The sequence below is a fragment of the Callithrix jacchus genome, chromosome 7 (genome assembly GCF_049354715.1).
Source record: "Callithrix jacchus isolate 240 chromosome 7, calJac240_pri, whole genome shotgun sequence".
In the NCBI taxonomy this organism is placed as follows: domain Eukaryota; kingdom Metazoa; phylum Chordata; class Mammalia; order Primates; family Cebidae; genus Callithrix; species Callithrix jacchus.
In genome coordinates this window covers 60,933,470-61,002,759 of record NC_133508.1, presented here as the reverse complement: position 1 = coordinate 61,002,759, position 69,290 = coordinate 60,933,470, and the positions used below count along the sequence as shown (strand labels likewise).

The 69,290-nt window shown below is 45.1% G+C and overlaps 1 long non-coding RNA gene and 1 pseudogene across 1 annotated transcript; one reads left to right on the top strand and one right to left on the bottom strand.

Annotated features, from left to right (window-relative positions):
* Positions 1 to 25,510: 25,510 nt before the first annotated feature.
* Positions 25,511 to 26,008, top strand: LOC118143125 (small ribosomal subunit protein eS17 pseudogene; annotated as a pseudogene).
* A 5,598-nt stretch (positions 26,009 to 31,606) lies between these two features.
* Positions 31,607 to 33,036, bottom strand: LOC144576950 (uncharacterized). The gene is made up of 2 exons (XR_013519865.1): positions 32,932 to 33,036; positions 31,607 to 32,553 (listed from the first exon to the last, which is right to left on the bottom strand). It is a non-coding gene; the product is annotated as an uncharacterized LOC144576950 (long non-coding RNA).
* Between the last annotated feature and the right edge of the window lie 36,254 nt (positions 33,037 to 69,290).

Genomic DNA, 69,290 nt, shown 5'->3' with positions numbered 1-69,290 from the left:
AATATAAGTTAATTATGATTATAAAATTCAAAGTTCACTTCCCCTGTTAAGGTAGCCACCTTTCAAGTCATAACAGCCATGTGGGCCCAGGGGCTACCATAGTGGATGTTGTACCTCTGCGAGCTCACTGTCCCTGGACACCGATGATGTCCTGAGTGGCCATCCTAGACCACTCCCTGAGTAAGTCCTGAAAGAACCGAAAGCAGGCTGATAAGAGGGCACTAGAGTGAGCAAATGAAACTGTACCATACAGACCCTTTTTCTTCCCACCATAATGCGGAATCATATCGATTACATCTTTTCCAGCAACAACTCTATCTTATAGGTGAAGAAATCCGTACAATGCCAAAACCAGAAGGAATCTTTGAGACAACAAATTTTTTAAGTTTAAAAGTACAGGCCAGTGCGGTGGCTCATGCCTGTAATACCAGCACTTTGGGAGGTCGAGGCGGGTGGATCACCCAAGGTCAGGAGTTTGAGACCAGCCTGACCAACATGGAGAAACCCCGTCTCTACTCAAAATACAAAATTAGCTGGGTGTGGTGGCGCATGCCTGTAATCCCAGCTACTTGGGAGGCTGAGGCAGGAGGATTGCTTGAACCCAGGAGGCAGAGGTTGCAGTGAGCTATCGCACCATTGCACTCCAGCCTGCACAACAAGAGCAAAACATTGTCTCAAAAAATTTTTTAAAAACTAAAAGTACAATTCACTCTTTATGGGATACAGTTCTGTTGATTTTGGCAAAGGTATGGAGTTGCATCTCCTTCGCCACAATCAACATACAGAACCGTTCTATCCCCCCAAGAGGTCTCTCATGCTGCCTAGTTATTGTTTGAAGCTTTCATTCATTTCTTGACTATCCGCTGTTTACCAGGCCCCTGCTTGGCATTGTGAACTTTCTTCATTCCCTTAACCACCCTGTGTAGTGGGTATTCGGTTCTCCTTTGCTCAAGGCCACACAGCTCTTAGTGGCAGAGCTGAGATGTGAACTCAGATCTGCCAGCTCTAGTCTTAACTAGGAGTTAACTTAGTAGTTGGTAACTGCTGCTATCCAAGACTCGTTCATTTGCTGACTGCCCACCTGAGGCCAGGTGTTTGTTGAAATATTTATTGAGCGCGGGCTATGCGCTGGCCTATTCCAGGAACGAACAGGCCATGGTCCCTTCTGGACTATGCAGCTTCTGTCCCGGTCCCAGACTGCTGAGGCGCTGGACCAGCGGCAAGTTCAGCAGTGTGAAGGCACACAGCTGCCCTTTCCTCCTTCTCCTCCTCCTGCTTTTCTTCTCCATGTGCCAAGCCTAACAGCTTTCACCAGGAGAACTGAGAAGCCTCTCCCGAGGCCCTCTTCTGTTAACAGTGAGCTAAGGGCAGGTCCCCTCCGACATCCTTTTCCAAAGGAGAGGAAGATGCCCCACTTCACCAGCCCTCCTCCTCACCCAAGCCTTCCTTAGGGTGGAGATAGTCTCCTCTGAAGCAGCAGCAGGGCTGCAGGACCAGGCACACATGCGGTGGCTTGGAGGGCCTTGCACAAAAAACTCGAGGTGTTTTGCAACCTCGAGTGGAAGGGAGGCTCAGAAAAACGCCCCCAGGAGCAATGACCCTGGAGGCCTGAGGGCTGTTTCTCCCTCTCCCACAAGAAACTACTGTCTGGGGTTTCAAAGTCCCTTTACAGGCTTCTCAGCTAAAAACTGTTTTACTCCCAAATGACCTGTTGTCATCCTCCTGATCTTCCAGAGCTTTTTTTTTTCTTTTTCCTTTCCTTGTAAATAAATCCCTCCCCTATGCTCAAGGTGAGATGATGCCAAGGCTGTCCAGGCTTAGCTTCAGGTGCTGAGGAAGCTAAAGAGATTTAGTAGCAGAAGCCTCAGAAAGAGAGGCTTCCCCCGGGGTCCTGCTTGTTCCCGCCTGCCACTGAGGAGCAGGCACAGACCAGAAAGGCTGGGAGAGACAGGGCTGATTCCATACTCCAAGTCCTGGTTGCCTTAACCTGCATTTAAACAGCACATTTTTACAAACAGCCGAGCTCTGAGAACTGTACAGTGTTGCTAATCCTCGCCTCTCAGGGAAAAGCAGAGGCAAGGGGAAAACAAACATTTTATGGCTGTGGAAAGAGAGCCACTCCCACCCCATTCCCTTCTGTGACAGCTCTCACTATGGGAAAAGCCAGGTCTACAGGGAAAAAAGGCCACGGAGTCAACTACAAATGGTGAGCAATGATTTCTTTTTTTGTTTTGAAACGAAGTCTCATTGTGTTTGCTCAGGCCAGAGGGCAGTGGCTGGAGTGCAGTGGTGTGATCTTGTTCACTGCAACCTCCACCTCTGAGGTTCAAGCGATTTTCCTGCCTCAGCTTCCCCAGTAGCTGGGATTACAGGCGCCCACCACCACGCCCCGGCTAATTTTTGTATTTTTAGTAGAGACTGGGTTTCACCATGTTAGCCAGGCTGATCTCAAACTCCCGACCTCAAGTGATCCACCTGTCTTGGCCTCCTAAAGTTTTGGGATTACAGGCGTGAGCCACTGCTCCTGGCCTAATGATTTCTCTTTAGCTTCAGCTCCCTGGGCTTTCGGGGAGGTAGGTCTCAACTGAGGAAGGCATAAATGCAGAAATTAGCTGCTGACCTCAAGATATTTTTGTCTGAATCTGAGAGACAGTTTTAAGCCACACTGGGGTTGGATTTGCCAGAAGTATCCTGGGGTTTACTTTTATTCTTTATTTCAAATGTAATATATGTTTGTTGGAGAAAATTTTCGGAATTACCAAAGGCAATAAATAACTAAAGCTGTAAAAACACTACTCCACCATTCAATGCTAATATTTTAACACCTTCCAACCTATTCTTTCCATAAGTAGATTTTTTTCCACAAAAATGGAATCGCAGACAAGGTACTATGTTTTATGAGCTTGCTTTTTTCAAAAAAGTGTATCAATAGTTTTTTTTTATTGTTGTTATTAATGACCATATCAATAGTGCTTAAGCCCATTGGATAAATTATTAATACTCTATAACCAGAAATGATTCCCCCATGGCATCCTGGGAGATGACTATGATTCTGCACAGTGACTTCAGGGTGGCTTATTTTATTTATTTATTTATTTATTTATTTCCAAGACGGAGTTTTGCTCTTGTTGCCCAGGCTGGAGTGCAATGGGCGCGATCTCGGCTCACTGCGACCTCTGCCTCCAGGGTTCAAGCGATTCCCCTGCTTCAGGCTCCCAAGTAGCTGGGATTACAGGCACGCACCATCATGCCTGGCTAATTTTTTGTGTGTTTTTAGTAGAGACGGGGTTTCTCCATGTTGGTCAGGCTGGCCTTGAACTCCCGACCTCAGGTGATCCACCCCGCTCCGCCTCCCAAAGTGCTGGGATTACAGGCGTGAGCCACTGCACTCGGCCAGGGTGTCTTATTAAGGAAATAAACTCCTCCATCTCCTTGTTAAGCGTGTCTGTTCAACAGTCCAAGCCCAAGATGAAAGGCAGGTGGCATGGCTGAATCAGCACTTTGGGCCGGCCGTGCCTGCCACCTGTTTTATTAAGCGTGCCAGTGTATCAACCACTCAAGAATGAAAAGAAAGGTGTTTTTGTCAACCAGGACTTCATCTCCTCTCTCCAGCCCTTCCCTCAGCTGCCTCAGCTGGAGAGGCCTTGAGGCTGAGGACATAGTGCCTTTCCGGAAAGCAGCTGCACACATTTACCTCAGAAAACAGGAAGCCCCCAAGAGCAGTGAATGAAACGTGACTTTGCTGTCTTTGGAGACCAATTTCCAGGTCTCTCCATTTTAAAAGAAACGCAGAAAGAAAATCTCAGTCCCACGTCGTCGAGTGTGTTGTGTTTGTCTCCTTGGGACAGAAAATGGTGAGCTCATGGCCTCTGGTGAGCAAGAGCCTCCCTTGACCTGCATTGAAGTAGTGCCCATCTGTCCCTCAGCCTTTTCCTTCTTTCCAGTAAAGAAACCCACTTGCCTGGTACAGTGTCATATTTTGCAAGGCTGTTAACGACCTATAAAAGTCCCAAGACAGAATACTCCGGAAGGAGGAAACGCTAATTAAGGAAATCCTGAATGCCCTAAGCCTGCTCCTTAACAAGATGCACATAATACCCAAAGTGGAGAAGCTCATAAATTACCCAAGGAAGCCCAACGCCGTTGGGGGGTGGGGCCCAGCCGATGGAACCCGGGGTTCACTTCTGGAGTTAATGGAATCCTGGCTGGTCCCAGGGATTGCCCAAGGCTAGGCGTGGTGTTTCCTTCCTGCCTTGCTGGGAGAGGTGAGTAAATTTGAGGGAGGTGATTATGGCAGAGTCACTCACAAATCACAGCGATACTTGCTCTGGGCCACAGAGTGAAGTGGGTCACAAGGGAGTATGAGAACTCCAAGCTTTGTCTTGGCGATGGGCTCCCTGCTCAGTAAACAACATCCTTCCCTTTCCCTCCCAGTCATTTGTCACGGGCTGAAGAAAACATATTATTAAAAAGAAAAGGGAAAGGCGGGGGAAGAAGACCCAGGACTTCTCAAACCCCTTCCTTCCAGGAGCTCCAGGCTCGACGCTGTGGTCCCTGTGAGCTTCCTGGCAAAAGACTGACACATTCAGCTATAGAGAAACCAAGGAACAGAGAGGTTCACTAATGGACTTCCACTCCTCCAGCAAATCAGAGGATGAGTTTAATTTGCTTTCCATTAAAGCTCCTGCTACTTACTAAAGATTTCACAACATGATGGCTCAGTATATGCAAAATGGAAACCCCATGACTGAGCCCACCTTTTCATGACTCAGGATCTGGAAGAAATTGGAAGATGTATGATCAAATCTCACCTGTAGTACATCCAGTACGAAGAGGTTTCCTAATACCCTGATGTTTGTGTCTGTGTAGATGGTGATTTCATCACTCCACCAATAAAGCCTAACAGTATCAACAACAGCAAAATAATGGTGGCTGACCCTCATGGAGCCTTATCCATCCCACGCATTAATAGACACTTACACACGTTCCCTCCCTTGGCCCTCATGCTAAACCCAAGAGGAAACCTAGGCTCAGAGAGGTGACGTGATCACACCGGTGAGAACCATTGCCAAACTTGGGGTCTAGTTCCCTAACTGTTTGACTACAACTAAATTTTGGTGCCATTTGGGATACAAACTCAGGTCGAGATTAAGCGCATGGGCCAAAGAGCCAGAAAGACCTTGGCCACATGTTTTAGGGTGAGTCACTTTGCTTTGCTGGGCCTCACCTGTAAGATGGGGGAAATAATACTGTTGGTAAGGATTAAATGAGACTCTTCACATAAAATGCTTAGCACACCTGTAATAAGTTGTCAGTAACTGTAGGTTGCCATGGACCGGGAGTGCTAGCTTCTGGGGGCATCTAGGTGGGAGGGACTGGGGAGGGCCCCAGTAGGGCCCTTAGAGGAGCCACAGAAAGGCTTGTCATTTTCACAATTTTGATGAAACCCGTAATTATAACCCCTCCTGCCACCCCTGGCCCTGGGGCAGTGATAGAATCTGGCTGCTTTTGGGGTCAGGTCTAATCACCACATGGAAGGGCAGGCACAGGGTGCTGTGAGAGATGGGTGGGGGACAGGTGGGAGAGGGCACTTGCTTCTGAGTCAGGCAGCAGGACACACCCAGAACTGTACCGTGGGGCACCCACCCAAATGGAGAAGCTGCTGTGGCCCCTTTCACAGGAGATCGCAGCATGAGATTGCAACGCCTAGAATTTCTGCCCAGGTATTTTTTCCTCCCCCCACCCCAGTAGCTCATATGTAACATACTGAATTTAAGCCAAATTCATATTAAATAACAGCTCCTCTTAATTGAGTTATTACCGTATACCAGGCCCTAGGCTGGACACGTTTTATTTATATTCTAATTTAATCCTCATTCTGAGCTTCTCAGCAAAAGACTGACAATTCAGCTAGAGAGAAACCAAGGAACAGAGAGGTTCACTGATGGAAACCATGGGATACCAGCCCCATGGGAGATGGGATCAATTGGATACATGTATGTAGCAGCTACTTGGTGCCAGGCACTATTCTAAGCATTTCATGTCTATGGCTTTATCCACTCCTATAAGGGGATTACTATTATTACTCTCTTTTTATAACTGGGGAAACTGAGGCACAAAGAGTTAAGTAATCTGCTTAAGGTCACAAGACTAGAAAATGAGGGAGCCAGGTCTGGCTGCGAGCGGTGACTCACGCCTGTAATCCCAGCACTTTGGGAGGCTGAGGTGGGTGGATCACGAAGCCAAGAAGTCGAGACCATGCTGGCCAAATTGGTGAAACCCTTTCTCTACTAAAAATACAAAAATTAGCTGAGTGTGGTACCCTGCACCTGTAGTCCCAGCTACTTGGTACTCAGGAGGCTGAGGCAGAACTGCTTGAACCCCAGGGGGTGGGGGGTGGCAGTGAGCAGAGATCGCGCCACTGCACTTGAGCCTGAAGACAAAGCAAACTCTGTTTCAAAAAAAAGAGAAAGAAAATGAGAAAGCCAGGTCTCAACATAGGGCAACTGGACCTATCCACACACTTAACCTCTACATTACAAGCCTTCTCTACCCCAGGAGCTACTGTTATTATCCCCATTTGGCAGATGAGCAATCTGAGGCTCAGAGACAATCCACAGCTAGTCAACAGCAGAGCCAGGATCTGGCACCAAAACCCATGCTCAAATTGTTATACCAAACTGGCTACACTCCGACTGCAGTGGGTCTTTTCTCAGGTGGACATGAGTGATGTGATTTGGGGAGGAGAGAAGGGCAGAGAGAGCCCAATGCCTAGAAATGACCACAACCGGTAGCCCTTACACATTTAGGTGTTATTTTTCTTTTCATTTTATGTATGAAAAAAATGAGATCCAGAGAGGTGAGGTCCCTGTCCTGCCAGTGAGCAATGGGCTGAGGCTTGAACCCCTAACTCCTGAGCCGAAGCCCCAGTGCGCCTCTTCTTCCAGGCAAGGTGTCTGAAATTCCACTCTAAGGAATTCATTCTTTTGGTCCTGAAAGTGTTTGGTCTTCAGATCATTTAAAAAGTATTTGTTGAGCAACGACCTTATTCTAGGGGTCGTGCTGAGTCAGGGGTTTTCAGACTGTGTTGTGAGGCCCAGGAGCTCCAAGAGAGTGTCCCTGTGGGTCTGAGATGCTCACGTTGCCCCCGGCCCCCTCCCCACTCTGCTAAGAACTGCTTTCTTGTATCTGTTTTAAATTGAGATACATGTAAATTTTGCTTTTGAAGAGAGAGTTCCACACTAAAAATGCTTTAAAATCACTGTATTTGGTCCTGGGACACAGAGGTGGCCTGCCATCTCCCCAGCCTCAAAGAGCCACCTGGGACAGACAGACAGGAAAACTCATTGCAATGCTGCTTAGCAATCACCCAGCCAGGTGTGAAGTGCAGAGACAACTCCAAAGAAGTGACTTAGCCTTGGGGCAAAGGAGGGAGAAGCCTTTCCAGAGGAAGAGACATTGAACTGAACTTTGAAGGACTGGATTCTCTGAGCAGCCAAGGCAGGAAGAGCATTCCAGGTGGAAGGAACAGCGTGGCCAAGGCTTCAAGGTATAGTAGAAAGAGGTGTATTGAGGGAAGCTGAAGGAACCCTGGAATGGAAGGTGTAGGACACCAGCACGTTGTCATCAGCTAGTGGCCGAACATGGAGCAGGTCACTTTTAACCATGCTTTTACTGTCAGTGTACTCACACTGGGTCCTATGCTGGGCAGTGGGGACAAGGACATGAGCCAGACAGAGCCCCTTGCTCTCCCAAATCTCAATGTCTGGGGTGGGAGGGGCAAAGAAATTTAGCCCAGCTGCTGGTCAATGAGAGTTTCTTAGGGTGGGATGTGAAGCCAGAGCAGGACAAGGTGTAATGCGTTTTAAACAGGGATGGCCAGGGAGGGCTTCACAGGCGAGGTGGCATCTAAATTGGACTTGGAGAGGTGGGGATGATTGTGAGAGTCGGGGGTGGGAGAACACATTCCAGGCCAAGGAAGGCACAGCAACAGGAAAAGCCTAGACGCAGGGAGGCACAGGGTGTGCCCAGGGAACAGCGGGTAGCTGGGTTGGGTGCAGCAACAGGGATAGGAAAGGAAGTAGAAGAAGATAAAACGGAAAATGTCTGTTAGAGCCAGACTGTGGGGCAAGAGGCAAGCAAAGGAGTCCACACCCGAGGATTGGAGCAACAGGATGAGTGGGGAACAATACCAGCCCTGTGTCACCACCACCTGTGGGGGGTCCACCTCCTGAAACACCTCGGAGGGACCAAAGCAATCGCAGCCCAAGGGCAGCCTCTGGAGCCAGCTGCTCCTCTAAGCAGCCATGTGACCTTCAGCATGTTACTTGGCTTCTCAGAGCCTCAATCTGCTCATCTGTAAAATGGGCACAGTAACACATCTCCTAGAATTGGTGGGAGAATTGAATTAGTTAATATGCTTGAACAGAACAGAGCCAGTCACATAGTAAATACTCCTGTTACGCTAGCAGTTATTATTTAAAAGACCAACTCATTTACTTATCTCCTTTTCCAGTGATGGTCAGAGAAGGAGGAGAGCTATGAGAGGAATCCCGTCTCATCTGTTTCTTGGTTCATTTGTTAATCTGGTCATCCAGTTGGTAGGTGTTAGGCCTGCCTCTTCTCTCCTTCCTTTTCCTCCCTGCTTCCACAAATACTTTTTCTTTTTCTTTTTTTGTTTTTTGAGATGGAGCCTTGCTCTGTCACCCAGGCTGGAGTGCAGTGGCATGATCTTGGCTCACTGCAACCTCTGCCTCAATAGTTCAAGCAATTCTATGCCTTAGCCTCCCGAGTAGCTGGGATTACAGGCTTGTGCCACCATGCTCCGCTAATTTTTGTTTTTTCAGTAGAGTTTCATCATGTCGGTCAGGCTGATCTTGAATTCCTGACCTCAAGCAATCCGCCTGCCTCAGCCTCCCAAAGTGTTGGTGTTACAGACATGAGCCACCGTGGTCAGTGCACAAATACATATTTGTGATGAGTGCTAACTCTGTTCATCACTTTCTATTCCGTGTCAGAGAAGGTTTGGGTGGGACACCCAGTATACTCTAGGTCACTATGTTTTCAACTCATAGCCCTTCACAGGGCACTGATCTGTGCCGGGCCCTGTGCTGAGTGTGGGGAATACTGATGCGTAAGCTGCTGCCTGCTCTGGGCGAGCTGCCATCCAGGCCCTGCGCCCAAGATTCTTGACTGTTAATAATGGGACTGTTAGTGGGATCCATGCTAAGCAGTCCCATGGGAAGAGAGTGGAGAGCCAGGGCCACACCAGAGGAGAGGAGAAGGCTGACATTGCAAAGGGGAAAAGTCCTGATTTGGCCAGTGTCATGAAATCATTTTATTGCCTACAAGTTTCAATATTCAGATTATTTTCTGAGTAGCCAGAGAGGGGCTGAATGGGACAAAGAATTCATGAAAATGAAGCCAGCCCAGAGTTCTGGTAAAGATAGACTTTCCCCAAACCTTGGTTAAAACCACCCTGCCACGAACAGTATAGAACACAGGGTCCCGGGCAATGACGATAATGGTAACAATGGACATTTTTGTTTTGTTTTGTTTTTTGTTTTTTTGAGACGGAGTCTTGCCCTGTCACCTAGGCTGGAGTGCAATGGCATGATCTTGGTTCACTGCAACCTCCACCTCCCAGGTTCAAGCAATTCTCCTGCCTCAGCCTCCCAAGTAGCTGGAACTACAGGCATCTGCCAACACACCTGGCTAATTTTTTTGTATCTTTAGTAGAGAGGGCAGGTTTCACCATGTTGGCCAGGCTGGCCTCGAACTCCTGACCTACATGATCTGCCCACCTCAGCCTCCCAAAATGCTGAGATTACAGGCGTGAGCCACCACACCCGGCCTGTTTTTTGTTTTTGTGAGACAGGGTCTCACTGTGTCACCAGCATGATCATGACTCACTGCAGCCTCCTGCCCTCAGGTTCAAGTGATCCTCCTGCCTCAGCTTCCCAAGTAGCTGTAACTGCAGGCATACACCACCATACCTGGCTAACATTTAAATTTTTTTTTTTCTAGAAAGAGGATATTGCTGCCAGGTGTGGTGGCTCACGCCTGTAATCCTAGCACTTTGGGAGGCCGAGGTGGGTGGATCACCTGAGGTCAGGAGTTCAAGACTAGCCTGGCCAAAATGGTGAAACCCCATCTTTAAAAAAAAATAAAAATAAAAAAGAGGATATTGCTATGTTGCTTAGGTTTCTCTTGAATTTGTAGCCTCAAGTGATTCTCCCACCTTGGCCTCCCAAAGCACTGGGATTACAGGCAGGAGCCACCTCATAATGGCCATTTTTTTAGCACCTACCGTGTGTCAGAGATGGTGCTAGGTATTTTACAGACATCATTTCATTTAATTCTCACAACAACTCTCCAAAGGAGAGGAAACCAAGATCAGATATTGACACCCAAGGCTAGAGGCCTGGCGTGGCACCAGGGAGCTTTCAGAATGCCAAGTTGAACCTTAAAAGTATCTCTAGTCAATTCTCATCCTTTGCAGATTCCATATTTGGGCATTTGCCTACTTGCTAAAATATACCTGTGACTCCAAAATCAGTATTGAAAGGGCTTTCACTGTCATTCACATACAAGCATGGAGCAGCAAAAACTCTGGGTCGCCCGATGCTACATTCCCAACTGAGGCTGAACAAGCAAGGCCGCACCCTCTTCTCTCAGCTCTCACACAATACACAGATGTCCCATTGTGCTCTCTTTAATTCTGCACTTTTCACTTTTTGTGCTTTTTGTTGGTGATTTTGCTGTTTAAAATGGCCCCCAAGGCTGAGGGTGGTGGCTCGTGCCTGTAATTTCCACACCTTGGGAGGCCAAGGTGAGAGGATCGCTTGAGCTCAGGAGCTGGAAACCACCCTGGGCTACATAGTGAGACCCTGTCTTTACAAAAATAAAAAAAATAGCCAGACATGGTGGCACATGCCTGTAGCTCCAGCTACTCAGGAGGCTGAGGTGGGAGGATCACTTAGGCCTAGGAGGTCAAGGCTGCCATGAGCTGTGATCACACCACTGCACTCCAGCCTGGGCAACACAGCCAGACCCTGTCTCAAAATAAATAAATAAATAATAAAGTAGCCCTCAAATGTAGGGCTGAGTGTTGTCTAGTATTCCTATGCTGTGATGTACCTTACAGAGAGAAAATACATGTTAGATAAGCTTCATTCATGCATGAGTTATAGTTTGGTCCATGTAAATGAAGCAACAACTTACGCCAAATAAAGTGTGTTTAACAGAATCACACATAAAACAGGGTTACGTATTGCTGGGTTGATGAAAATGTTGTGATCAGTGGCTCACGGGACCTTAACCTTGACTTTCTCTAGGAGCAATGGCTCCGTATTTGGGGAGTCAGTGTTTGTGGTGACTTTAGAGGAGGAGAACTCCTATAAGTAATGAGTGTCAACTGTATAGAACAACACAGAAATTCTTCAATGTACTTCTCTCTCTTACACATGCACAGGCATACATACACACACATTTATACTTTTTTTTTTTTTGAGACAGGTTCTCACTCTGGTTTCCAGGCCGAAATACAGTGCTGTGATCTCTACCCTACCCACCTGGCTCAGCCTCCTGAGTAGCTGGGACGACAGGCGTGCACAGTACACCCAGCTAGGTTGGTTGGTTTGTTTTTTGAGATGGAGTCTCGCTCTCTCATCTCTAGAGTACAGTGGCATGATCTCGGCTCACTGCAACCTCTGCCTCCTGGGTTCAAGCGATTCTCCTGCCTCAGCCTCTCAAGTAGCTGGGATTACAAGAGTGCACCACCACGCCCTCCCAGCTTGGCTAATATATATATATTTTTTTCAAGACAGGGTTTCACCACGTTGGCCAGGCTAGTCTTGAACTCCGATCTCAAGTGATTCACCTGCTTCAGCCTCTTAAAGTACTGGGATGACAGGTGTCTCTACACACACGCACACACAAATTGGCCAGGTGTGGTGGCGTGCACCTATAGTCTTGGCTACTTGGGAGGCTGAGGTGAAAGGATCACTGGAGCTGGAAAGTTCAAGACTTTCATGAGCCAAGATCACACCACTGCACTCCAGCCTGAGCAACAGAGTAAGACCCTCTCAAAAAAATTATTAAATAAATAAATCTAAATGGGATCCTACTGTGTATATTCTTTTTCAGTTTTCTTTTTTCGCTTTGCAGCAGGCTGTGTGTGCTTTCTGTCGTGCTGTGCCCACAGACCAGCCTCACTCTTTCTAAACGTCTGTGTGATGTGAACGTTTGTTCTCTCATGTGTTTAACCATTTGCCCCTTTGATTGACATTCAGGTTGTTTCCATTTCTTATTGTGACAAACATTTCTTGTTCATGGCAATAAGGATCCATAATGGGCCCTTCCTTTCCTTCATAGAGGGTGTTCGCTGGGAGATACTGGGGCCAAACCTTGCTCAGATCTCTGGGCAGAGCTAGAGCCAGAGGACCTGGAATCCCAGGAGAGCTCCAGTTACCTGTGAGAGAAACAGGTGCCTTCGAGGGCAGGGAGGGTGGGCGGAGGGCGGTGGGCACGGAGCCCCGCTCCCTGGCAGTGCGTGTGGTCCCATTCCTCAGGCCCTTGTGCAAACACCGCTTTGTCCCTGGCTGAATAGGAAAGTCAGCCCCAAATTAGCACTAATGCGAGGGCGTTTAACCCTCTTGTGAGGCCCTTTGAGAAAGCACAAAAGAACTTTTTCAGGGGCTGGGCTGTGCAGCCCAAACAGGTCTGACTTGGAGACACATGCCTGGCAGGAATACCAGCCCTAGGGAGACTCCGCAGCTGCCCTCTCTGGCCAGTAATGCAGTAGATGGAATCTGAACACAGCCCCCGGTCCTGGAAGGCCTGCACCCCAAGGGCTGTGGCAAGCAGGGGCAGGCTACGGTGCCAGGAGGCAGCATTTCATGGCTGGTTAATTAATGCTTTGACATCAAGGAGATCTGGGTTCAAATCCTAGCTCCACTGTTCACAGACTGAAACCCTCTGAGCATATCTGTTCCCCATCTGAGCCTCAGTTCTCTCAGTCATAACATGGGGATGATAATAGTGATGGCCAGAGGAGCTTATTAAGAAGGTGACCTGAGACGATACAGTGTCTCCAGGAGCCTGATCAGGCTGTTTCAAACCACATTAGGTGGGGCACATTGGCTCATGCCTGTAATTCCAGTACTTTGGGAGGCCAAGGTGAGAGGATCTCTTGAGCTCAGGAGTTTGAGAGCAGTCTGGGAAACACGTGAAACCCTGTTTTTACAGAAAATACAACAAGAAAGAAAGACAGAAAGACAAGGAAGGAAGGGACGGAGGGAGGGAGGGAGGGAGGGGAGAAAAATAAGAAAAAGAAACAAAGAAAGAAAGAAACAGAGAAGAGAAAGCTAGCCAGGCATGGTGGTGCACACCTGTAGCTACAGCTTCTTGGGAAGCTGAGGTGGAAGGGTAGCTTGAGCCTGGGAGGTCAAGGTTGCAGTGAGAGCAGTAATCACACTTCTGTACTTCAGCCTGGGCAACAGAGCAAGACCCAGTCTCAAAATTAAAAACAACAACAACAAAATAAAACCACAGCATGCCCCGGCCCAACTTCACTTTTCTCTCCTCCTTTCTTACCCACTTCTAACCTGCTATGTAAGTTATTGATTTGTTTCACTTATGATCTGCTTTCCCAACCATAAGCTACATGAGGACACAACCTCCTTTGTTCATCGCTGTATCTCAAGAGCCTTACACCCGGAGCACAGTAGTTCTTGAGCCTGGAGCGCAGTAGGTCTTGAGCCTGGAGCACAGTAGGCCTTGAGCCTGGAGCACAGTAGGCCCTTGATAAATACTGGTCATGTACAGAGGGCTCAGTGCAGAGCCTGGCACATAGAAGTCTCTGATTTTAAAAGGCAGATTTGGCAGCTGCAGCTATTGGCATTGTTCTTATTCTCAATGTAATTCCCCAGGGCACACAGACAAACAGGTCCCTGTGCCACTGGTCTGTGCCAGTCAGGATTCTCACCCTCTTTGGCTCATATACCAAGAAAGAGAAATATCTGGGCCCATGCAAAACCACAGCAGAGGGCTGGGCCTTGCCCAGAAGTTGTCTCCGAGTGGAGTCTGTGTGTGCGTGCGCGAACGTGTATTCGTTGGCCTGCCTGTGTGTTTTCCCATCAGTACAGGTGCCTGCTGGGGCCACACTCTCTGCCACAGTCTCTCTCCTCTCTCAAGATGGAGGTCGGGGTATAGTTGCATTTGGGGAGCAGCCGCTGCATTTCCCCAGGCGTGTAGCAGCCTGTGTGTGTGCCAGGGACGGAGTAGCATGGGTGAGGCTCAGGGTTTGCCCACTCCAGTGGCTTCTGCTCCAGAATAGGCTTGTCTGGGCCTGCCCACCCCTAATCTGATCACAGAATTAGGAAACCCACTGAACCCCAAGTTCTAAGGGGGCACAGCCTGAAAGCCAAAGCTTCTGCCACTGTCTCCATGGCCTTGGGCCAAACCTTTTCCTCAAGAGGCCAAGTTGAGGGGCCTCTCATGGGTGCTGGGGGTCCCAGATCCACAGCCCATCTCCTGGGTTCTGAAAGGGTCACTCGTGTTTCCCAAGTGCCCACTAAGTGCCAGACCTGTATGAGGAGCGGGATGGAGGGATGAACAACAGAGACCCGGCACTCCTCCTTGGAGCTCCCGGGCTGGCCAAGGAGGCTGATGTTAAACAAAGAGTTGCTTAAATTACAGCTGTGATGAGGCTGAGAAGGAAAGGTTCAAGGGACTGTGGGTGCTTTGAATTGGGCACTTGAGTTGGGCTGAGGTGCTCTCTGAAGAAATGATATTTATTTATCTATTTAGAGACAGGGTCCTGCTCTGACACCTAGGCTGGAGTTCAAGGGCATGGTTACACAGCTCACAGTAGCCTCAACCTCCCAGGCTCAAGCTATCCTCCCACCTCAGCCTCGCAAGTAGCTGGGACCACAGGCACATGCCACCACACCAGGCTAAGTTTCTTTCCTTTTGTAGAGACAGGGTCTATGTTGTCCAGGCTGGTCTCAAACTCCTGGACTCAAGCAATCTGCCCACCTTGGCCTCCAAAAGTGCTGGGATTACAGGCATGAGCCAGGGCACCCAGAAATGACATTTAAACCATGGCTGGAAGGATCGTTGGTGCTAACCAAGTTGATGGGAAGAGAAGAATTGTGTCTCAGAAAGAGGGAACAGCATGTGCTGTTGAGCACATGCAGGATCGAGAATGTTGAGGAACCTGGAGATATTTGAAGAATAACTCCGAAAACAAATGAAGCGATTTTTGAAAACAGGGCACAGTGAGGTGAATTAACTTGCCCCAGGTCACACACAGGCCCCAAAGCCAGCCTGATACACGGTGTGATTCTATTGAAACCCACAACGCCCTAAGTGGGAAGTTTTAATTTTGCTGATAAGCAGATGAAGCTTGAGGAGGTTGGGCCACTGGCCTGGGACTCTGCAGGTTGCATCCTGAGCCTCTGGCCTTTTCCTGAGGACTCAGCCTGAGTCACTCAGAACTCAGCTGAGTCCAAAAGACCAGCCTCCTTTACCTGTGTAAAATACTAAAAAAGTTTCAGGGTTAATGAGGTTTCTGGGGAGGAAACTCCTTGAGTAAGAGAAAGCATTAAAAAAAAAAGAGAGAAGAATCCTGATTCTGAGGTAACTGGGAAGGCAATTCCGGGATTCCAGCATCCTCTCCCAGCCTGGTTCCTCCTTGGATGTGGTCCCATCTGATATACCTCTCCCAGAATGAATCACAATGCAAAACTGTCCAGATGCATGTAGATAGGTAAATAAATAAACCCAACAAGTGGCCCAATTCCCTCTTCCTGGAGGAAGTAGCTCAGTAGAGTCTACAGATACAAAACCAAGTGTGTCTTGAGATTTTAATTAATCATATTGGCGATTTTCCCTGGATTATTGAATAAGGTCCACTTGGAAATGAAAACACCTATATGCCTGGGCTCCTGAGTGAGTAAAGAGGAGGCAGCATTTGGCAATGCCTGGTGAAGGCCTAAGTGAGGTGTGGGTCATTCACTGTCATTTGCTTCACATTTGTTTACAAACCCAGCAAGCTGTCCCTGCTGTCCCAAGGTGAGCAACTACAGCTTGACTTCCTGGGCTGGAGCAGGTGGTATCTTTTTTGAGGAGGCCCCAAATGGCATCCCCCATACTCCCAGTGGGGCCTCCAAGTAGTAGGTGAGGCTTGGGCACCCACCTGTCCCCAGGTAACCACACCTACCTGGGTAAGCATTGGATAACTAGGCATGAGGCACCCATCTGAATGTGCAATTTCCCCATGTGCCCAGGTGAATACGCCTTCACTTGATGCAAAGCTGGGAAACACCAACCTCGCCTGTGGTCCAGGGAGCAGCAGCACGGGAGGAATGTCTGGTCCAAAGGGCTAAGGCATCCCTGGCCCAGTGCCAGGTGCCAGGTACAGACTCCCACAGACTCTCCTGTATCCATTCAGGGTGGAGAATGCTGAGGAACCTGGAGATACTTGAAAATAACTCCAGAAACAAATGAAGTGATTTTTGAAAACGGCACAGTGAGGTGAATTAACTTGCCCCAGGTCACACAGTGAATACATGGCAGAGGCAGGACTTGAACCAGGCACGAGCAGACTCCAGTATCCCCTTCTACTCTTGGGCTAGTGTAGTTACATCTATTGTTGCATATGAATGGAATACAAGGTCTGGAAGCATGTGCATCAGAGTGATTTTTCTTCAGTGACATTATTGGGGAGGGAGGGGGGCTTTCATGTTCTATTTTTCACATTCATGTATTATTTCTTCTTCTCACAACTTGCATGAATTTTATATTTAGGAAAAAGTGAAATGATGTGTTTTTGACCTGGTGCTCCAAATTGATAATGTTTATCAAAGGCTTTAAAAATACCCTATGGGAATAATCACATGTAGTCAAGAGGATACAAGGCTATTTCTGAAATCACTGATCTTTAGCCCACTGCTTTATCACCTTACACAGGTATGACTCCTTCATAATGTGCAGCACCTGTTGCTGGAACATTCCACAGCCTTTAGGAGTAGAGTTTTGAAGAACGTACAATGACATGGGAAAATGTTAATGACATAGAGTTAAATATAGAAAAGAGAATATGAAATCGTATACAGAGGATGATGCCACTGGTGTTTTAAAACATTCTAGTCTGGGTGCAGTAGCTCACGCCTGTAATCCCAACACTTTGGGAGGCCAAGGTGAGAGGATAGCTTGAGCCCAGGAGTTTCAGACCAGCCTGGGCAACAAACTGAGAACCCATATCCACAAAAAAATCAAAAAATTAGCTGGGCACGGTGGTTTGTGTCTGTGGTCTCATTCCTCAGGAGTCTGAGGTAGGAGGATTGTTTGAGCTCTAGAGATTGAAGCTGCAGTGAGCTGAGATCACACCACTGCACTCCTGCCTGGGCACCCAAGTAAAAAAAATTATATATAGAAATACTATAAAAATGCACCAAATATTAATAACAGTTATCTTTGGGTGTCAGGTTTATGGTAACTTTAAGCTGCTTTTTACTTTTCTTCATTTTCTATAATAATTATGTATAACTTTTCTACTCACATAATAACAATAACAACACAACTAATGGTTACTGGTGTTTTCTGTGCCAGGCACTGTGGTCGGCACGTTCCATGCTCCATCTCATTTAGTCTCCACCACAGACTTATGAGTAGATGTGAGGGAATGAAGACGTAAAAATGGGAAGTAATTTGTCCACTGTCACATAGCTGGTATGTGGTGAGGCTGGGGTCTGAACCCAGATAGTCTAATGGCAGAGGTCACTCTCAGCCACTATAAATGCTATTTTTCTTTTTCTTTTTTTTTTTATTTAGTAGAGAGGGGGTTTCACTGTGTTGGTTAGGGTGGTCTCAAACTCCTGACCTCAGGTGATCCACCTGCCTTTGCCTCCCAAAGTGCTGGGATTACAGGCGTGAGCCACCATGCCTGGCCTTCCCTTCATCTTTTGATGGCCTTCCTTGAAATTATTCTCTTTTTTCTTTAAACTCATGAGGTGAGTGTTTTATATTTTTGCACATTCATGAATGCTGCCTTTATACTTAATTAATAGTTTGCCTGGATTTTTTATTTCTTTGCATTAAATTACACTTTTTATTTCTTTGCATTAAATAATGTTGAGACATCTGAGGTTACCTTGATTTTTTGCTATTTTTCTTTAAAATAAAGATAGTACTTCAAGAGCTGGCTCCTGTTCATTGTGCCCAGTAGGCAGGGAGACCTGAAGCATAGCCGTGATGGGTTGTTGGGCAGGCTGTGCTCTGCATGAAAGAGAATGTACTCTGCTTGCTAAGCTTCAAGCCTTGGCAAGGAGCTGTATCTATCTGGAGAAAGAGGTGCCTTTTCATAAAAATGTGAAGTTCAGCCACAGTGAGATGCTACTACATACCTACCAGAAACATTAAAAAGATGGACAATACCAGCCAAGCGTGGTAGCTTATGCCTGTAGTCCCAGCATTTTGGGAGGCCAAGGTGGGGTAGATCATTTGAGCTCAGAAGTTTGAGACCAGCCTGGGCAACATAATGATACCCTGTCTCTACAAGAAATACAAAAATTTAGCCCAGCATGGCCACACATGCCTGTAGACCCAGCTACTTGGGAGGCTGAGGTGGGAGGATCACTTGAGCCTGGGAGGTGGAGGTTGCAGTTAGCTGAGATCATGTCACTGCACTCCAGCCTGGGTGACAAAGTGAGACTCTGTCTCTGTCTCAACAAAAAAAAAAAAAAAAAGAGAGAGAGAAAGAAAAGAAAATTAGACAATACCAAATGTTGATGAGGCTGGGGAGCAACTGAAACTCTCATTCATTGTTGGTGGTAAAGTGATACAGTGTTGGTGGTGCAACCACCTTGGAAAAAGATCTGTCAGTTATTAAAAAATAAAACATACACCTACCCTGTGACTCAGCCATTACATTCCTAAGTATTTACTCAAAAGAAATAAAAACATATGTTCACAAAAAGCCTTGTACAAGAGTGCTCATAGTACCTTTCTCATAATGGCCCCAAATAGTCAACAGCCCAGGTGTCCATCAATAGGAAAATGGACAAACAAACTGCAGCATATTTCTACAAAAGAATATTTCCCATTAATAAAAAGGAATGAATTAATGATATGCAGCAACAACATGGATGAATCTCAAAACACTACACTGAATGAAAGAAGCCTTACACAAGAGAGTATATAAGGTATGATTCCATTTATATGAATTTTCAGAACAGGCAAAACCAATCTACTGTGGAAAAATATCAGAACAGTGGGTTGCCCAGGGTGCAGGAGGGCAGAGTATTGACCAGGAAAGGGCATAAGGGAACTTCCTGGAATGATGAGAATGTTCTTTATTTTGTTCTTTATCTTGATATCTTGGCTGGGGTCACAGTTTGGGGTCACAGGTATATGCATTTATCAAAGCTCAATAAAAAGCACTTGTGCATAAATTTTACATCAAAAGGATAAAAATTGTGAGCAAATAGATGTGCATGCTGAAGTATTTAAGGAAATTGTATTGATGCCTGCAGTTTACTTTGAAATCCATAATAAAGTCGATGCATTAGTAAATGGCTAGAGGGATGGCTTTACATGAAAGAAAGGCATGTGCAGTACAACATTCACAGTAGAATTTAAACGGTGAGTTTAAGGGTCTTCACTATAAAATGCTTTCAACTTTTGCTGTGATGTGTGAAAAGTTTCACAATAAAACGTTGAAAAACATACTTGCTATATGCAAACATAATGTACGAAAGAAGGCAGGCACAAAAGGACACATGATGTGTGATTTCATTTAGCTAAAGGACAAAATGAACTGATGAGATTAGAAGTCAGGATAATGATCAGGCTGGGGATGAGGGTGTGTGTGTGTCACGGGGAAAGCTCTACTTCTGCACCTAGGTGCAGATGGCGGTATTCTGGCGGCGTTCAGGTTGTGAAAACTCATGGTTGCTGCACTTTTCTATAAGGTATACACATATGCACTTTTCTGTACATATGTGTATTGTACTTAATAAAACCGGGTTTTAAGAGACTTGCCATGTTACCAACTCCTGCTTCAATCAATATGTGGCAATAATTCACCATCTGTCCTACTCACAGAGAAAGGTGAGTTCAAATTCTAGTTCTGCCACTTACCTACTATGGGATCAGGGACAAGTAACCTCCATGGGTCTCAGCTTTCTCCTCTGTTAAAAGGAATAATGACACCTCTGTCAGAGGAGGTGATGGTGAGATGGTGCTAAAGTTATTGGGTTTTTTGCCACTAAAAATAATGGCAAGAACTGCAATCACTTTTGCACTAACTTAATAACTGCTTTCAATGAGATTAAATGGTGGCTTTGCTCCCCTCAGCCTCCCCCTGTTTTCAATACCACCAGGGATGTCCTGACTGGGCAGCAAGAAAGGCTCTTGGGTTGGCTGGGGACCCTGGGGCCCCTCGCTTAACTTCAACCTCTCTGAGTCTCGGTTTCCTCTCTACAAAGTACAGGTGATACTTCCTGCTGGGTAGGGTTGCTGTTAGCACTAGAAAAACTTTAGATCCATTAGCTTGAGGACGTCCAGGGTTTTCTGAGAACCTACTTGTTTTGGGGTTTTCCTTTTTTTTTTTTTTTTTTGACAGGGTCTCACTCTTACCCAGATTGGAATGTAGTGGCGTGATCTCGGCCCACTACAACCTCCACCTCCCAGGCTCAAGCAATTCTCCTGCCTCAGCCTCCCAAGTACCTGGGATTACAGGTGCGCACCACTACTGCCAGGCTAATTTTTGTATTTTTTAGTGGAGACAGGGTTTCACCATGTTGGCCAGGCTGGTCTTGAATTCCTGACCTCAAATGATCCACCTGCCTTGGCCTCCCAGAGTTCTGGGATTACAGGCGTGAGCCACCGTGTCCAGCCCCTTCTTGAAGTTTCCAAACCCCACTGTGGGGATAATGGATGTAGCTTGGACATCTTGGAATGGAGGCCCTGAGGTCCTCCCCAGGGTACAGTGACAGCCATTGCAGCACCTGCCCCTGGAGGCCAACCTGGTAGCCCCGCTGGTGCAGCCCAGCAATTGCTCCAGTTATTAAATTAGGGATTGCACTTGGGTGAGTAACCTGCTGCCCAGGAGCAGTAATCCATTGCTGCCACCACACAAAGGACACTCTGTTCAGGCACAAAGCGACTGCTCAGGTTGCTGCAAGACTCAGGCTGGGCACCTGGCCCTGATGGTGGGTCTGAGCTTCCCAAAGGTGCCTGCCAAGCTCAGAGGCATCAGGATATGCTCATTCCTGAGCTTCAAGACAGCTTGTCTTCCACCCACCCACTCTGCCAGGACCCAGGCTGGCTTTCCTGGGGCAGCTGGTCATTCTAGTGTAGTGTGTATGCCAGCCATGGATCAGATGGTCTACAAGCCAAGGATCCTCAAATAGAGACCCTTGACCCCAGCCCAGGACTTCTCAGATGGAGAGTGAGCCCACTCCTGCCCAAGAGGGACAGGTGGTTAGGACCAACCTACATCAGAGAGAACAGTAGCTAAGGGCTTAATTCCCAGGCAGCATGCCAAAGCATTACACACATTGTTACATTTGGACTGTTATTATCCCATTTCTCAGATAAGGAAACTGAGGCTTAGAGAGATGATGTAATCTGCCCCAGAATCCATAGTTTGAGCCTAGGTTGGGTGACTTTGAAGAGTCCCCTTTTTTTTTTTTTTTTTTTTTTTTTTGAGACAATGTCTCTCATTCAGGCTGAAGTGCAGTGGCCTGATCACAGCTCGCTGCTACCTCGAACTCCTGGGCTCAATCAATTCCACAGTCTCAGCCCCCGCAAATACTTGGGACTACAGGCACATGCCACCACGCCCAGCTAGATTTTTATATTTTTACAAAATACAAAAAAGATAGGATCTCATCATGTTGCCCAGGTTGGTCTTGAACTCCTGGATCCACCCGTCTCAGCCTCTCAAAGTGCTGGGATTACAAGTATGAGCCACTGTGCCTGGCCAAGCCCCCACTTTTCTCCACTTTGTTATACTAGCAGCAAGTAATGACGACAATGATAACTAACTTTTAAGCACAGATGGTACCTATGCTAAGCATTGTACATTAATTATTACATTAAATCACTCAAAAGACCCTACGAAGCAAGTAGGATTATTCCATTCAAGAGGAAATTGAATAAATGAATGGCTGGTGGGCTTGGCCTCTCAAGAACTAATTTTTATCACATACCTTCTCAACAGAATTGGGTATTGGGTCAGGTACATTCATACTGATGATCACCTTTCATCTCCACAATCCCCATAAGATGTCAGCCTTAGTTCTTTCATTTTCTAGATGATTTAACAGGCTTGGAACAGTTAAGTTTCCTGTTACAAGGCTAAAAGTGCTGGAGCTGTGATTCAAACCCTAGGCAGTCTACCCCCAAAATGCACACTCCTACCATTCTATCCTACTGTGCCAAGCCTATAAGCCAGTTGCCTTTAGCTGTGCTTAATTAAAGAATGGTGCCTGTTTTCTCATAGAACCGAAACAAAAACAAAAAGAATAAAGGAAAAGAATGGTTCCACATGGAATATGCCTGGCTGGGCTGATTATATCAATCCAGTGTCAAAATACTGGGTGGACAGGAAGACGAGTCGGTGTAAGTCAAAAGGAATGTGTAACTGCCCCAGGCCTCTGGTTTTTGGGGGGCAGTATTGCTTAGTGGTAAGGAGCCCAGAGTGCCAGAGCCAGCCTGTGTAGGTCCAAATCTCAGCTTTACCATTGACTAGCCGTAGGACCTTAGGCATTTTGTTTAACTTTTCTGTACCTAGTTGACTCATCTGTAAAATGAGTATGATGATGGCAATATAACAGTGCCCATCTCCTAGGGTTAATGTGAGAATGAAACCAGTTAGTATATGTAAAGTACTTAGAACACAGCCTGGCATGCTGTCAGCATTATATAAGTGCCTGTGATTCCATCCACAAGTTAGGCAATATATACAAGTGCTTGAGTTTTGCTGCATGCAAAAATGTCTTTGCTGAGTCGGGATCTGATGTTATACCCTAGTTTTTATAGAGGGTGGATGTGACAAATAGTTATTGAAGAATGTGTCAGTGTCACTGGTAAAGCTGAGGACATTGTTCACCACGTTGCACGGTGCCCTTTATCTCAACATTCCTATGCTCCGTTCCCAGAGCCGAACACCAGGAAAGAACATGTCTCCCCAGACCAGCACGCCTGATGTCTGGGAGCAGCACCAGCCCCTTTGGCTGTCAGGAGTTTGGAAATGAAATGAAATGTGATGTTCATTGGCTTAAGCTCAGGTCCTAGGGCTTTCTCCTTTCCCTGTTGGTTGTTTTATCAAAAACGTTGTTTTCACTTTGATTGTTTTGAAATGGAAATTGTTTTAGAGATTATTTATGATGTTAAAACATATGTATCTTGACTGTAAAGAAAAAAATTAATATTTTGATGTATCCTCTTAGAGATGTTTGTATATAAATTTGGGTATGTACAATGTATGTGTGTGTGTTATATATATTATATGTATGTGTATGTGTATACATGGATAGGTGTGTGCATATGTTTTTGGAAACAAAATTTTAGAAAAGGGAAAATGAGGTCATACTGTTTGGAAACCCACCATTTTCTTTTAGCTTACTTCGGACTTTATTTTTTTTCTTTTTGAGACAGAGTCGCACTCTGTAGCCCAAACTAGGGTATGGTGGTGTGATCTCAGCTCACTGCAACTTTTGCCTCTGGGGCTCAAGCAATTCCCATGCCTCAGCCTCCCAAGTAGCTAGGACTACAGGTACCCACCACCACACCTGGCTACTTTTTCGTATTTTTAGTAGAGATGGGGTTTCGCTAAACCCCCACCATGCCCAGCTGGTTTTTGTATTTTTAGTAGAGATGGGATTTCACCATGTTGCTCAGGGTAGTCTCAAAGTCCTGAGCTCAGATAATCCACCCACTGCAGCCTCCCAAAGTGCTGGGATTACAGGCATGAGCCACTATTCCAGGTCACTTACAGCAGACATTTTAAGAAGTTACAATATCTCAGAAGTTACAATATTTCTTTTCTTGTTGAAAAAGAAAAGAAACTACAATAACCACAGACATAACTTTATTCATTCATTTAGCAAAATATTTACAATACTATAAATATTTTCTAACACTCTCTCTAGGCCCTGAGAACATAAAACTGAACAAAATAGATAAGTTCTGGCCCTCCTGGGAGCTATCAAACCATAAACCACTAAAAACCATCATTTCAAATGTTGCTGTGAAGAAAGTGAGGCTCTTGTGTTGAAGGCAACATTAAAAGGATGGTCATAAAAGCCTGCTTAGGCTGGGCATGGTGGCTCATGCTTGTAATCCCAGCACTTTGGGAGGCTGAGGAGGGTGGATTACCTGAGGTCAAGAGTTCAAGACCAGTCTGGCCAACATGGTGAAACACAGTCTTTATTAAAAATACAAAAGTAGCCGGGCATGGTGGTGGGCACCTGTAGTCCCAGCTACTCAGGAGGCTGAAGTGAGAGGATCACTTGAACTTGGGAGGAGGAGTTTGCAGTGAGCCAAGATCGTTCCAGCCTGGAACCTGGTGACTGAGCGAGACTCTGTCTCAATAATAATAATAATAATAATAAATAAATAAACATTTTTAGGCCGGGTACAGTGGCTCCCACCTGTTATCCCAGCACCTTGGGAGGCCGAAGCGGGCATCATTGGAGACCAGCCTAACCAACATGGAGAAACCCCATCTCTACTAAAAATACAAAAATCAGCTGGGCATGGTGGGGCATGCCTGTAATCCCAGCTACTGCCTCTGGAGGCTGAGGCAGGAGAATCGCTTGAATCCACAGGCGGAGGTTGTGGTGAGCTGAGATCATGCCATTGCACTCCAACCTGGGCGACAAGAGCATAACTCCGTCTCAAAAAATAAATTAATTAAGTTTAAAAAATAAAGCCTGCTTTGAGGAAAGGATGAGAATGGGACACCCCTGACTGCATCCTGGCAGAGGAAATGGTGAGTTCACAGGCCCTGTAGTGAGAGCAAGCAAGATCCATTCTAGGTACAGCAAGAAGGCTACTGTGGCTAGAGCTGATCAACACACAGGTGGAGAGAGCAGAAGGGGCCAGTTCTTGCAGGTCCTGGGGAACGGTTTGAGTTTTGTTCTCAGTGTCATGCTCTGATGTAGCCCTCTGAAAATCAAGATCACTGTGGCTGCTTGGTGGGGACTGCAGGGACCAAGAGTGGAAGCAAGGAGAACAGCTCCAGGAATCTGGGTGGCATGCACTGGAGTTGCAGCAATAGATGTGCCAAGCCCTGGCTGGATTTAGACTTAATTTTGAAGAAAGTCAAAAGAGGTACTTGCAGAGGTAAGGAATAGGGGGTTCAAGGACAGCTCTGAGACTGTAGATAACAGCAATAGTTATTACAGTCAGCCCTTTGTATTCAAGGATTCAGCCAACTGTGGATGGAAAATATTTCTTAAAAATACATTAACAGTCCGGTTTCCTCTTTCACTAACAACCCGCCAACGTGGGCCGCGTTCGCACCAAAACCGTGAAGAAGGCGGCCCGGGTCATCATAGAAAAGTACTACACGCACCTGGGCAACGACTTCCACACGAACAAGCGCGTGTGCGAGGAGATCGCCATTATCCCTAGCAAGAAGCTACGCAACAAGATAGCAGGCTATGTCACACATCTGATGAAGCGGATTCAGAGAGGCCCAGTAAGAGGTATCTCCATCAAGCTGCAGGAGGAGGAGAGAGAAAGGAGAGACAATTATGTTCCTGAGGTCTCAGCCCTGGATCAGGAGATCATTGAAGTAGATCCTGACACTAAGGAAATGCTGAAGCTTTTGGATTTTGGCAGTCTATCCAACCTGCAGGTCACTCAGCCTACAGTTGGGATGAACTTCAAAACACCTCGGGGACCTGTTTGAATCAATGCTGTATTATTTTCAATAAACCTGGGACAACAGCAAAAAAAACAAAAAAACAAAAACAAAAACAAAAAGAAATACATTAACAAATGGGTGGCTGGCAAGATGGCTGAATAGGAACAGCTCCAGTCTGCAGCTCCCAGTGAGATCAATGCAGAAGGCAGGTGATTTCTGCATTTCCAGCTGAGGTACCCAGTTCATCTCATTGGCGCTGGTTAGACAGTGGGTGCAGCCCATGGAAGGTAAGCCAAAGCAGGATGGGGTGTCTCCACATCTGGGAAGTGCAAGGGGTCGGGGAGTTCCTTCTCCTAGCCAAGGGAAGCCGTGAGGGACTGTGCATGAGGAATGGCGCATTTTGGCCCAGATACTACACTTTTCCCGCTGTCTTCACAACCGGCAGACCAGGAGATTTCTTCAGGTGCCTACACCACCAGGGCCCTGGGTTTCAAGTACAAAACTGGGCAGCTGTTTGGGCAGTCACTGAGCCATGGAGCTCAGCAAGCTAAGAACAACTGGCCTGAAATTCTCACTGACAACACAGCAGTTTGAATCGACCTGAGATGATTGAGCTTGATAGAGTGAGGGGCGTTCACCATTACTGAGGCGTAAGTAGGTGGTTTTCCCCTCACAGTGTAAACAAAGCAGCAGGGAAGTTCAAACTGGGTGGAGTCCACCACAGCTCTGAAAAGCTGTTGGAGCCAGACTGCCTCTCTAGATTCCTCCTCTCTGGGCAGGGCATCTCTGAAAGAAAGGCAGCAGCCCCAGTGAGGGGCTTATAGATAAAACTCCCATCTCCCTGGGACAGAGCACCTGGGGGAAGGGGTGGCTGTAGGCACAGCTTCAGCAGACTTAAACATTCCTGCCTGGTGGCTCTGAAGAGAGCAGTGGATCTCCCAGCACAGTGCTCGAGCTCTGCTAAGGGACAGACTACCTCCTGGACCTTTGTGCCTCCTGATGTGGAGACACCTCCCAGCAGAGGTCAACAGACACCTCATACAGGAGAGCTCTGACTAGCATCTGGTGGGTGCCCCTTGGGACAAAGCCTCCAGAGGAAGGAACAGGCAGATTCTTTGCTGTTCTGTAGACTCTGCTGGTGATACCCAGTCAAATAGGGTCTGGAGTGGACCTCCAGCAAACTCCAGCAGAGCTGCAGCAGAGGGGCTTGACTGTTAGAAGGAAAACTAACAAACAGAAAGGAATAGCATCAATATCAACTAAAGTGACATCCACACAAAAACCCCATCCAAAGGTCACCAACATCAAAGAGCAAAGGTAGATAAATCCACGAAGATGAGGAAAAACCAGCACAAAAAGGCCAAAAATTCCACAAATCAGAATGCCTTTTCCCCTCCAAAGGATCACAACTCCTCACCAGCAGGGAACAAAACTGAATGGAGAATGAGTTTGATGAATTGACAGAGGTAGGCTTCAAAAGGTGGGTAATAGCAAACTCCTCTGAGCTAAAGGAGCATGTTCTAACCCAATGCCAAGAAAAGTGGTTAGAGGAATTACTAACTAGAATAACCAGTTTAGAGAAGGACATAAATGACCTGATGGAGCTGAAAAACTCAGCACGAGAACTTCATGAAGCATACACAAGTATCAACAGCCAAATCAATGAAGCAGAAGAAAGGATATCATAGCTTGAAGATCAACTTAATGAAATAAAGCATGTAGACAAGATTGGAGAAAAAGAATTAAAAGGAAGGATCAAAGCCTCTAAGAAGTACAGGACCATGTAAAAAGACCAAACCTACATTCGATTGGTGCAGTTGAAAGTGATGGGGAGAATGGAACCAAGTTGGAAAACTCTCTTCAGGATATTATGCAGGAGAACTTCCCCAACCTAGCAAGACAGACCAACATTCAAATTCAGGAAATAGAGAGAACACCACAAAGATATTCCTCGAAAAGAGCAACCCCAAGTCACATAATCGTCAGACTTACCAAGGTGGAAATGAAGGAAAATATATTAAGGGCAGCCAGAGAGAAAGGTTAGGTTACCCACAAAGGGAAGCCCATCAGACTCACAGCAGATCTCTTTGTAGAAAGCCTAAAGCCAGAAGAGAGTGTGGGCTAACATTCTTATAAAAAAGGATTTTCAACCCAGAATTTCATATCTAGCCAAACTAAGCTTCATAAACAAAGGAGAAATAAAATCCTTACAGGCAAGCAAATGGTAAGAGATTTTGTCACCACCAGGCCTGCTTTACAAGAGCTCCTGAAGGAAGCACTAAATATGGAAAGGAAAAACTGGTACTGGCCACTGCAAAAATAAACCAAATTATAAAGACCATTGACACTATGAAGAAACTGCATCAACTAATGGGCAAAATATCAGCTAGCATCATAATGACAGGATCAAATTTACACATAACGATATTAACTTTTAATGTAAATGGGCTAAATGTCCCAATGAAAAGACACAGACTGGCAAATTGGTTAAAGAATCAAGACCCATTGGTGTGCTGTATTTGGGAGACCCATCTCATGTGCAAAGGCACACATAGGCTCAAAATAAAGGGATGGAGGATTATTTACCAAGTGAATGGAAAGAAAAAAAAGCAGGGGTTGCAATCCTAGTCTCTAATAAAACAGACTTTAAACCAATAAAGATCAAAAAAGACAAAGAAGGGCATTATATAATGGTAAAGGAATCAATTTAACAAGAAGAGCTAACTATCCTAAATATATATGTACCCAATACAGAAACACCCAGGTTCATAAAGCAAGTTCTTAGAGATCTACAAAAAGACCTAGACTCCCACACAGTAATAGTGGGAGACCATAATACCCCACGGTCAATATTAGACAGATCAACAAAACAGAAAATTAACAAGGATATTCAGGACTTGAACTCAGCTCTGGACCAAGCAAACCTAATAGACCTTTACAGAACTCTCCACCCCAAATCAACAGACTATACATTCTTCTCAGTCCCATATCTAACTTATTCTAAAATTCACCACGCAATGGAAGTAGAATACTCCTCAGCAAATGCAAAAGAATGGAAATTATAACAGTCTTTCAGACCACAATGCAATCAAATTAGAACTCAATATTAAGAAACTCACTTAAAACCTCACAACTACATAGAAACTAAACTACCTGCTCCTGAATGACTACTGGGTAAATAATGAAATAAGGGCAGAAATAAATAAATTATTTGAAACCAATGAGAACAAAGACACAATGTACTAGATCTCTGGGACACAGCTAAAGCAGTGTTTAGAGGGAAATTTGTAGAACTAAACGGCCACAGAAGAAAGCAGGAAAAATCTAAAATCAATATCCTGCTATCACAATTAAACAAACTAGAGAAGGAAGAGTGAACAAATTCGAAAGCTAGTAGAAGACAAGAAATAACTAAGAACAGAACTAAAGGAGATAGAGACACAAAAACCCTTCCAAAAAAATCAAGGAATCCAAGAGCTAGTTTTTTGAAAAGATTAACAAAATAGACTGCTAGCCGGACTAATAAAGAATAAAGGAGAGAAGAATAAAATAGACACAATAAAGAATGATAAAGGGGATATCGCCACTGATCCCACAGAAATACAAACTCACCATCAGAGAATACTATAAACATCTCTGTGCAAATAAACTAGAAAATCTAAAAAAAAAAAGGATAAATTCCCGAACGCATACACTCTCCCAAGACTAAACCAGGAAGAAGTCAAATCCCTGAATAGACCAATAACAAGCTCTGAAATTGAGGCAGTAGTTAACAGCCTACCAACCAAAAAAAAGCCCAGACGAATTCACAGCCAAATTCTACCAGAGGTACAAAGAGGAGCTGGTACCATTCCTTCTGAAACTATTCCAAACAGTAGAAAAAGAGAGACTCCTCCCTAACTCATTTTATAAGTCCATCATCATCCTAATACTAAAACCTGGCAGAGACACAACAAAAAAAGAAAATTTCAGGCCAATAGCCCTGATGAGCATCATTGTGAAAATCCTAAATACAATACTGGCAAATAGAATCCAGTAGCACATCAAAAAGCTTATCCACCAGGATCAAGTAGGCCTCATCCCTGGGTTGCAAGGCTAGTTCAACATATGCAAATCAATTAGCATATCCATCACATAAACAGAACCAATGACAAAAACCACGATTATCTCAAATGATGCAAAAAATTCTTCACCCCTTTATGCTGAAAACTCTCGATAAACTAGATATTGATGGAATGTATCTCAAAATAACAAGAGCTATTTATGACAAACTGACAGCCAATATCATATTGCATGGGTAAAAGCTGGAAGCATTTTCTTTGAAAACTGGCACAAGACAAGGATGCCCTCTCTCACCACTCCTATTCAACATAGTATTGGAAGTTCTAGCCAGGGCAATCAGGCAAGAGAAAGAAATAAAGGGTATTTTCAAATAGGAAGAAAGGAAGTCAAATTGTCTCTGTATGCAGATGACATGATTGTATATTTAGAAAACCCCCTCATGTCAGCCCAAAATCTCCTGAAGCTGATATGTAACTTCAGCAAAGTCTCAGGATACAAAATCAATGTGCAAAAATCACAAGCATTCCTATATACCAATAACAGACAGAGACAAATCATGAGTGAACTCCCACTCACAATTGCTACAAAGAGAATAAAATACCTAGAAATACAACTTACAAAGGATGTGAAGGACCTCTTCAAGGAGAACTACAAACCACTGCTCAAAGAAATAAGAAAGGACACAAACAAATGAAAAAACATTCCATGTTCATGGATCGAAAGAATCAATATTGTGAAAATGGCCATACTGCCCAAAGCAATTTAAAGATTCAGTGCTATCCCCATCAAGCTACCATTGACTTTCTTCACAGAATTAGAAAAACTACTTTAAATTTCATATGGAACCAAAAAAGAGCCCACATAGCCAAGACAATCCTAAGCAAAAAGGACAAAGCTGGAGGCATCATGCTATCTGACTTCAAACTACATTACAAGGCTACAGTAACCAAAACAGCATGGTACTGGTACCAAAACAGATATATTGACCAATGGAACAGAACAGAGGCATCAGAAATAATGCCACACATCTACAACCATCTGATCTTTGACAAACCTGACAAAAACAAGCAATGGGGAAAGGATTTTCTATTTAATAAATGGTGTTGGGAAAACTGGCTAGCCTTATGCAGAAAACTGAAACTGGACCCTTTCCTTACATCTTATACAAAAATTAACTCAAGATGGATTAATGACTTAAATGTAAAACCTAAAACTATAAAAACCCTAGAAGAAAACCTAGGCAATCCCATTCAGGACATAGGAATGGGCAAAGACTTCATGACTAAAATGCCAAAAGCACTGGCAACAAAAGCCAAAATAGGCAAATGGGATCTAATTAAACTAAAGAGCTTCTGCACAACAAAAGAAACTGTCATCAGAGTGAATCAGCAACCTATAGAATGGGAGAAAAATTTTACAATCTATCTGTCTGACAAAGGACTAATATCTAGAATCCACAAGAAACTTAAACAAATTTACAAGAAAAAAACAAACAACCCCTTTAAAAAGTGGGGGAGGAATATGAACAGACACTTCTCAAAAGAAGACATTTATGTGGCCAACAAACATATGGGCAACAAACAAAATCATCATCATTAGAGAAATGCAAATCAAAACCATAATGAGATACCATCTCACACCAGTTAGAATGGTGATTGGTTTTTTTTTTTTTTTTACCAAGAAATGTTTTATTTTTCTTGCAGTAGCTTTGTTAATTGCACAAAATCATGTTTTGTTTTTGCCATTTAAACATTATCACACAATCCTATTCCGAAAGACAAATATTCATTAAAAACAAAGCAAAAATAAAAATTCACAACCTTAACTACCTAGATTTGTCATTTAAAGGTTTAAAGAAAAAAGGGAGGGGCTTTCTTACAAGCTTTTTCACAAGTGTCACATTTTCTCCTTAAAAGGGAAGGATTTCAAAACAAAGGTGAAATAGCTTAAACAGAAATATTCATAAAAAGGAACTTTACAGAATTGTCAACAATATTAAGACAACACTGACTAACCAGTTTCATTACCGCCTCTTCCCCATCCCCACCCCCAGTGTGTCCCGCCAGGACTAGAACAGGCTTTGTATTCAGACAGAAATGCTTCAAAATCCCAGTGAAATGAACTGTGCTCAAAACCCAACAGGCATCTTCCCTGCTTTCCCTACTCCTCTTCTGCAATCCTCTAACCCAGGTTTTAATCTGTGAAAAGGGGCCAAATCCGTGAGGGGGGAGGGACGCCGCCCCAGTGTGGCCGCCTTATATATAATTATATATTCCACCATAAATGCTGGCCTTCCTTCTGCAAATTATGATTTTAGAAAATCCAACCCATGCAGGGGGATAAAAAACTGACACCCTTTTTGTTTTTTTGCAACATCCCAAGCCCCCTCTGGTCCCCTATCCAAGGAGAAATGTAGGGCCTTGAGGAAGTCCCAGACCCACCTCAGAGGGTCAGTCAGTTCAGGTAGGTCAGGCCCAGTTCTCTTCCCTCCCGACAGACCCCGGGCCCGGGAAGCACCGAAGACCATGACGCTGGCTGGAGTGAAGACACTTGTTTCCGTATCAAGAGCTGAGCCTAAGAAATGCTCATTGTTGGTCAGGCTGGGTCTGGGCCGAAGAAGGGACAGACAGACAGAAAGAAACACTGTCTCCACAGGAGGAAGATGGGGAGGAGGGAGGACAGAGAGCAGTGGGCATGCAGGGGACTTGGCAGGGCAGGCTGGAGAAGGGGGGACCACTGGGAGGGGACCAAGGTCAGAGTGGCTCTTCAGAGCCAGGTGAAGCCTGTGGCCTAACGGAAACAGGAATGAGCGCCCCCAACCCCCACTCCTCTTGGCTTCTCACTAGTAGCCCTGAGGACCCCCTCCCAAGAACTGGAATGCAAATCCAAATACTAGAACAGCCCAGGGAGGAGCAAACGCCCTCTGTGACAGTGGTGTTTGGGGCGTTGCTTCGAGGCGGTGAGGGCCGGGCGTCCGTGCTCACCTGCAGGCCGGCTGCTTGCTGCACTCCCTGGAAAGCCAGGGCCCCATCTTCTTGGGACTCTGCCAGTCTCTTTTCAGTTCACAAAGGCGTCTATGGAGCGCTGGGGGCACACTGGATGCTTAGACGGGAACATCTTTCTCAGACCATCACCTGAAGTTGGGGGGCCCCATGGGACCCTCCATCTGGAGTCTGTGCTGGCTCATCTGGGCCTAAGGCCTCTTCCTGCAGGTGATTGTTAAAAAGTCAGAAAACGGCCGGACGTGGTGGCTCACGCCTGTAATCCCAGCACTTTGGGAGGCCAAGGTGGGCTGATCACAAAGTCAGGAGATCAAGAGCATCCTGGCCAACATGATGAAACCCCATCTCTACTAAAATACAAAAAATTATCCAGGCCTGGTGGTGCGCACCTGTAGTCCTAGCTACTTGGGAGGCTGAGGCAGGGGAATTGCCTGGTGAAAGAGTGAGACTGTGTCTCAAATTAAAAAAAGACAGGAAACAACAGATGTTGGAGAGTATGTGGAGAAATAGGAATGCATTTTTTTTTTTTTTTTTTTTGAGAAAGAGTCAGGCTCTGTTGCCAAACTGGAGTACAGTAGCACGATCTTGGCTCACTGCAATCTCCACCTCCCAGGTTCAAGCAATTCTCCTGTCTCAGCCTCCCCAGTAGCTGAGACTACAGGTGTGTGCCACCATGCCCAGCTAATTTTTGTATTTTTAGTAGAGACGGAGTTTTATCACGTTGACCAAAATAGTCTTGATCTCTTGACCTCGTGATCTGCCAGCCTCAGCCTCCCAAAGTGCTGGGATTACAGGTGTGAGCCACTGTGCCTGGCCAGAAATGCTTTTACACTGTTGGTGGGAGTGTAAATTAGTTCAACCATTGTGGAAGACAGTGTGGTGAATCTTCAAGGATCTAGAACCAGAAATACCATTTGACCCAGCAATCCCATTACTGGGTATATACCGAAAGGATTATAAATCATTCTACTATAAAGACATATACACACATATGTTTATTGCAGCACTGTTCACAATAGCAAAGACTTGGAACCAACCCAAATGCCCATCAATGATTGACTGGATTTAAAAAATGTGGCACATATATACCATGGATACTATGCAGCCATAAAAAAGGATGAGTTCATGTCTTTTGCAGGGACACGAATGAAGCTGCAAATCATAATCTTAGCAAACTAACACAGGAACAGAAAACCAAACACTGCAGGTTCTCACTCATGAGTGGGAGTTGAATAATGAGAACACATGGACATGGGTAAGGGAACATCACATAACCAGGACTGTTGGGTGGTGGGGGGCTAGGGGAGGGATAGCATTAGTAGAAATACCTAATGTAGATGATGGGTTGATGGATGCAGCAAAACACCATGGCATGTGTATCCTACATAACAAACCTGCACATTCTGCACATGTATTCCAGAACTTAAAGTATAATTTAAAAAAACAATAACAAATAACATTACAATAATAAAAACAATACCAATAAAAACAATACAAATAAAAACCAATACAGTAGAACATCTATTTACTTAGTGTTTACAATCTATAAGGTATCGGTAATCTAGAGATGATGTACAGTATACAAGAGGGGGCTGGGCACAGTAGCGCATGCCTGTAATCCTAGCACTTTGAGAGGCAGAGGCAGACAGATCACTTGAAGTCAGGAGTTCCAGACTAGCCTGGATAACATGGCAAAACCCCAGCTCTACTAAAAATACAAAAAATTAGTCAGGCATGTTGGCACATGCCTGTAATCCCAGCTACTCAGGAGGCTAAAGCACTAGAATCACCTGAACCAGAGTCGGAAGTTTCAGTGAGATTGCGCCACTTTGGGCAACAGAGTGAGACTCTGTCTTTAAAACAATAAAAAATAAAGTATACTGGAGAGGACTGGGCACAGTAGCTCATGCCTGAAATCCCAACACTTTGGGAGGCCTAGCACGGAATGGATGGATTGAGCTCAGGAGTTTGAGACCAGCCTGGCCAACACAGTGAAACCCTGTCTCTACAAAAAAATTAGCTGGGCATGGTGGCACACACCTACGGTCCTGGCTACTCAGGAGGCCAAGGTGGGAGGATTGCTTTTGCCCACTGCGCTCCAGCCTGGGCAACAGAGCAAGACCCTGTCCCCCCACCCAAAAAGGTATATGGGAAGATGTGCACAGGTTATATGCAAATACTACATCATTTTATATCAGGAACCTGAGCATCCTCAGATTTTGGTATCTCTGAGGAGTCCTGGAACCAATCCTCCTCAGACAGTGAGGAACAGCTATATTACTGAGAAGTTACTCATAGCAAACACTGTGCTAAGCGCATGTATAGACTGACTCCACAATTCCCCAAAGTAGGTCTGTGGTCTAAGGTATTAGACCCGCCTGCTGTGGTCCTGAAGACACAGGGAGTTGTATTTATATCATTATCCCAGGATCTCATTTGTGGCCAAGCTTGGGGATATCAGTGCTCATTTAATCATTCAACAAGTTCACAGGTAGGACTTTGTATGTTAGTTTTACAGAGTGGGAAACTGAGGCTCTGGAAGCATAAGTGACCGGCACTAAGCTGACAGACCCTCTGACTTCACAGCTGGACAGTTAGGCACTGCAGTGCAGATACTGGCAATAACTATGGCACCATCCAGAGACTAAACAGCCATCCCAGATTCTACTTTATGGATTACCTGGCACTAAGTAAACACAGTCTTTCCTTTTTACCTTTTATTTTCATTGCTGTGGGGTGTGACGTGGGCTTGGGTTCCAAACGATGGGCTGAAATCCTTTCTAGATGTAGCCAGAGTCAAGCACCACTTCAGTGGCAGTTAATTACCTTTAATGATAATTGGTAACACTAATAATTGCAGCTCCCATTTATTGAGCTCTTACTACAGGCCAGGCCCTGCGCAAGGGTTTTGAACACATCATCTCCTTCATCCCGCCCAAGTGAGTGTGGGCTGGGGATATTCACATCGCCCTTGGCTCCCTCCCTCCCTCCCGGGTATGTGGGGAGACAGTGATACCATCAGTTCAGCCTGGTGATTAAGCATCTCAGGCCTTTGCTACTATTTCGATAATGAGGCTGTGGCTTTTGACCTATTTCCTGGGCCAAAACCCTCTCTGGGGATTTGGTGGCTCTGTGGCAAAATCTATCTCCTTGTGGTCAAGAATCAGGTTGGGGCAGTGAGTGCTAGTGAAGGGAAAGGGGGAGGAAAGACTGTAGTGGGAATCAGACCCTGGCCCCACACTTAATGGTCACCAAGAAGTCTGCCCCACCGTGGTGGCATTTCAGAGGCCGGCATGACTACTGAAGCTGGAATCTGACCACTGTGGCGTCCACCATAATGACACCTTGAGAGAGGCTTGGTGGTCACATGGGGTGTGTTTTCTTCCCTACTCTTCTCCCACAGTTTTTTCCACTCTCAGCCCGGCCCTTGGGCTGTCTGTCCCTGGGGAAGGGAGCAAAGAGCTATTCAAGAATGCTTGGTAGGCAATCTCTTCCTCTGGGGACTCTTGTATTTATGCACTCATTGGTTCCTCTGCCTATCCATCCATCCATCCATCCATCCTTCCTTCCATTTATCCATCCACCCATCCATCCACCTGTCCTTCCATCTATCCATCCACCAACCCATTTGTTTAACCACCCAGCAAATGCCTGTGTCTAAGGCACACTTGTGGATACTTGGGGCTATGGAAAATACGGAGGAGTAAGACACAGATCCTGCTCTCAAGGAGCTTGCAGTCTCATATGGGAAACAGAAGTAAACTGAGCATGCCGTAGACTTTAGGAGTAGTTTCTAGGAGACTTATTAAGCTGTGCTGAACAAGTTCAGTTGACTTACTCAAAGCCAGTTTGGCCTCTGGAGGCACACATCCCTGCTCAGATCTCAGCTCCACCAATTATCATCTGCATGGCCTTGGGTAAGGCACTTCACCTCTCAGAGCCTCAATTCCCTCATCTGTAAAATGGGAGTAATTATAATACCTACTTCATTGAGTTGTTGTGAGAATTAAAAGGAATATGTATGTACAGAACAATGCCTGGCATGTACATGTGTAATCATTGGTTATTTCATTTCTCTTTTCTTCTTTAAGCTCTCTGGGGTGTACAGAAATGGATAGGCTCTACTTCCTATCACAAAGGGACTTAGAATGCAGTAGGGGAGAATGACCATGGGTTTAGCCCTTGCTGTTTGCCAGGTACAGTGAAATGCTTCCTGTTTATTTTCACATTTAGTTTGTACAACACAGTGAAGGCTTTATAATCCCCATTTCACAGATAAGGTAATGGAAGCTCAGAGAGTTCAATGACTTGCCAAGTTTGCACAGCTAATAAGTGGCAAAGCTGGGATCTGAACCCTGGTTTACTTTACTGCAGAGTCCACATTCAAACACTAGGTTATAGTGTCTGCACGTGGCTAAGCATGGAAGAAGGTAATAAGCATCCTAATAAAGTGTCAAGCATATTGTTCTGAAAACATGGAGAATGAGTTTCTTTGGATTTCTTGGAGAAGATGGTATTTGGACTTCATTGTGAAGGAGAGAAATTGACAATATTAGTGTCATAGAAATCACAGGTGGCAACTGCGGTCTTCCAGGCAGATAGCAGAGCTTGGGTAAAGCATGAAGGAGGAAGGTGTGCAGTGCTTTGGGGGAGTAATCCAAGGATTACAACAGTTATAAAACCTGAACATCATGTTAGTCCAATCCCATCATCTCACAGGTGACGAAACTGAGGTCCTGGCCTGGGCCCCATGGTAGCAAGTGGCAATGCTGGAGTCAGCCCAGCATTATTGGGGTGCAGAGTGTGGGACAGATAAGACTCACCAGAAAAGTAGAGGTCAGATTACAGAAGACCTTGAATCTGGTGTGAGGAGTTTGGAAATGGAGAGCTGCTGAAGGTACCTGAATAAGGTGAGTCCTGATCTACTGACGGCGGAACTGGAGGGACCACAATATCATGTGATGGGAATCCTGGGTGGGGTCCTGCAAACCCTTGGTCTCCTGGGATTTGAGCCACTTCAACTTGTCTGGAGCTCTCCATCATGGGGACATTCATTTGCTTATCAAAAAAATAAGTTTGCTTGAGGACTGGCAGTTCTAACAAGGTGGTTCAATTTTTAGATTTAGAGGCCTCTCCTGTTAAACAAATGCCCTCATGGAACTCTGTATTTTCTCCTTTGGAGCACTTATCACACTGTATCATTAAAGTTGATTGTGTGAAATTAGGGAATGTCTGGTTCCATGGTTGGATCAAAGCTCTGGGGTGGAAGGGGCTGCCGTCTGTTTTAATCAACACCACACACCTAGCATCTAGCAAGGGCCTGGCATAGAAGGGCTTAATCAACATTTTTGAATGAATCAAGAACAAAACAATCAATAAAAACTAAGTTCAGCCCAATCGATTACCAGATAAGAAAACTAAGGTCCAGGGAGAAGCAATTCCTTCATTCAACTTGACACATGTTCCCTGACCTACTATGCACCAGGCAATATCGTAAATACAGTGAACAAGGCAGATGAGGTACCTATCCTTGTAGGGATTGCAAGTGAATAAGCAACACATGAGTAAAGATGAATTGAAAAGGTAGTTCTGTTAGGTGTGTGTCTTGAGAACAAGGTTTCCCTTGGAAACAGGATGGACTGGCCAGAGACAACTCTTCATTTCCCTACCACACACTTCATCCCTCTACCTCCTCCAAACAGTTTGAAGGTATTTGGTTTAAATCAACATGTGGGATCAACTCTCAGGCATTTTCTCCCAAACCAGATTGAACATTTGGAGTTCTGGGGTGATGGGTTTGGAGTCACCAACAGCATTTGTGGAGCACACCATCTGCTTCTAGAAATGTAGGCAGACGGGGCACAGTGACTCACACCTGTAATCCCATCACTTTGGGAGGCTGAGACAGGCAGATCGCTTGAGCTCAGGAGTTCAAGACCAGCATGGGCAACATAGGGAGACCCAGTCTCTACCAAAAAAAAAAAAAAAAAATTAGCCAAGCTTGGTGGTATGTACCTGTAGTCCCAGCTACTTGAGAGGCTGAGGTGGGAGGATCTTTTGAGCCCAGGAGGTGGAGGCTGCAGTGAGCCATGATTATGCCACTACATTTCAGTGACAGAATGAGACCCTTTCTCAAAAAAAAAAAAAAAAAAGAAAAAAATGTAGGGAAGGGCAGACCAAGAGACAGCCCACAGTTTACATCAACCCAAAGGTCAAATTCCACTTGATGAGGCAAAGAGAACCTGGAGGCTCTCATTGTTGTTCAAGTTTGCATTTCCTTGATTATGAGTGAGGTGAAGCACCTTTTCATACACTTCCTGTCCAGTTGAGTTTCCTTGTCTGTGAAGTGGTTGTTCGTGGCCTTCTTTTTTTCTATGACCTCCACCTCCTTTTGCACAGGAGGAAACTAAGGTTGATAGTCACGTGACTTGCCTAAAATCAGATAACTGTTTCGCAGCAAACTATGTTATCTCTTGTATGGTGCCTTGCTCAAGGTAGGTACCTGCTCAAAACCTGTGTGTTGAACTGAATTTCAATGAATAGAGAACAACCCTGAATGTGCGACACCATCCTTGGGTGGTGGAGGGAACACAGGATCTGGAGTCAGCCAGCCCTGGAGGACTCTACACCTGGCTGTGCTGTGTGATCTTGGACAAGTGCCAAGCCTCTCAGTCCTTGTGGAAATGTAAGAATCTCTATCCCCAGGTGAATCAGGACACCTACCACAGGGCTTGCTCAGCGACCATTTATCTTTCTCTCTCGCCCCTTCCTGGAGGATGCAGAACAGCCAAGTGCACAGGGTTGTGGAGGCCAAATCAAGTAGGCACAAGTAGGAAGGCAGGCTGGATGATGGCCCCCAAAACATGCGGTCTTAATCTCCAGAGTCCATAAATATGTTACCTTACCTGCTCAAAGGGACTCTGCAGATGTAATTAAGTTTAAGATTTTGACATGAGAGATGATCTGGGTGGGCCCAATGTAATCACCAGGTTTTATGGTCAGAAAGGTCGGAGATACAGAGAGAGAAGTGAAGACAGAAGGCAGAGGTTAGAGTGATGTTCTTTGAAGATGGAAGAAGGGGCCACAAGCCAAGGGAAGGAGGTCAACCTCTAGAAATTGATAAAGGGAAGAAAACAGATTCTCTCCTGAAGCCTTGAAGGGAGCATGTCTTCTAACCTGATGATATCTGGATTTGATCCAGCAAAACCCACTTCAGACTTACTTATTTTTATTTATTTTTATCTTTTTGAGACAAGGTCATGGTCTGGCACCCAGGTTAGAGTGCAGTGGCTCGCTATAGCCTCAATCTCCTGGGATTAAGCAATCCTTCTACCTCAGCCTCCTGACAAGCTGGGACTTCAGGCATGCACCACCACACTTGGTTAATTTTTTTTATTTTTTGTAGAGATGGGGTCTCACTATGTTGCCCATGCTGGTCTCAAACTCCTGGCCTCAAATGATCCTCCTAACACAGCCTCCCAAAATGCTGGGATTACAGGCAGGAGCCACCTGCACCCAGCCCTCTTTCATACTTCTACTACGTAGAACTGTAAGAGGATACATCTGTGTTGTTTTAAGCCACTAAGTTTGGGGTAATTCATCACAGTGGCAGTAGGAAACCGATAAAGATGACATCTTGGAAAAACCAACTTTTCTGAAGGAGGGGAGAGACATGAACGGTGGTGAAGAAACAGTAATAGTGCCTGTGTTGTTGTGTGTTTTTTTAGTGTTTGTTTTATACCAAGAAGTGTTCAAAACCCTCGTTTCAAATTATTTCGTTTAAACCTCACATCACTAAGTCAGATAAAAGCTATTATCCCATTTACAACCAAGAGAACAAAGGCTCAGCAAGGGCAAAGAATTTAGTCCTGTGAAATCAGTGGAGGAGCTGGGATTGGAACCCAAGTCCACCCATCACCAAAACACCACGCTTTTCCCGAAGTGGAAGTCTATGGCACGGCCAGAGGCCAGAGGAAGTCCAGGCTTTAGTTTTAGAGCTGGCGGGTTTCTGCCAAGTTCACTTGTTTGTGGCATTTTCTATGTGCCTAGCATTGCACTAGTGCTGGGGAGACCCACGTTCCCTGGAGAAGGATGTGGTGGAACACAGAGACCCAGCACGAATATATAACCACATCCTAAAACGCCTAACTGTGCTTACATGAAGCGGAGAGGGAAAGAAAAATAGAGATTGGAGCCCGCAGGGTAGGCTTTTGAGAGAAGGTGGAGCCTTAATTGGGCCTTGAAGAATGTACGGGAATTAGGGAGATGGGAAGAGGTCCCCGGGATGGTGCACGTGTCATCCCAGGCTGCAACGTAGCAGAAACTCAGTCCTGGGAAAACTTATACAATTCTACGAGAAAAACCTTGAAGACGCTGAAAGCTAAGTGGATGAAGGAAAGAAAAGGTTGGAAGACAGGAATGAGCAATTCACAAACATATGGAAAGATGTTCCATCGTGAAGGATGAAAATTAAAACGAGTTTCAAATGCTTGCCTACCAAATCAGCCCAGATTTGAGAAAATGATAGTAGCCAAGGTTGCCAAGGGTGTGGTGAACGAGGAGCTCTCCTTCATGGCTGGTGGGAGTAGAAATTGGTACAACTGTTTTGGAAAACAATTTGGCAACGTGTCTTCAAAGCCCTGGTGTGCTGATATCCTTTGGTCCTGTACCTCCTCTTCAGGAAAGCTTGCTCAGGTTATCGTGAATGGAGAAACCCTTTGTATATGACATTCTTGCTGCACCCTTACTTATACAATGGAATAATAACCACCGTGTCCCAAATGTGACTGTGAAGTAAATGACGGTATCTAAATAATGGCAGTAAAAATCTAGATTTGCTTTAATATTTTACATTAAGTGAATACAGCAGCACACAAAATTTCACATCTAGTAGAGCAGCCACAATACAAAGTATTTTTTGTAACTGTGGTAAAAAAAAAACCCTACAACATAAATTTACCCCCTTAACTATTTTCAGGCGGATAGCAGTGTTACGTACATGCATGTGGTCATATAACAGAGCTCTAGAACTTTTTCATCTTGCCTGACCGAAACTCTATACCCACTGAACAATTCCTCATTCCCCTCCCTTGAGGCCTAGGTAACTATCACTGTACTTTCTGTGTCTATGAGTTTGAATTACTTTAGACACCTTGTAGAAGTGGAATCGTGCATTATTTGCCTTTTTGTAATTGGCTTACTTCACTTAGCATACGATCAAAGTATTTTTAAAAGGATTCAAATCAAAGATGACAAAACTTGTGGCTGGCTTTGAGTGGTGGGTGTAAATACGGTTTTAAAAATTCTATCTACATTTCCCTTTTTCCAAATGGTTTAGGCGTGTAGTATCCTTTTAGTAATAAAATAAGACTTCCTTTTTTTTTTTTTTAAGGAAGAAAGACAAAAAAGTGGGTCCCTGAGGCCTAGGAAGTAGCACATTCTTAAACTTGTCACATGCTATGGAGGTGATATCTTGGGACAAAGAAGACTCTAGGCTCAAGAAAAGGCTCCAATATGAGGCTCGAAGCGTCCAAGCTTCCCCCGTCGTCTTTTCAGAAAGCCAGTTGCCTTCTGGGTAAGGCCTGAGAGCCAGGGACATGGAGAACACCCTGCCCAGGTCCTCATCTTCTATAGTCTACCATTCCTGGACCAGTTGACACTCACCGCCCGAGACAACTGTGATTCATTCCTCCCTCTCCCAGGGAATGTTAAATAGCTGTCTGCTCTTGGCTCTCTCTAAACCCACCCAGCTAAGCAGCCCTCAGGGACTTAAGCCGAGCTCCACCCGCTACGTGCAGAGTTAAAAGGAGGAACTGATGCTGAGTGGGTATAAACTGGGAAGTAGGTGGAGGAGACAGAAATACATCCACCCAGTACTGTTTTCTGGGTCCACTGCTGTATTGGAAAATCCTCACGGGCCCAGATCTTTTGTTGTCCAGCATCTCCGCCCTGCAGCCCTGATTACAGGGTTGTAGACCTTGTAGAGACTTCATAAATATTCATTCATTGGATGAACCAAGAGCATCCTGTCATTTGGGCAAACAGCTCATTTGAGGTGTGGTGCATTCATCTTGGGAAATCACCAAGACACTGGAAAGTTACAGCAACAGGCAGAGGACAGGTAGGGAGGATACCTCAGGCAGGGAGCTAGAAAGGACACCAGGCACAGCAGAGGGGCTCCCAGTGACCTTCCATCCCACCCTGCTTCCATGCTGCTACCTCTGAGTGCTAGACTCCGCCCCAATCTTATTTCTACTCCTATGTCTAAGAAGCATGATATGAACACAGGCAAGCACACTTTTTCCATCCTATTCAGGTCGGCTGGAATACAATAAGCACTGATTGCTACCATCCCTGAACCGGACCAGGAGAACCGAGTGTGAGTCCCAGCTCTGCTGCTTATGAGCTGAATGACCTTGGGCAAGTCATGTATCCAAGGGGCAGCAGACTAGATAATAACTATGTAAGGCATACCTATGTTTTTAATTCATTTTTTGAGATCTTAGAAACTTTACAAATGGCACCTACTTCCCGCAATGCCCTGTGACAGAGGGACTATTCTTATCTCCATTTTACAGAGAAAGGAAGCCCAGATTCAGAGAGGTTCAGGAAATTTCCTAAAGTCATCAGGCTATGCAGTGGTAGAGCTGAGATCTGGACCAGGTCTGATGACTTTACAACCTGGGCTCTGCCACCAGGCCATGCTGCTTCCCATCCACACCTACTGACAAAGTATTGCTGTAAAGCTAAAAAATGGGGTCATGTATGTGAAAGCATGTTTTGAACTCCAATGTACCATATGATTATTAAGCTGACTGTGGAGACATTCATAGGACAGGAAGAGGGGAAGGGACTGGAAAATCTCCAGACTGACCACCACACCTGCGTCTGTCCCTATATGCTTCTCAATTCTCATGAGGGTGTTTGGTCCTCGGGCAGCCCTTCCTCGTAGGGTGGGCAGGAAGAACTTCTCCTTGCTCTGGAACTAAGAGCAGTTTCACAACAAGGGCTGTGTTCCATGGGCTCTCTGCATCACCCAATCGATCTTTCTATCAGCTGACAAAGTGGCCAAAATGCCTAACATGCATTCAGCACCGCGCCAAGCCCTCTGCCTCCACTGCCTAACTCCAGGGCTCTGAGGAAAGAGAGCCTGACTAGAGAAGGGCCTCTTTCAGATGTCACTGGAGGTAAGAACACACAGATGACAAAATCACATGCTGCGTAGGTCTAGCTGCCTGCACTGGCTGTTGATTGACTCACTTGTCCAATTCGTCACCCATTTATCATGGTTCCTGAACAACTTCTCAGAAAAACTGGGTAGCACGGCGATCAACCATGTGGGCTCCAGAATCAGAGAGACCTGGGTTGGAACTTGGCACTGTTAATAAAACCCCTTCAACTTTCCGATCCTCAGTTGCCACATCTGTAAGATGGGGCTAATATGATCTATTCGCAGGATTTCTGTGGGGAGTGGAAGAGATGATGCATGTGGAGGCTTCAGCACAGTGCCTGGCACATAGCAGGTGCTCAGCAAATGTGGCTGTGTGTGGCCATAGCTACTCAGTTAAATGGGTAACTAAGAGGAACAAGAAATAGGCTTGCCTTCAAGGATTATACAGTCAATAGCGGGGCCAGAAAGCTACAGATCTATACTATAATCATGACTGCACTTAACATTTATATTTAGTTATTTCATGCAATCCCTGCCCAACCAAGATCAGACAACAAAAAAGTTGTAGAGCCACGATTTGAACCCAGGGATGGCTTACTAAAAGTGAGATATTAATTTGGAGAAAAGGATCAGAGCCAGAGTTAGGAGACCCAGGAATGAGTCCTCTTTTTGGATCAATTTCCCCAGCTGTCATATATATATTTGGACATTTGGAAATGAATGTGTTATGCATTTGTCAAGTTGATGATGATTATTACACACAGTGGTAGAAACTGTAACCAGACATGACCCTACAGATAGTAAATTAGAGGCAAGGTCTGAAACCCTTTCTGAACTTGTGCTCTTTCCTGTGTGCTGTGTCAACCTGCCAGCCTCGAAGTTCTGATAAGAAATTCACCACAGGTCTGCCAGTGAAGCAACAGGCTTCACCAAGCATTCATTGTTCTATTCTCAATCACTAGTTCTGAGGAACTGATGGATTTGTACTAAGGTAATTGTGTCTCCTGGGTGACCCAATTATGACACTGGGCAATGAAGCAAGGAGACAAGAGAGTATACTTTCATGGAGGCTGCATGTATCCATGATTTACTGTGTGCTCAGCCCTATGCCAAACCCCAGCCTACAGATGTCATGCCCTCCCTATGCTTCTAGGCTTGTGGTGAGCCAAGCCAAACACCCAGGAAGTATCCAGCCACACAAGACTCTAACCAGAAGCGCAGTTTTACTTTGAACTATAATTATGAAGACCTTGGAGTCATACAGACCTGGGTGCAAAACTGGGTTCTGATACTCAGTGCCTGTGCAGTTTTGAGCAGCCACTTCATTTCTTTGAGCCTGTGAAATGGAGATGAGAGGGATGTTGGCTGACAAAGACCGGGTTGGGGTGTGCAAGACATGGTGGGTTCCAAGACCACCTAGGGGAACACTACAGCCTTGTGGTTGCCAACCAAGAAAAATATCAAGCTTTTAAAGAATTATTTTTTATTTTTTTGAGATGGAGTCTCTCTCTGCTGTCCAGGCTGGAGTACAGTGGCACAATCTTGGCTCACGGCAACCACTGCCTCCTGGATTCAAGCAATTCTCCTGCCTCAGCCTCCTGAGTAGCTGGGATTACAGGCATGTGCTACCATGCCCAGCTAATTTTTGTATTTTTAGTAGAAACAGGGTTTCACCATGTTGCCCAGGCTGGTCTCAAACTCCTGACCTCAGGTGATCTGCCCACCTTGGGCTCACAAAGTGCTGGGATTACAAGTGTGAGCCACTGTGCTCGGCCTAAGAATTAGTTTTATTAAAAGGATTGCAACCTGGTTGTCTGATTCAGAGAGTTTATGTTAAACTGCTCCAAAGCAGTATTTAAGTCCAGTTTATATGAAGGTGGGGATGGTGCCACATGTGCTCAGAAGTTACATCAAACCTACTCAGAAGTTACATTAGGGCAAAGTGTTATGAAAGTTTGGGTGAGAGGGTACATGTGCTTGTAGATTACAGAGGCACAATCATCATTAGTCCTGTCAGTATCTTATGCACTGAAGAGGCAAGGGCCAGGATCACTGAACTTACCGTTTCTAAAAACGCTGTGATTCAGGCAAGAGATGTGGGAACCTATCCTGCTCATCATCTTAAGGACGGGAGGGCTGCACTGTCACGGAGTCGGGGGCTTTCGAAAATTATTCCTTATATCTGCTGCATTGTCATATGTGGTTCAGAGTGGACTTTGTAACAGACCAGGGACAGAATACTAACTGCTCCATCATTGACTGGGCAATGTATTCAACTTCCCAGGTCTCTGTTTCTTATAGGAACAGAATGCAGTGACAGTAAGTTTCCTGGAGGAGACAGAGACCACATAATGGAAGAGGAACAGCAAAACTCCAGGGACAAGGCCCCCAAAGAGTGCGCCACTGATATTTGGCTGGACTTAAGAGAGAGAGAGTCTACGGGATGCCACCAGCCCTGCAGCAACCCTGTAAGGGCCTCATGTGGCCGACTGTGGGTGCCAGTGCCTTTTCCCCCACAGGCAAAGACCGAAGCCCAGAAAAACCACTTTTGGCTTAAAGGCCACCTGTAAATTTCCAGTTCCAGGCTGCACCACGCGGCCGACAGGCCTGGCTCCAGCCATAGCCGGGAAGGAGCCATTTCCCATAACGTTCAAGACTCCTCTGCAGTTCACAGCTTGACCTGGCTCTCTTCCCTGTGTGCCAGCTCCTCATGGTCATTGATCTGCAGATGGACTTGACTGTCCTTCATGCACACGTTTATGAAGCACTGGTCAGAGTGGTGTCGTCTGTGGCCCTTGGACAGAATTTGTGTGCCTAGCGGCATGGCCTATCCAAGACCAAGATGGTGGAAATTATCCACTCGTTACTTGAAAGCCTGAACAGGACTCGACTCATGGCTGCTGTGATCTAAGCACCAGCGGGAGCATCAAGATGATACAGATGTGTCCGTGTCCACAAAGAGCATCTGCGTCCTTGCAGAAAGAGAAAGGCAGTTGCAGAAACGTAATACAAAGTAGAAAATATCTGTGCCTCAAAAGAGGTGAAGATAGTGTGCAAAAGAGATGAAGATGTGCTCTGGGAAGACTGCTGGAGCTCTGGGGCAAGAAGGATGAGAGCAGATGGCTTTGTAGGTCAGTGCTACTCGCCATCACGGAGTGCTGGCGAGGAACTCACAGTCCTCACAAGATCTCTCTTAGTGGGAGACAGAGGAGCATAGTGGTAAGAAGCACGGGCCTTGGAGTTGGCCCACTGGTTTCAAATTCCTCTTCTATTTTCTAGCTCTCTGAACTTACCAGTTTTAAATGAGATGAAAGTAGCTCAGTGCCTGGCACATAAACGAATGGTTGTTATCAGTTCTCAAATGAACTATCACATACCCTCAGATAACACATCACAAACTCCAGGATCCACAACGACAGGACTAGAACTGTGGACTCTTCTGGTTCCCCAGTGATCTGTAATTCATGTTGAATGGTGAGAAGAGAGGATGGAGCAGACAGACCCACACAGGCCTGTATTCAACTCCACACCTCCTCTCTGGTGGCCTTAGTGAGGCAGGGAAGGCTCACCAGAATCCCTGCAGCCAGCCCTCCATCTCGCCCTGATATCTCTGCCTGGTTCGTGATGCTGTCCCGGCCTTCCTGCAAGCCTTGGTCTGGGGCTGACCTTTCACCAGATGAAATGGACCCCTTCAATGATTGAGGAAGAGAGAGGCTGACTCCTGCCTTCTGTGGCCTGTCATTAGGGGCCAGTCAGCAGCCTAGGGACATGCAAAGGTTTACAGCCCTTTAACTCTTGGTTCTCCTTACTTTGCCAGCTCTCCCCCAGGTATCTTACGAGCAGAGGAGGCTTCTAGTGTGAAGCTAGCTCCTCCACAACTTAAGACATTTTGTCACTGGTTGGCACTCTCCTTCCAGCTGTTTGCTACCATATTCTCATCTGTAAGAGGTATATTTTAAAGCCTCAGCAAGGAAAGAATTGTCGGGCTTTGCTCTGTGTTTTGCAGTTGCCCTTATTTTAGCACTAATCTCAAAGTCATTATCTGTGGCTGAGGCTGCTTCCACTGAAGTCCTCAAGGGCCAGATCTGTGTCTGATTCATCTCTGTGCTCCCAGAATTGAGTACAAGGCCTGGTACGGGGGGAGGGGGTGCCCCATGAATATTTTGAGGGGTGGATGGATGGATGGCATAGTTCATCCATTTGGGCCTAGACACTTGGGAACTCACATCACATCAGGAAACTGTCCCAGTTTCTCATCCTTGGACCTAATCTACGTTATTGCCTAACATTCCCCCATCTGACAGTTCATCTCTTCAAATTCATGATTTATCTTCCTGGCCTCCCAGAATTTTGTTTCTCTTTTAAAATCAGCTGGTCAGCAGTTCATTAGTTCCATGAAAGTGTTTGCAGGATTTTCAGAATGTGTGGGTACCGTTTCCTGGTGGTGAGGGTTACCACTAGCTTTCATCAGATTTCCAAAGGGGCTGTGACAAGAAGAAGTGAAGAAATACTGTCAGGATAGAGGGCTGGATGCAGAGACTTTCTGGAGACCCTGGGTCATCAGTCCTCTCATTTATAGAAGGGAGAGAACAGCACTCAGCGCTGTCAGAATTTGGTGGTTTTTGGAGTTTCTTCAAATTATATTGGGTCTCTTACATCCACCCCTGAGCGCACACTGGAACTTCCTGGAAGGATTTCCATTGCTCTTGAAGCCTTCCTGTGGCCCACGTGGCCCTCCATGCCTGCTCACAGCTCACTCTCCTGTCTCTCCTCTGGAGCCACAGCTCTTACTGTCTCGAGTGACCCTTGCTTCTTCCCATCATGGGATCTTTGCACTTTGTGCTCCCTCTTCCTGGAATGCTTTCTCAGAGGCACTGCCCTCATTCCCACTTTGCCTGAGTAACTCTTGCTTTTCCTTCAGATCTCTGCACACTTACCTCTTCTTCAAGGATGACTTCCCTGACCATCCCGACTAGACCAAAACCCCCCTTCACAGGCCCTAGAGCACTGGAAGCTGCTTCAGCACACTACTGAAGTAGTTTTATAATTTTATATTGACTTCTGTGGTTCCTTATTTGGTGTCCGGCACCACCACTGCATTGTGGCTCCAGGAAGGCAGGGTTTTTCCTCTGCGTTCTATTTCCAGGATGTGGCACAATATTTATACATAATAGGGGCTAAATAAACGGGTGTTAGGAGCAACAAAACTCTTGTTTTTGTGTACTAGAGCAGCCCTAGCTGGAATAGTTTCTCTAATGCTTTTTTTGTTGTTTCTGCAGCGTTCATGAGGAGGGCTTATTTTCATGAATTGTACGTGATGGTCATTCTGGGTAGGGACTCTAGAACCAGACTGCCTGAGTTCAAATTCTGGTTGTGCCTTTAGTAATGCAGTAACCCTGAGAAGATTATTTAATCTCTCTGTGCCTTGGTTTTCCTTATCTATAACATAGATATGATGATAGTACCTACTTCGAAGGGTATTTGCGAAGATTTGATGAATTCACACACAAAGCCCAGAACAGTGCCCAGCATGTAGCTGTCATTATCAGCCTCCTCCTACCTTTGGCATTGACTACTTGAGTGCATCTAAACCTTAGGAACCAGCACTTTTTTAGACTTCTTCGTACTCTTTTCATTTGCTTAGCTAGCACAAGTGGGTAATGGCAAAGCCACTGCTGAGATGCGGATCCTGGGGGCTTTGCTAGGCTCATGAGCCGAACAAAACATTATCTTCCAAACTCCAGCCTCCCTTGTGAAATTTGAACCTTAGTTTCAGCAAACTGACACCTGACCACATGTCGGGTCTTAGAGTTTGTCAACTAAGAGATGAAACTCCAAATGTTATATTAGTATATGCAAGCCAGGATCTTGAAGACAGAATTGATTAATGCCCCTGAATCTTCAGCATGAGTAAGGTCCCAGACTTTTCCTTTGAGCCTGGGAAGGAGCTAACACTTGCTGAGCATCTACTATATCCCTGACACTCTACAGACATTATTTTCTAATTTCATCCTTATGTCAATCCTACATTTTGGAATTTACAAAAGTAACACTCAGAGAGGTTAAACTATGTACCCAAGATCACACAGTGGAAAAAACTAGGATTTGAAAATAATAAGACTGACTCCAAAAAGCTATGCTGTTCTCATTCTAATACTGGGCATTTTTGTTAGAAAAAGCTCTGAAAGTTTCTTTGGAGTGATAGAACAATTTCGTATCCTGATTGTGGTGACGATTATACAAGCCTGTACATGTGATAAAATTTCAGAGAAATACACATGCACATGAGCACACGCACAGAGTGCGTGTAATGTAGAAACTTGTAAAATCCAAAGAAGGTCTAGTTTTGAGTTAATAGTATTGTACCTATGTCAGTTTCCTGGTTTTGACAGTGTACTTTGGTTGTGTAAGATGTTATCATTGTGGGCAGCTGGGTGAAGGGTACCCAAGAAGTCTTTTAACTATTTATGCAACTTATTACGAGTCTGATACTATTTGAAAATAAAGAGTATTATTTGTTAAATGAATTCTGACAGTTAATAAAGGGGGAGCTGAGAGTGGCTAATAAACAATGGACATCACTTAAGTTCTCTTGGGCTGGGACTCAGGGGACTTGCAGAGGCTGAGGAAGAGGCCGCCCTGCCTCTGTGCCTACCCACACCCACAGTGCTCACAGCATGTTCAGTGGACACCCCTGGAGTGATGTGAATGACAGTCATGCTCATTGGTAAGACAGATTCTGATTGGTCTGATCCCGGGTATGCTGAAGCCAGCTTGAACCAGCTCTCCAGAACCATTGTGTACATCTCTTCCCACCTCTGCATGTAGTAAAGTCAGAGCAATAGCTTAAAACTAGCCATGGTGGGAGTCTCTACAGCGTAGAAATCAGCAAACTCAACAGCTCAGAGTTGGTTTTTTCCTGGACAGCACACCACTCCCCCAATCCACATCATATGCCCACACCAGAAAGATTTATCTTGTGCTTCCCCGAGGATGACAGGGTACCTATTATAGGGGCTGGCTGTAGCACCAGTCCAGTGTCCAGCTGTCTTTAGCAAGCCACAAAGATCTGCCAGCCACACACACACAAGGCCTTGGACCATTTTGGTCACCCTGAGCTACGGCATTAGTTAGTGTCTCAAAATCCACAGATGACAAATCACATGAAGTCTTCACAGCTGTGTTCTGAATCACCAGAGAAATTGCAATGGGCAATAGACATAATCCTGGACTAGAAGTTCTAGACTTGGTTCTGTGGCACCTGGGGAAAGTCAGTTCTCACTGAGTCAGTTTCCTGAGGAAGGGAAAGAAGGAATGTTGATCTAGATGAAGACCTTCTGTAAGAACCATTCACTTTCAAAATGAGAACTCAGCCCTGATCTGCCATCTACTCTCTGTGGGGCCTCAGACAAGTCCCTTCACCTCTCCGAGGCCTCAGTTTCTGCATCTGCAAAAGAGGATAAGAATCCCTTAGTCAAAGAATTGTTTCAAGGCATAAATGAGTTTTAGAAGATGTGTCCTCTGCCCTTGAGGGGTCCTAGTCCTGTTGGAAACATAAAACAAACCCACCCAGATCAGTGAGTGCTGAGTTTCCTGAAGTGTGATCCAGGAGATGATTTCAGTACATGTTCAAACTCATGTTTTCTGTTAATAATTGCATATTTATGTATTTGTTTTAAGGTACCTCAGGAAAAAATAATATTAGTGATTCACACCTAAGAGTGCATGGACATTACTGCTAAGAATAATATTTTTTAACTAAATGGTTTAAAATCCAGCTTAGAAATGTTCAATAGCCAGGTGCAATGGCTTACAGCTATAAGCCAGCATTTTGGGAGACCAAAGTGGGCACATTGCTTGAGCCCAGGAGTTCGAGACCAGCCTGGACAATATGGAGAGACCCCATATCTACAAAAATTACAGAAATTAGCCAGGTCTGGTGGCATGCACCTGTAGTCCCAGGTACTTAGGAGGCTGAGGTGGGAGGATTGCTTGAGCCTGGGAGGCGGAGGTTGCAGTAAGCTGAGATCATGCCACTGCACCTAGCCTGGGCCACAGAGCAAAACCTTGTCTCAAAACAAAACAAAACAAAAAAAGTTTTATAAGTGAAGTCTCAAAAGTGAAGCTTGTAGATGCTGAAATGAAAAGTCCTTTTCAAAATGGAGGCTCCTGGCTCCTTCAGTTCTGGGCTAACAGATGGGAGATGTGGAGAGGCAAACTCAGGAGTCATACATGAAAAACCTTGACAGTGATTCTACCTATTAACCAGGGAAGGAGGCTGGGCTCTGAGGGGTTCCTGGCCATGGATGAGGTTGTTCTAGAGGCCATCAGATCAGTGAGGGTGATCTGGCTGGGAGTAATAGAAACTGTGACTCAAAGTGGCCTCAACAAGGAGGGCTCTTATTGGCCTCATAACTGGAAGTCCAGAGGCTGAGCAGGCCCACAGTGTCTCTTCCTATCTCTCTGCTCTGCAGAGCACAGTGCTGGCCCCGCCTAAGGCAGGCTCCTTCTGCAACCTTTGAAGGATGGCCACCTTCTGGTTTTAGTGTTTCCTCTGGCCACATGCTTCTTTCTTCACAACTGGAGGAAGAGAGAGTGCCTCTTCCTCAACTGTCAAACAAAAGTTCTTTTCAATCTGACGTGGACAGCTTGGGTCCCCTGCCCATCCCTGAGCCAATAACTGTTGCCCAAGGAATGCCATTCTGTGCTTGGCTTCAGCCTGGCCTGAACCAATCACTAGCGAGGGAATCACTGTGAATGGCTTGGACTAAGCTGGGCTGAGGAGGATTCCTCTACTGGATTGTTAAAGCACTGTGACTTTAACAGTGCTTTAAAAGCAGAGAGACAACCAGGATGTTCATCATCATCATGATTGCCAGAGAGTCACCAAGATCACTTCCTCTTCTTCCTGGGCACACAGCTAGACTACATTTCCCAGACTCCCTTGCAGTCAGGCATGGCCACGTGATAGTTCCAGGCAATGGAATATGGATGGAGGTGATGTGGACCACTCAGCGCCTAGAATAGAAATATTTCTAGAGCAAGGGCCAACAAATGTTTTCTGTAACTAGTCCGATGCCAAATAGTTCAGCTTTGCAGGCCACAGACAGTCTCCATCATATCGTCTTCTCTTTCTCCTTCCTCTTCCCGTTCCCCTCTCCTATCTCCATCCTCTCTCTCCTCTTCTCTTTCTGTGCCTTAGTCACAGTGCTTTAACAATGTAAAACCATTCTCAGGTCTAGGGCTATACAAAAACAGGCTGCTGGCTGGATTTGGCCCAGAGGGGATAGTTTGCAACCCCTGCTCTAGGCTGGCACTGGGAGCCACACGTTGAAGATGGCAGAAGCATAAGATGCAAAAAATGTGGGTCCCTAAGTTCCTGCATGGAAGAGAGTCTCCAAACAGAGCACTTCATTTGACTATAACCATTATAAAGAATAGACTGTTTTTTAATCTTTTTTTGTAGTAATACCTAACATAAAATTTATCATTTTAATCATTTTTAAGTGTACAATTCATGGTATTCACATTGTTGTGCAACCATCACCATCATCGGTCAACAAAACTCTTTCTTTGGTAAAGCTGAAACTCTGTACCCATTAAATAATCACTCCCATCTCCTCCCACCACAGTCCCTGATATTACCATTCTACTTTCTGTCTCTATGAATTTGATACTCTAAGTACTTCATGTAAATGGAATTATATAATATTTGCCTTTTTTAAATTGGCTGAATTCTGTTAGCATAAAGTCTTCAAGATTCATTCATGTTGTACTAATTTTCTTTTTTTTTCTGAGATGGAATTTTTTTTTTTTTTTATGAAAGAAAGAACAAAAGAGAAAGATAAAAGGGGGAGAGAGAACAGGAGTCTTGCCCAGGCTGGAATGCAATCTAAAAGTAGGTATTAAAAACCTCTTTTATGCCGATAATTGTGCTTAACAGCAGAGACAGGAAGGAATAAGGAAAGAACAAGCAAACAGCCAACCAATATTTCATTTAAACCTATGAAATGCTATGCAAATGCTGAAGAGTGATTTGCTTCCATTTATGTGGTCACTTTCAAAATTGGTGTAATGTGATACTAAAAAAAATGTATGTTCTGTGGACCTGGGGTGAAGAATTCTATAAATATTCACTAAGTTTACTTATTCCAGGGCTGAGTTCAAATCACAAATGTCCCTGTTAATTTTCTATCTCGTTGATCCGTCAAATATTAACAATGTGGTGTCAAAGTCTCCCGTTATGATTGTGCGGTAGTCTAAGTCTCTTTATAAGTCATTGAAAACTTGTCTTATGTATCTGGGTGCTCCTATATTGGGTGCATATATATTTATGATCATTGACTCCTATTGTTGCATTGATCCTTTTATCATTATGTAATGTCCTTCTTTGTTTCTTTTAGTCTTTGTTACTATTAAAGTCTATTTTGTCAGAGATGAAAGTTACAACTCCTGTTTTTTTTTTTTCTCTCCATTTGATTGGCGAGTCTTCCTCCAACCCTTTGTTTTGAGTCTTTCTGTGTCCTTGCTTATGAGATGGATCTGGATACAGAGTGCCGATGTGTTTTGACTTTTACTCAGTTTGCGTGTCTGTGTCTTTGATTGGGGCGTTTAATCCATTTAAATTTAGGATTAATATTGATATTTGTGAGTTTAATATTGTCATTTAACACTAGCTGGCTATTTTGCCCATTAGTTGATATAGATTCTTCATTGTGGAGATACTCTTTACCTTTTGGTAAGTTTTTGGGATGACTGATACTGGTTGTTCCTTCCTATGTGTAGTGCTTCTTTCAGAAGCTCTTGTAAAACAGGCCTGGTGGTGATGAAATCTCTGCGTGTTTGCTTGTTTGGAAAAAAATTTATTTTTCCTTCATTTATAAAGCTTAGTTTGGTTGGATATGAGATTCTGGGTTGAAAATTCTTTTTTTTTTTTTTTTGAGGATACTGAATATTGACCCCCACTCTCTTCTAGTTTGTAGGGTTTCTGCTGAGACATTTGCTGTGAGTCTGATAGGCTTCCCTTTATGGGTAACCTGACCTTTCTCTCTAGCTGCCCTTAGAATTTTCTCTTTTATTTCAACCCTGGTGAATCTAACAATTATGTGTCTTGGGGTTGCTCTACTTAAGGAATATCTTTGTGGTGTTCTCTGTATTACCTGGAGTTGATTATTGCCCTGCCTTACTAGGTTAGGAAAGTTTTCCTGAATAATATCCTAAAGAATATTTTCCAGCTTGGATTCATTCTCTTCATGACATTCAGGTACACCTATCAAACGTAAATTAGGTCTTTTCACATAGTCCCATATTTCTTGGAGACTTTGCTTATTCATTTTTACTTTTTCTTCTCTAATCTTGTCTTCTCATTTTATTTCATTAAGTTGGTCTTTGACCTCTGATATCCTTTCTTCTGCTTGATCAATTCGAGTATTAAAACCTGTGCATACTTCGCAGAGTTCTTGTGTTGTATTCGTCAGTTCCATTAATTCACTTATATTCCTCTCTAAATTGTCTATTCTCATTAGGATTTTGTCAAACCTTTTTTCAAGGTTCTTAATTTCTTTACATTGGACTAGAACATGTTCTTTTAACTCACAGAAGTTTCTTATTATCCACCTTCGGAAGCCTAATTCTGTTATTGGAATGCACTCATTTTCCATCAGGCCTTGTTCCCTTGTTGATGAGGAACTGTGCTCCTCTGTAGAGGGAGAGGCATTCTGATTTTGAGTATTCTCAGCCTTTTTACGCTGTTTCTTCCTGTCATTGTAAATTTATCCCCCTGTCGTCTTTGTAATTACTGACATGCAAATTAGGTCTCTGAGTGGACGTCCAACTTGTTAATTCCCAGCACCAAAATCTGAGCAACCCACTGCGCTGGCTAAAACGTCGGCATCAAGATTCTTGGTGCTTTTCTGCCCGGGAGTCTCTGGTCTGGCTTCCCTCCTGAATCCCTTCTTCAATCAACTGAATGGGTGACTCTGCCTTTGTGGAGCTCCTAACATCGACCAAAAGGGGACCCAGTCCCATTTACTCTGCACCGAGAACCACTGTGCCGGCCACAAGAGTCTTGCTGGCGACCCATGGGGCTCCTCCGCTGGGAATCTCCTGCTCCGTGAGCAACAAAAATTCGTCTGAAAATGTGACATCCTCTCGTTCTCTGTGTTTTCACTGGAAGCTACAAGCCTGAGCTGCTAGTGATCTTGGATCTCTCTCTCCCTGAGATGGAATTTTGTTCTTGTCACCCAGGCTGGAGTGTAGTGGCGTGATCTCACTCACTGCAACCTCCATCTCCCAGGTTCAAGCGATTTTCCTGTCTCAGCGTCTTGAGTAGCTGGGCTTACAGGGGCCCACCACCAAATCTGGTTAATTTTTCTGTGTTTTTAGTAGAGATGGGGTTTCATCATGTGAGCCAGGCTGGTCTCAAACTCCTGACCTCAGGTGATCTGCCTGCCTCACCGTCCTTTTTTGTTTTTTCTTTTTTTTTTTGAGACAGAGTCTTGCTCTGTCATCCAAGCTGGAATCTAGTGGCACGATCTCAGCTCACTGCAACCTCTGTCTCCTGGGTTCAAGAATCTGCCTCCTGGATCAAGTGATTCTCATGTCTCAGGCTCCTGAGTAGCTGGGATTACAAGCTACTTTTTGTATTTTCAGTAGAGATGGGGTTTTACCATGTTGGCCGGACTGGTCTTGAACTTCTCACCTCAGGTGATTCACAGGCTTGGTCTCCCAAAGTGCTTGGGTTACAAGCATAAGCCACCATGCGTGGCCAATTTCCTTCCTTTTTAAGGCTGAATAATATTTCATTGTATGGATAGACCACATTTTGTTTATCCATCTGTCTGTCAATGGACATTTGAGTTGCTCCCATCTTTTGGCTATTGTGAATAATGCCACTATAAACATTGACTTACAAATATGTGTTCCTGCTTTTAATTCTTTTGGGCACATACCCGTAAGTGGAATGACTTTTATTATTTTAAGCCTCTGGGACTTTTACAGCTGATTTGGTACAGCAGCAAGTGTCAAAAGATACAATTTCCATTATCATCATCATCATCATTTTAAACCATTTCTTGAGCACTTATTGTGTGCCAAGGACTAAATCAAGGCCTGTATATGAATTTTCCTGGATTATCTCATTTCATCTATGAAACAACCCAGTCAGGGAAGTGCCTTTTTATCCCCACTTTAGAGGTGTGTAAACTGAGGCTCAGAGAAGTTAAATTGATTATCCAAAATCACACAGGACCTCTGCGCTTGAGTAGCTCACAGGCTACGGAGGAAGAGAGACAAGAAACAGATGATTCGAAGGCAGCATGGTGAGTGGTGTGCTAAACAGAAAAAATGTTTTGCAAGTCTTTAGCTCAGGGGGAAACTGGGTGGGCAGTGGACAGAGAAGGCTCCCTAGAGAAAGTGAAGTCTAAGCTGAGCCGCAAGAATGGAGAAGGTGTTACTTGACAAGGAGCTGGGGGGAGGGCTCAGGCAGGCAGGTCAGCACGTGCAAAGGCCCAGATGATTCATGTGGACAGCTGCTAGGACAGGCAGATTCCAGCCCAGGTCTGAGGGCTCTGAAGCCTGTGTTCAGCCACAGTGTTGTCCTGACTCCCCTGAAAGGAGGAGAGGGAAGGGAGTGAGAAAGAGGAGCAATGACCCCCTGAGATTCCTTCCAGACCTGCAGCTCTAGCTCTGTGATTGCCTGAACCAAGCACTGCGCAAATATCAGTGCAGGATCCTTCATCATCATTCTTGGGAAACACAGGCAAGTGGGAATCTGGTCCTTCTGCTGTAAGTGTTGTGGGAGTGCATCTTCAAACACATGAGATCATACACGAAATTTAGATTATTCTCCCCAAGTCTTGGGGAGAGCGACCCACCAGGCCTACCACATTGGTTCGTCAATATTCAACACAGAAAACCTGCCTGGGCTCAGGCTTAGGCCCAGGGAGCATGTCTGAGTCTGTCATTTTTTTCTCACCTTCCAAAGGTCACGAGGGGCTGGGCATGGTGGCTCAGGCCTGTAATCCTAACACTTTGGAAGGCCAAGGCGGGCGCATCATTTGAGGTTAGGAGTTTGAGACCAGCCTGGCCAAGATGGCAAAATCCCATCTCTACTAAACATACAAAAATTAGCTGGGTGTGGTGGTGCATGCCTGTAATCTCAGCTACTCTGGAGGCTGAGGCAGGAGAATCACTTAAACTCGGGAGGCGGAGGTTGCAGTGAGCCAAGATTGTGCCACTGCATTCCAGTCTAGGCAACAGAGTAAGACTCTGTCTCAAAAACAAACAAACAAAAAAACCCATAAAGGTCACAAGGAAAGGTGCCCAGGAGGGACAAAGGGTCAGGCCAGGGCTTTATCCTTCTCTGTGGAGTCTGCAGACAGGTGGAGAGCCTCCTGCTTCTTGGCTTCATCACCCTTCCCCAGGCCCACTTCAGCCCAGTGCTTGGGCTTCTCTGCCCTTCTATGGAAAGGTGTACAGGGGCAGCCTCCAGAGTGTCCTAGTGTCCCCGTTCCCAAGGAGCAACCACTAATACCCACTGAGGACTATGTGTTCTGCCACTGTTCCGAGGGCATTTCCACTTTGGCTTTTAAAGTCTCATAACAAGCTGGGTCTGGTGGCTCACACCTGTAATCCCAACATATTCAGAGGCTGAGGTTGGCAGATCATTTGAGGTCAGGAGTTCGAGACCAGCCTGACCAACATGGTGAAACCCCATCTCTACTAAAAATACAAAAAATAAATAAAAATTAGACATGATGGCACATGTCTGCAGTCTCAGCTACTTGGAAAGCTGAGGCAGGAGTAGCGCTCACATCTGGGAGGTGGAGATTGCAGTGAGCTGAGATTGTGCCACTGCAGTCAAGCCTGGGCCACAGAGAGAGACTCGGTCTCAAAAATAAATAAATAAATAAATAAACAAACAACTCTCATAACAGCCCTATATGTTAGGGGTAATTAATATCACTGTTCTCATTTTAGAGATGAGAAGACTGAGGTGCATAAAGGATGGGTGACTTGCCCAAAGTGAGGTTCAAACCAGGCTGTCTTGCTCCAGAGTTCAAGCAGTGACCCACCATGCCATCCTGCCTCTGCAGGGTCCTGACAGATAAGAGCAGGGGCCAGAGAAGAAATATTTGAGACAAAAAGAAGATTTGGGGTTTGACAGCCCTGAATCTGAGTCCCAGCTCCTCCATTGTGCCTGTGCCACTTTTGACAAGTTGCTTAACTTTTCTGGCCCTCTAGGCCTCAGTTTTCTGATCTGCAAAGTGGGCAGCATAATGAATATCCCCTCTGTGCCAGGATTCTTGTGAGCATTAAATGAGATGACAAATACAAAGTGCCCGGCACACAGCAGACACTCATTAAGTGGTAGCCCTTATAAAGGATTGTGCAGTTCATTGGATCAGGACTTTCACAAGATGGCATTGCAGATCTAGGCCTGTTTCTGGTCATCAGCCTCAGGGACAGGAGCCAGTATAGTCTTAGAGAAAGTGTTCTGGACCAGGAATTGAGAGTCCTGGGACTAAGTTCCAGAGTGCTGCTCAGCCCTAAGCTGAAGAGTCTCCCCTTTTAAATGGGGGAAAGGGAGTCAGCCTAGATGTTTCTAAGATTAGACCCAGCTCTGGCATTCTGGGATTCCTTGAGGTAGGACAGACACATTCGGTCATTCAACAAACACCAAGTGCCCAAGTGGCCAAGATATTGCCAAAAATAAAGCATTTGAAGTAGGACTTGTCTTGAAGAACAGGGGAAAAAATTGGCTGGAAAATGGTTATTTTCACCACTGAAAATGACGTGCAAGTAGATATTCATATGCAAACAAACAAACACAAAATACTTTAATCCATGCCTCATGCCATATCACTATATATATATTACATATATATAATTCAAAATGGATCATAGATCTAAATATGAAATCTGATACCATAACCCTTTTTTTTTTTTGAGAAAGAGTCTTGCTCTGTCACCCAGGATGGAGTGCAGTGGCACCATCTTGGCTCACTGCAACCTTCTCCACCTCCCAGTTCAAGCAATTCTCCTGCCTCAGCCTCCCAAGTAGCTGAGATTACAAGTTAGTGCCATCACATCCTACTAATTTTTGTATTTTTAGTAGAAATAGGGTTTTGCCATGTTGGCCAGGCTGGTCTCAAACTCATGACCTCAGGTAATCCATCTGCCTCTGCCTCCCAAAGTGCTGAGATTACAGGTGGGAGCCACTGCACCTGGCCATGAAACCATAAAACTTCTTGAAGAAAACAGTGGAGAAAACCTTTGTGGCCATGGATTAGTGAGAGTTCTTAGGCGCAAAAAACACAATAAATAAAAGAAAAATTGTTAAGTCAGTTGTCATCAAAATTAAAAACTTCTGCTTTTCGAAAGACACCATTAAAAGAAGGAAAAGACATGCTACACAATTAGATAAAATGTTTCCAAATAACAAACAAAATAGAGGCCAGGCACGGTGGCTCACACCTGTAATCCCAGCACTTTGGGAGGCCGAAGTGAGTGGATCATTTGAGGTCAAGAGATCAAGACCAGCCTAGCCAACATGGCAAAACCCTGTCTCTACTAAAAATACAAAAATTAGCTGGGTGCAGTGGTGGGTGCGTATAATGCCAGCTACTCAGGAGGCTGAGACAGGAGAATTGCTTGAACCCGGGAGACAGACATCGCAGTCAGCTGAGATCGCAGCCTGTGCAACAGAGCAAGGCTTCATCTAAAAAAAAAAGTAAGATACACAAACATAAAAATAATAAAATAAATACAAAGTAAAACTAAACAAAAATGATAAAATGCAAAAGTAAAATCCAAACAAATGTTTGCAAATCATATATCTAATAAGGGACTTTCATCTAGAACATGTAAGGAACTCTCAAAACTGAATGGTAAGAAAACAGACATCTCAATTAAAAACTGGGCAAAAGATTTGAAGAGACACTTCACCAAATACAATGCTAAGATGGTAAACACATAAAAGATGCTCAACATACAGTTATGAAAAGTAAAAAGACTACAGCTTTTTGTTTGTTTGTTTGTTTTGAGACAGGGTCTCACTCTGTCACCCAGGCTGGAGGACAGTGGCATGAACACAGCTCACTGCAGCCTCAACCTTCTGGGCTCAAGCCATCTTCCCAGCTCAGCCTGGCTTGAGTAGTAACTGCACCACTACACCCAGCTAATTTTTAAATTATTTTGTAGAAACAGGGTCCCACTATGTTGCCCAAGCTGGTCTTAAACTCCTGGGCTCAAGCAGTCCTCCCACCTCAGCCTCCCAAAGGGCTGGGATTATAGATGTGAACCATTGCACTCGGCCAAAAAGACTGTATCAAGTGTTGGTGAGGATGTGGATCAGCCGGAATTCATATACATTGTTAGTAGTAATGTAAAATAGTACAACCACTCCCAAACCATTTGGGATTTTCTTAAAAAGCTGAATGTACACCAGCTATATGATCCAGCCATTGCACTCCTGGGATCTACCCAAGAGAAATGGAAAGCTTATGTCCATTCGAAGATTTGTACATGAATATTCAGAGCAAATCTGAATAAGAGGATATTATTTATCATTACCCTAAACTGGAAACAACCTAAATGTTTGTCAACTGGCGAGTTGAATTACAGATATGAATATACAACAGACTGTGGTATATTCAGACAATGGAATACTATTCAGCAATGAAAATTAGTGAGCTATTTATACATGCAACAACATGGGTAAATCTCAAAACAATTATTCTGAGTGAAAGAAGCCAGATGGAAAAAAGTACATACTGTATGATTCCACTTATGCAGAATTCTAGGAAATATGAACAGTTAAACTACCGTGACAGAAAGCAGATGAGTAGTTGCCTAAGGATGGAGAGAGAGGGCCGATGAGGGAAGGAGAGGTTCTCAAGCGGCCTTTGGTGGCAATGAATATGTTCATTTCTTGATTCTGGCGATGGTTTGTTTCACAATGTATACATATGTCAAAATTTATGAAATTGCACTGTTCAAATGGGTACAGTTTATCATATGCCAATTATACCCCAAAAGCTGTTCAGAAAAATCACTGTAAAAAAATCAAATTGGTAATAACAGGAAAGACAGTCCAAATATATTGGGATTGAAATATACTTAAAAAGCACCTTCCAAGATAGCAAATATGATAATTTTATAAATACACACACAACTGTAGCAGAATATTTTATGATTAGAAATACACACAGGGCTAGGCGCAGTGGCTCACACCTGTAATCCCAGCACTTTGGGAGGCCGAGGCAGGTGGATCACCTGAGGTCGTTGAGATCAGCCTGGCCAACATGGTGAAACGCTGTCTCTACTAAAAATACAAAAATTAGTTGGGCATAGTGGAGCATGCCTGTAATCCCAGCTACATGGGGGGCTGAGGCAGGAGAATCACTTGAACCCGGGAGGCAGAGGTTGCAGTGAGCCAAGATCACACCACTACGCTCCGGCCTGGGCAACAGAGGGAGACTCTGTCTCGCAGACCCTTCATCCTGGCAGTCTAACTTGTGGGTATCCATCCTACAGGGGGAGAGAGAAACAGAGTGTGGAAGGTGAGACTACCATAAGAGGATGTACAGGTTGTTCACTGCACAAGGAAGGACACCAGACTGATGGGGCCTGTAGGGCTGGGATCCAGTCTACATTCCACTTGCCAAGCTGTGTAATTTGTTACAGGCTGGTGTCTATGGGAGGGACATTTTTCTTTTCTAATTGGTACGAAGCTACTACATAGGTGATATGGTTTGGCTGTGTCCCCAACCAAATCTCATCTTGAATTGTAGTTCCCATAGTCCCCATGTGTCGTGGGAGGGACTTGGCAGGAGGTAATTTAATCATGGGGGCAGTTGCCCTTGTGCTGTTCTGTTCTCATGATAGTGAGTGAGTTCTCACAAGATCTGATGATTTTTTAAGGGACTCTCCCCCTTTTCACTTGACACGTCTCCCTGCTGCTGCCTTGTGAAAAAGGACATGTTTGCTTCCCCTTCTGCCATGATTGTAAGTTTCCTGAAGCCTCCCAGCCATGCTGAACTGTGAGTCAATTAAACCTCTTCCTTTTATAAATTACCCAGTCTTGAGTATGTCTTTATTAGCAGCGTGAGGACACACTAGTACAATGGGCTAGCACAGCCCAGTCTTTAAAGACATGTATCTTGGGATGATTACTGCAACATTGTCTGCAATAATCACTGCAGCAAATCAGAAACCACCTGGATATTATCAGTAGAAGAAGGGGTGAATCAAGTCACCCAGCCATGTAATGAAAACGTATGAAATGACTAACAAGAATGAGGTAGCGTCACGAGTCGACCTAGAGGTCCAGAGAAAATGTTAAATGAAGGAAGCATACTGTGAGGTGCTGTGCACTGGTGGACACAAAGTCCCCACACATGCTCCTTGGAAGTCACACAATAATCCCCTTGATTCTCTGCCTGTGTTTTTCTTTTCCCTGGTGTTTCTCTGACCATCTTCCTTGTTGATGGTTGGTGGTAATTAAACCAGCCTTGAATGGCCCTTCAATGAAGAGAATACATAAATCTTAACATAGAGACTATTCTGTATAGATAAAATAAGATTTTGGGGCTCACTCCTGTAATGTCAAAACTTTGGGAGGCCAAGATGGGAGGATTTCTTGAGCCTAGAAGTTTGAGACAAGCCTGGGCAACAAAGCGAGACTCCATCTCTACAAAAAAAATTTTCAAATTAGCCAGGTGTGGTGGCACCTACTTGTAGTCCCAGCTACTCTGGAGGCTGAGGCAGGAGGATTGCTTGAGCCCAGGAGTTTGAGGCTGCAGTGACCTGTGATTGAGTCACTGTACTTGGCCTGAGCCACAGAGCAAGACCCTGTCTCAAAAAAAAAAAATTTAATGGCAAAAGGAACATATTGGTATAAATATATGTGATGTATATACATACGAAGAGACTTAGAGAAGGCTGGCAGTGTATTGGAAGGTTTACCAAAGTGTATTACTTGTACTTTTGCATTTTATTATGGGAGACTGTTAACTTTGTCCTCACACACTTCAGCATCATTTGATATGTTGCAATGGGCACATATTATAATCATCATTATTAATATTATTGTGTAGTTAACAAAACAGGGACTACAGGAGTTCCTTGTACTATTCATGTTACTTTCCTGTAAGTTTAGAATTACATAAAACTTAAACATTTAAAAACAAAACAAAATAAAAATAAGGTTTTTTTTCAAGAAATTAAATACGAAACCAGTACAGATCCCTTCTTCACCTGCCAGTGAAGCTGAAATGACCCACACAGAAATATTCAGATGAAAAAAGAAGGTCGGGGTTTTGGATGTGACCCTCCCCTTCTGCCTTGGGGAATCCAAGGCCCCTCTTCACCTGATCATTCACGAAGCATGGAGAGTTTTAAACCGTGGTTATGACTCTTATGCAGAGGTTAGAGAGAGTCTGTGGCCCCCTGACATTTGGAAGCTGTTTCTCTGTGCATCTTTTGCATGTCTTCAGCTGTTACATGATTCCCAGAGGGTCTCTGACCTAAAATAGGCTAATGTCCAGAACTTTGCTTTAGCTTTAAATTCTGTCACTCACAGATAAGAATGCAGCAAGTCAGGCTACATCCTGAAAACATTAACAGGCAGGACAAACACGAATTAATATATTTGTTAGAGTAAAATTCACTACAAAAATGAGAAAAGCCTAGAAAGTCATAATATCTGCAATTATAAATTTTTACCTTCTTCATATACTTTCTTCATTTGTTCATTTCTGCTCTCTAAATATACTACAGTGAATACATATTATTTTGGCGATCATAAAATGCGATGAATACATTTATTAGTATAAATAGAAACATGTATATTGAACAATGCGTAGACAAAAGGCTGGAAGAAATCACACCCGAGACACTAACTGTGTTTACGCATGAGTGACGAGGTTGTGGGTTTTAAGCTTCCTCCCTTGGGCTTACTAAAGTTCCTCAATTTTCTTTCTTGCTTTTGGAATAGGGGAGAAATTATTTTGAAGCAATAAGAAATGACTTCCCTCGGCCAGGTGTGGTTCCTCACCCCTGTAATCCCAGCACTTTGGGAGACGAAGGCAGGCAGCTTACTTGAGGTCAGGAGTTTGAGACCAGCCTGGCCAACATGGTGAAACCCCATCTCTACTAAAAATACAAAAAACTAGCTGGACATGGTGGTGGGTGCCTGGAATCCCACCTACTTGGGAGGCTGAGACAGGAGAATTGCTTGAACTCGGGAAGTGGAGGTTGCAGTGAGCCAAGATTGCGCCATTGCACTCCAGCCTGGGCAACAAGAGCAAAATTACGTCTTAAAAAAAAGAAAGAAAGAAAAAGAAATCACTTCTCTCCTCTTGACCATCTAAGATCTCTTTGTTCTACCCCTGACAACTGGCACCCCCTCCTACAACCCCTCTCACTCCACATTCTTGTTTGGGGAAAGCAGGGACGAAGAAGGCTCGCCCAGACATGCTGGGGATGACTTTCTTTGGGGGCTCAGCCCCTAAGTCACATGAGAAACCCTTAAGCACACACTCCTGACGTTTCGGTCTCTCTCTCACCACTACATTCTCACGGGAGAGTTAAAACGTTGAAAGGGCAATCTAGAAGTTGGGATAGCTGAGGCTCAGATGGGCTGAAGGAAAGAGGCTATCTCAGATTCAGAGATTTTTCTAGACTCAGGGATTTTTTTAGCACAAGAGAAGCAGGGTAGAAATTGGGAGGTTGGGCTCTGACATCAGGCTTCCTGAGTTCCAGTTCCAATTCTACTGGGCTATTGGAGTTCTAATACCAGCTGTGTGACCTCAGCCTCATTCTGTAAACCTCTCTGAGCCTCAGTTTCCTCTCTGCAAAATGGGATAGTGAAAATACCAAGAAAGAGGTTGTGTGGTGTGATAGGAAGACACATCAATTAAAACATCCCACAAAATGTGAAATTAAGAACATTCTCCCTCTGTAAATAAATAATTTACTAAAACCTGCATAATTTCATAGCAGGCAGACCAAGAAAATGGTAACCTCTTCACACCATAGCCATTTGGCAGGTGAACAAACAGGCAAGCCCCCTTTGTGGATATTAGGCTCAAAGTATGTGAGCTTGAAATGATGAAAGGTCTTTAGTGAAAGGGCGTTCATATTTTAAGAAATTCATCTTCCCAGGATTGTAAAATTCCAATGACACACTTATGTCCAGTGCCTGGGTTAGTGCCCAGCAAGAGCGCTTCACATGCAAATACATACTCAAAAAGACAGCTTGACCTCCTGCCCCCTGGGCCTGGTAGCCATCCTGAGACCCCATCCACCACTGCTGGCCCCACCTTCCTTACAGTGAAGTAAGGAGGTAAGACATTCTCTCAGTGACAGTCCCATCTGATTCTTACCCCAGAGACAGAAGGTAAATGGGGGCTTGTAACAGAAATCTTGAACTCCTCCTGGTCTAGGAATTAGTGTTCCAGCAACAAGTCAAAAGTGGGAGCAGGGGCATGGGTATGTGACCCCAAGATGCTATTCCTCCAGCCCAAGATACCCCTCTTCCCCCTTGCTTGGGGGGTCCCTACTTGCCACTAGCTTATACATCACCTCCTCCAGGAAGCCACCCTTGCTTCCCTCTCCCCATCCTGCATTCAGAGCCACCTCTGGCTTCTTTACATTCTGCTTGCCCCATCACAGCACTCGGCACAATCGACTCCAATAGCCTGTTCGCTTGCTCAATGCTACATTCCCCACGCCTTCCACCTGGTAGACCGAGAGCTTTGAGGAGGACAGGGAGTGTGTTTCATGTCTGTATCTCTGGCATCTAGCACAGGGCTCAGAGTGGGCCCTCCACAATCAGGTATGTGAGTAAGCACCTGAGCACATGAGTACATGAGTAATTGGCACAACTTGAAGGGTAGAGGTTAAGAATCTGGGCTTCAGAGCCAGACAAACTGATTAAATCCCAGTTCTGCATCTCCCAGGCGTGGAACATGCACGAGTTCCGCTTTGGGGACTGTGTAGGGTTGGGGAAAGCTGGTGGGCTTCCTGACCTGGATATACCGCTCCTTTCAGAAACAAAGCTTGAGACGCTGGCCTCAGCATGGCTCACCCTTCCTGGGCCTCACAGGCTGGGGCTCCCTCTCTCTTTGTCAAAATTAGCCTATCACATCCTGTGAAACTCAGGTGGGTGACTCAGAGACAGGCGGGCCACCTCAATTGCTGTTCCCAGGGCTGGGCTCATGGGCAAGGCGAGGCGTGGGCTCTCCGCACACACCCACATCCCATAGGGACCCTGGGGCAGCAGCAAGCACCCCTTCTTCCTTCTCAGAAGCAGCCTGGGGAGCCCACCTCCCCCGACTTTTCCTCCTCTTTTCTTTTCTTCCCACTCCTCCAGCCTCTTGTTTTCTGCCCCCGAGGTGAAACGTGAGATCTGTCCTTAGAAATTACCATGACTGACTGTCTAGCAGCTGACAACATTGAGGAGAGGGGAGGGGTGGGGTCTGCGGGGCTGGTTTTTTTCCCCCAACCCCTCCCCCCACTGTCCTCCCAGGACGGCAGAGCCAGATGTGTTCACACTGAAAACACATTGGTGTTTCTGGAAATCATCTGGGAAGATCTTCCTACAGCTGCAGGAAGGTGGTCCTACCATCTCAAAAGGTGGTCTGTGGACCTTTGGGCATCCCGAAGTCCCTTTGAATCGTTCACCTTTTACCAAAGACCCTTAGAGCAGGGCCACAAGATCAAAACCATTATAATTGTCCTGAGATGGTGTCTTTATCACTCTCATTCACTCACAAGTATTTAATGGAGTTTTCCAGGAGTTCTGTGATATGTGACATTGCAACAGATTGAATGCAGAAGTAGATACAAGAATCCAGTGCAGTGGCTCACACTTGTAATCCAGGCACTTTGGAAGGCTGAGGCAGCAGATCACTTGAGGCCAGGAGTTCAAGACTAGCCTGGTCAACATAGCAAAACTCCATCTCTACTAAAAATACAAAAACTTAGCCAGGTATCACGGCACACACCTATAATCCCAGCTACGAAGGAGGCTGAGGCACGAATGGCTTGAACCCAGGAGGCAGAGGTTGCAGTAAACTGAGATCGTGTCACTGCACTCCAGCCTGGGCAACAGAGTGAGACTCTGTTTCAAAAAAATAAAGAATCCAGCTGTCTCCTGTGAAGCCAGTCATTAAAGAGACCTGCAAAAATACAAAATTAATGCCACTCCTTTAATTGGTTTTAATTTGGAAACTTGTGTTATTTCTTATAAAACAAGGTTTTGTGTTAACATGTGATGAATTGATTACTCTCACTTTAAATCAGAGTTTCTCAACCTTGGTTCTATTGACATTTGGACCAGATAATTCTGTTTATGGGGGCACACCTGTGCGCAGTAGGATGCATCTCAGATACTTAGCAGCAGCTGTGGCCTTGCTACACACTAGATGCCAGTAGCATGCCCCATCCCCAGCTGCAACAAACAAAGATGTCTTCCAGCCTCGTCAAGTGTCCCCTGGAAGATAAAACTACCTCTGGTTGAGAATTACTACTTTAAATTAATTAATTACCTAGCTAATTAATTAAAATTTCTCAGTTTCACTTTCTAGTATGACAATTAGCAATAAATATAACAAAACTCTCAATGACCTTTCTTTCTTTCTTTCTCTCTCTCTCTCTTTCTTTCTTTCTTTCTTTCTTTCTTTTTGAGGTAGGATCTCACTCTGTTGCCCAGACACGATTATAGTTCACAGCAACCTCAACTTCCTGGGCTCAAGCAATCCCTCCTCTTCAGCCCCTTGAGTAGCTAGAGTCCCCCAGCTACTCACCACCATGTTTGGCTAATTTTTTAATTTTTTGTAGAGATGAGGTCTCACTATGTTGCCCAGACTGATCTCAAACTCTGGGGCTCAAGTGATCCTCTTGCTTCAGCTTCCCAAATTGCTGGGATTGCAGGTTTGAGCCACTATGCCTGGCCACTCAATGACTTTTAAGAGTGTAAAGTGGTCCAGAGACGAAGAAGTTTGAAAACCTCTGCTTTAACCACACACAAGGCATCATGGGCCTTAAACCACACACAAGGCATCATGGGCTTGCAAAGCACTGGCAGCTGTGACGTTTTTCACTGGCCTGTTCCTGCAGAGGAGGGCGCACCTTACCATGTAACTGTGGGAGGTTTGAGTCAGCC